Genomic DNA, 72089 nt, shown 5'->3' on the forward strand with positions numbered 1-72089 from the left:
TATTCAAAAAGATGAGCACAGTGGAAAATAGCATAAGAAATTCTCACTACAGGTTTATTAAAACATCTTTGCGGACGATTATATACTCTCAAAAATTGATTTGTCAATTAAAAAGGTCCTCTTTTAATTAACAACATTGCAAAATACTATATTTATACAGGGTAAAATTTTTAAAATATCTCCTGACAAAGATTGTAATTTCTGCAATTGGGAAAAAAATGAAACATGGTCTCAGGTAATTTTGGAATGTCCGACATAAGTTCTAAAGGAAAAAAAATATCTAATATCCTGATCGATAATAATATATATATATACACACATTCCTTTCTAACAGACACAAAAAATACTACCAAACCGTAAACTTTTTCTTCTTTCTCTCTCTCCTATCCTAAAACTAAATTTCATTTTAGCAGACAGTGAGGACATATAGATATCTATGTCCAGCGTTCTAAAGGATTCCCGGGAAAAAGAAAGTCAATGAATACACTATTCGCTATTATCTTCCTCCATCCCGCTTTCTATTGTTAATTTTTTTCCCCTTGCATAAAAATTTGTTTGCTTTTCATGAATTTTTTTCCTAATTAATTTTTTTTTCATTCTTTTTGTATTTTCCTGTACTTTTTCTATATTGCATCTCATTTTGTAAACATGTTTAATGTATATGTGTGTATGCTGGGCCGCAACTGGATGCTTGATTACCCGGGGCAGGTGCACATTTTGGCGCCCCGTTGTAGTGTTGAAGGAGAGATTTGAGAATAAAATCTGAACCCCGTCTGGTCCAGGGCACTAGGCCCGCCTGCTCTCCCTGGTTGCGGTCCTATGTGTGTGTATTCATTTACGTGCACAACTTTCCCTTCCTGACTTTTTTTTTCCTTCTAATCTTTAATATATTGTATATATATTTCTTTTAATTTAGTCGAAAGTATAATCATGCATGCTTCTCACTTGTTTATTTTTTTGTTTTTTTTTGTTTTTACTCCTCCTTTTTGTTTATATATAAATATATATATATATTCATGCATTTATTTCATATGAAACAAAAATTTAACTGTTCACCTTGTTTCCTTGTAACGGGGCAATTGGCCCAAAAAAAAAAAAAGATTATTATTATTATATCCCCATGTTTACCCAGTTTTGAGGCTCAAATTTCGGAGATTAATTTATATTTTAGCTAAAGGAAAAAATTTTGATGTTGAAAATTAAAGTTTCTAAACTAACCAGAACATGAAAGCAAGGGCAATCAATGCCAAATAAATTGTATTTAATGAAAGAAGTACATCAAAAGTTGGCTGTTGCAAACATAAAATAGCTTCAAAATTGAAATATAACATGATGGAAATATAGAATCACTATAGAAAATAAGTGACACCAAAAAGGGATAAAATTGATGTGAATTAATGGCATTCACTAAACAAAGAAATTTCCACCAAAAATTTTAGAGAATGAAAGTTCTTATTCATCATTTTGTGGTTATTTTTCTAAATATAAAAAAAGGATTGGAATGTTTTTCATGCAGTTCTACAAAGAAAAAAAATTTCAACAAAATGATTAGTTGTTCAACATATATACATGATCAAACTGATTTTAGCACCTATGCATTGATCCTTGATGTAATTTTCTAAAGAAACTTAGCAATACATGCAACAAAAACTAACATACAAATAAGACTCTAGCTTCATAAATAAATTGAAGAAAAGCGGTGCACAGTAATTTGACAGTGTTTATCACTTTTCACATACTCATTTAATATAAAGTAATACTGTTTAAAAAACATGCATTTTTCCAGTAGAGAAACATTTAAATATGAATGTTACTCCATTATGATGGGAACAAATCAGATATCAATTTGCTTTCACTTAGTATGGGAATCAAAAAAAGTAATATAGTCTACTACACTGAACTCAGTAAATTGGAAACATTTTTTCTATTTTTCTAAGATTAAAACTTCAAGCATTAAAAAAATTTAAATTTTAAATCACATCCAGATTAAACTGCATAACATAGCACATGGCTGAAATGTATTTTCTTCTATGAATTTTATTTTTAACACCTTCGGTGAAAGCTCGCTCCATAATGATATGCTAGGCTAGAAACTGCATGTAAAGCAAATGACAAAGTTTTCCAATTGCACAAAGAAATAACATTCTGATCATGAAAAATTTTACAAAAAATTCACAAGTACTTTTAAACATGGTAAACATTGTAGAAACTTTGAAGAATTTTCCATAAATCAATCTTCATAGAAAAAAAGAAAACAATCTCGAAAGTAAATTTGAATTTATAATAGTCCTTTTTTATGTAGTTTTAAAAATAACTACATTCAAGCCTATAATAAAACTCTGACAGTCAACAAAAAAAGTCATTAGTCACATTTCATATTAGACAACAACACATGACATGAGGGCATGTGTGCTACTATACTATAGCATACACCTGAAGAAGACACTTGAACTAATTTACTTGATATTCAGAAGTTCCATTGAAGACAAAATGTTGAGCACTTTATACAGGTGGTAAACATGTTCTTCGATTGCAGTTTTGCGAAAAAGAAAAGTCTTGTTGAATAGATTCTTACAAATAAATAGGAAGGACTTAACTATTGCTTTCTTAAAACAACATAGAAGAGTCACTAGCCCATAAACTATAACACATACATGTGATTTTATCAAAAAATATTCCCTCGATAAATATATTGCTCATCTACTTGGATTTATCTTCAGTGCCAGAAGTTGGATGGAACATTATTTCCAGCTGTGTATCCTATATTGGCTGTGGCAGTGTCTTTGCTATACATCTGCATCTGTGCAGTTGGCATAGATGTAACTGGTGCCCCAGAAGTATTCCATACATTTCCTTGAATCTGTAAATTTCCCATTTGCTGCTGCACCTAACAAAAAAATTTAGTACTGAGCTTATGAGTAACAAATGACACTAGATGGCAAAACAACAATTGATTCATTAACAAAACATTCTGCTAATGCAATCTGTTTAACTCATTTGCATCATAACTCCTAATATTGTATATGTTATAGTAAATGTGATTAATCAGTGATTATCCACTACCACTGGTTATTATGCATAATCACCACAATCATCTCTAAGTTTGATAAATTTTTCTATATTTATCACTTTTGCTGATGATTATACATAATTCCTAAATGAAGTTGGTAAATATGATAAATATGGAAGAAATCATGCAGGAATATCAACTTTCTTGAATCCTAAGGTGACTCAACAGTACACGTAGCCTATCCAATAATGTACGTATGGTGAACTCTTGCACCTGCTTCTCGCTTGCACCTGCCTAGTCCAGCAAGTGACAAAAGATAAGAAGACACACACACACACTCTTAACTGTCTCGAGATCAGTCGGTCACATTAACCAGCTCGTTATTATATTTAAAATGTTTAATATTCCTGTGAAATAAATTGTGTTAAATTTCAACTTCAAAGTACGCTATCAAAATGCTTCAGTGGTGACCCTTATAACTTTAAACTCACGTAACCTCAAAACAAGCTGAACTAACAAGCCATGTGTGTTTCAAAATTTTAACCTTGGATTATTCAAGAAAGTAGAAAGTTCAAAATCTACCAAGTAAAATGCTGATCACTAGCGGAACCAAGAAAATGTCTCATCGTGAATTTGCATTTATTTCCTTTCTGGATTGAAAGCTAAACAAGGTGACGAACTTTGCTCTGCCGAATACAAAGATACAAGAATGTATACAAGGTTAGTGTGTTATATTCCTTTTTTTCGCGAGCATCCACACTCATATGTTTCATAAACACACACACACACACGTCGGTCGATAACGCTGATTTTCTGCAAGTCAGTCGTGTCACATTACAAATTTTCCCCTTTTGGAAACAAAACATAAGATTATGGTTTTTTCAGGTTGAATCAGCTTTTCTTATGTCAGGCATCACACAAGATGAAACAAAATTCGCTAGTTTAGTTGCGTCGGTTGATTCAGACACTCTTAGTTACGTGAATGATTTACTCTATCAGCCCCCTGACACAAACAAATACAAAGCTCTGAACGAACGGCTCATACCTGAGTTCGCTGACTCTGAAAGTCAGGAAATTAAAAAATTGCTCAGTGACTTACAATTAGGGGGAAAAAAAACATTATTTTACTGCAGCAAATGCGGGAATTGGCAAGAGAAAAATTAAACGATGATTTTTTTGAAAAATCTTTGGTTACAAAGACTACCGTCTGAAATTCAAACCATCCATTCGGCTTCAAGAGAGGAAGTATCCCAATTAGCCATTATAGCTGACAAAATCCGAGGTATCCGCAGAACATACGGTTTATTCAGCAAATCCGCCAGAGTCAGAACTGACCGCTGTGTGATCACCTAATTTGGTTTCCTTGCAAAAACAAATCAAAAACTTAAGCTTGCAAATAGAGCGACTGTCTAGGGAAAGAAATCGACCTCGATTAAAAAATAAACATCATTGGTCTCACAACAGTGGTTCAGGCCACCGATTTCCTCATGGTAAAAACCCAAACAATGGCCTCTGTTATTATCATGACCCTTTCCGTGCTGCTTCTTTCAAATGCAAACAACCGTGTTCTCTCTCTCAGGGAAACGAGTAGCGGGCACTGCCTATACGGATACAGATGGTGGCGAAATAAGGGTTTGAGTGTCAGCCACCGGTTACTAATAAATTGTAGTCACTTGATCGACACAGGAAGTGATATTTTGTGTATACCACCACGAAAAGATGCTCATGGAGCCACCGATCTGGTACTTTTTGCAGCCAACCATTACAAAATAAAAACATACGGCACAACCCTTTTACACCTTTTTTGGGCTTGCGTAGATTGTGATTGCTGAGGTATCTGTACCCATAATAGGCACTGATTTCCTACAACACTTCGGTCTATTAGTGGACCTAAAAAGGAAACGACTCATAGATTCTATTACTAATCTCAGCATTGGAGGTGATTCCAAGCCCTGCTCTCAAACCGCAGTGAAAACAATAGATGGATTTTCTCCATATCACGACCTCCTGAAAAAATATCCAGATATCACAAATCCAACAATCAATTTCAAGGAAGTTAAACATTCTATGGAGCATCATATCCAGAAAACAGGACCACTTGTTCATTGCAAAGTCGGACGACTGCATCCTAAAACATTTTATTTAGTCAAAAAATAATTTGAATACATGTTAGAAACAGGCAGTTGTAGGCCATCAAAGAGCCCCTGGGCATCATCCTTACATGTCATAGATATGCCAGCTGGTGGTATACGTCCGGTGGGAGATTATAGGAAGCTAAATAATTAAATACTCAGACAGTGCCTGACAGGTACCCAATTCCCCACTTAGATTTTTTTCACGCACTTTATTATAAGAAAATATTTTCTAAACTAGATATTTTTCGAGCTTACCACACAATTCCAGTACATGAAGATATTCCTAAAACTGCAGTTATCACACCATTTGGGCTGTACGAGTTCCCATTCCTAAATTTTGGACTCTGCAATACAGCTCAGACGTTCCAAAGATTCATGGATGAGGGTTTAAGAGACCTACATTTTTGCTTTGTTTATATATATATATATTGATGACATTCTAGTTTTTTCTAAGGATCGTCACTTGGAGTTGCTATTCAATCACTTAAACAAATATTGTATCAAATTTAATGCCTCTAAATGTGAGTTAGGTCTTAAAGAATTGACATTCTTGGGTCATGTAATAGATGAAAAGAGTATCAAGCCCTTGCCTGAAAAGGTCCAGACCATTTTAGAATACCATAAACCTAGCAACTTAAGAGTTGAGGCGGTTCTTAGGACTGGTAAATTTTTACAGAAGGTTCCTGCCACAAGGAGAAGAAAAACAAAATGTCTTGACAGAATTTTTAAAAGGGCTCAACTAAAAATTTGAATCACAAAATTGATTGGTCTGACGAGGCTTCTACAGCTTTCAAGGACTGTAAACATCAAATAGTCAAAGCTGTACTTTTATAGTACACCCATCTCCAACAGCTCAATTGGTCTTGAGTGTTGATGCTTTAGATGTAGTAATAGGGGAAGCCTTGAATCAGGTGGGAGAGACATTAGAACCCCTTGGTTTTTTCTTTCAGAAACTTTCCTTGACCGAAAAAAACTATAGCGCTTATGATAGAGAATTGCTTGCTATATTTGCTAGCATAAAATATTTTAGATATATGTCGGACGGTAGACAATTTAGCATCCTAACTGATCACAAACTGTTAATATATGCATTTAAAAAAAAATTGGAAAAATTATCACCAAGGCAAAACAGATAGTTAGAATACATTTCCAAATTTACAACTGACATACATAATATTAAGGGATCAGAAAATTTGGTTGCGGATGCTCTATCACAAATTGAGGAAATTACAATACCATGTTCCATCAATTACACTGAAATAGCGGAAGCCCAAGTAACAGATGCGGAGCTAATGAACTTGTTATCGAAACTTCATTGGACTTAAAAAAGTGACACTGCTTGACTCTGACTGGGAACTGTATTGTGACGTTTCTTCCGGGAAAAAGTCAGACCTTACGTTCCAAAGGACTTCTGTTACCAGGTTTTCCATATATAAAAAAATGTGTGATTACTGTATATCCTCCTCAGTCCTAGCTTCACCTATAGGAGTACTAGAAAAGTAGATAGCACTTAGAAAAATTTCCACCTAGCTAGTCCACAGAGTATTATTCATACTTATCTGTTGACAGATGAGTATGAATAATTTACTACCAGCATCTAGAACTAATTTTTAGATCTCTGTGAACTAGCTAGGTGGAAATTTTTCTAAGTGCTTTCTTTTCTAGTACTCTTATAGGTGAAGCCAGGACTGTGGAGGATATAGAGCCATCAGATTTTTTTTTTGGAGGCTAATGTTGAGCTTCAGGATAAGGAATACAAAGGTAAAGGGTATTTCAAGGCAACAAAATTTCAGTGACGTAGTTCATTATGCAAAATTTCAATGGCACATAAGTTGTTTTATCACAATATAAAAATTATATCCCCAGAAAAACTGTACAGATACAATCATCTAATCTCCAATTTTCTAGCGTCAAGTATATCTTATAGTTCCCTGTGCATTAATAAGTTCCATACATAAAAGTTTGAAGTTTGTTTTAATTTCCCATTGCATACAAAAATTAACTTTTTCTTTCATTACTGAGAAATCTTCTGATTACTCTGAATAATCAGAATTGACACTTCTGATATTCTGAAATTAATATCAGAAGTGTGTGCAAAACAATTGTTGAATATACAAAACCGAAAATGTGAAAACACAAAATATTTATATTGTTTCAAAATCACACATTTAACTAAAAGTATACCTGTTGAACACTTCCAACTTGAGTAATACCAGGAAAACCATTAGGTACAACAGTAGGATTGGTAACAGTAGCGAATCTAGGCATAACAGGAGCAAAACCTGGCTGGCTGAGGAATATTCCACCTGCTGCAAAAAAAAAGTAATAAAAATAATTTCGAAATGAACATACACTTACAAATAAATGTACATTTTACAAACAAAACTATCAAAATATGAAAATGCAACAAAACTTTCAATCAGGAGGAGCTGCAGAAAATTCAAGTAAAACAAAACAATGAAGATGAAAAACAATTCATGCAATGTCAAACATTGTCTAACATCGACATCCAATGACACAAAAGAGAAAAATAAATCTAGAAGGTATGATAAATAACTTTTTGTATTTCAAAAGACATTTGCCGACTGTAATGAAAAAAATATAACAATGTTGATAATGAGTCTATTTAAATAACACAATCTTTGTCATCAAAATCCAAACAGATGTTCAAATAGAATACTATTACAGTGAAACCTGTACAAAACGGAACATCAAGACACTGACACAGTATTCCATTTTAGACAAATTTTTATTTTATAAAGTGCAAATCGAAGCACTTATCACTGAACAGACTATATTTCGATTCTGTTTGAGACAGGTTTCCTTTTTATACAGTGTCCGTCTTAGACAGGTTCCACTGTGTTAACACATAGGGAAAGAATTTAAAATAAGTATTTTAACAAGGTGTATTTATATATTTGCATACCTTTTCATTGCATATCACATGAAGGGAAACACAGCTACCACTTTCTTATCATGCATATCCCCCTCTCCCATTTGTTTTGCTTCATAATCTAGGGCACTAAAGACTTAACACTTCATTACTTTTGTCACTGCCACTAGAATTTTCTTCAGACTTTGCATCTTTAGATAAACCACAACCATTACAGTCACTATAAACAAAACATTTTCTATTTGACCTCTAAATCATTCCTTTTTTCATCACTATCATAATTTTCCTGCAGCCATGATCACTACCAAAAAAAGAAAAATATATGCAAAGAAATTTTTTTTTCTTCTCTAACTCTAGATGAAATAAAGGAACAATGGCCATAGGAAATATATAAAATACTAATACACCTCCACAACAGGCAAAATGCCTTATGGCTGAGAAAAAGTTTCCCCTAACAAATAGGGATGTCATATATTTCAAAATTACAGCAACCCAATTAAAAAGGCAATTACAAAAACTAGAAACAATATATATACATGATAATGCTATTAAAATGCATTAATAAATGCTTAATGTTTGCTGATGATGTAAAAAAATTTTCATGTTATTAATAATGCTGATGTTGCTTAAAATGACAAGAATCTATTAACAAACTTGATTTATGGCGTAAATTGTATTTAAACATTGATAAGTGTAAATTTATTATCTATAGTAGGTGTGCTTTGTAGTCACACAAATTTTTAAAAATCTTTAGGACTTCCACATCTTTCACTTGAATATCGTTGAGGACTTTATCACCCCATGACACACTCGTAGTTTTGATAGTCTTCACTATATATATTAAAAACTAACACAAAAAGTCATTGAACGCACCACACATGCCTACATTGCTCTCTACCCTAGACCTGCCTATCATGAGGGAGCCAACTGTCTCCTTACACCCATTACTGACGTATCTAAAAAATGACTTTGGGTCAGAGCCAATGTTATCTGCCAACCTAGATTCAACTTCCTTTTTACTATCCCTTATCACTTTCTTCGACGCCCTTCTTTTATCAGTAAACAATGACAAGCAACCTTGTCCACTTTTATACTCTCTAAATGCTCTTTTCTTTTCAAGATAAAGGTTATGCATGCTATCCGTGAACCATAGGGGGTGCGATGTACAAACCCGCTTTTTTCGAACAAAGGGTATGATACCGTGCAAAACTGACGACAGATTCATACTAAATTCTACCCATTAACTTACCACCTGGACTGATTTCAACCTATCTTTGAAAACTTCCATTAACCGTTCTCTTGAAACATCAAAGTTAGTTCTCCGAAAACAAGGAACCAGTCTTTTGTTATCGACCCTACTTGAAGAAAAAGCAACAGAAAAAACAAATGACTCAATGACCACTGGAAGAAAACTTGTCCCCCATCGAAACATGTTCAACAAGACCCTTGGAACTAGTGAGAACTAAATTTAAAATAGCAGTACCCTCAGTGGCTTCTGATACATGCCGATAAAAAAAATTATTGAATACCAACTTAAGAAAGTCCATCATATTGATCTCCAACTAAAAGGTTCTCTCAAAAAAAAAACCTGACCTGATCTTATCGTAAACATCCCAGACCCCACACCAATTCAAATGGATCCAGTGAAGCCACCTGTTGGAAAATGTGTGAAGCTCCAAAACGTGATCAAAAGTGAGGAGCAAACAAAAAATGTCTTGAACGTTGCAAATCTCCTCCCATGAAAAGGTAACAGTGCTTGTAGGTCGAAAAATCTCTACACACCCTGTTCACTAACCATAGAATTGCAGATAATTAAGCCCCTATCACTATCGCGCTCTACCTCAAACTCAACCACCCGTTCACCCTCTAAACTGTTGTTTGTGAAGAATGCTTCTTTGACAACAGGTAGCTCCGCTATACACGAGTCCTCTAAACCCCTAACGTTTTCCTGCAACACTTCAAGCTCAAGTTCCAACCTTGCCCTCTCCAAACACCCCTTATACTTGAAATTATCAGCTAATGTCCTTTAGGCCTAAATTGAATTGGTGGATCCTACTCCTATACCTCTACAACCCCTTGGCAGTACTGGAATCACTGCCTTCTGAGTGTATAATAAGTCCTGGTATCTGAGACAGATTCACTAATATTCGCTCTTACGTGATTCATTCCCACCCACAGGATTATATATAAAGGCAACTTTCGACAATGAAAAATGTCTTGAACGTTGCTAATCTTCCCCCAGGAAGAGAACAGTGCTAGAAACCCTGAAAATCCTTACACACTGTTCCTCAGTTAACTAACCATAAAATCGCAGATGATCAAATTCCTATCACTATTCCCCTTTACCTCATCAACGACCGCCCATTTACCCTCTAAAGTGTCATTGTTCATGGAGATTGCTTCTTTATTGAGAGGTGGCTTGATGATAAGCAGTTCCATTATAACCGGGCCCTCTAAACCCCTAACTCTCTTCTGCAATGCTTCGACCTCGAGTTCCAACCTTGCCTTATCCAAACACCCCTTACACTTGAAACTATCAGCTATTATCCCCTTAAATCAGGGAAACCTCTCCTGTTGCAAGCTCTACACAACACTAGTCAAGGCATACTAACACTTAAAAAAATAGAATGAGAAATGTTAACAGGAAATTAAAACAAAGTAAAAAATACACTACAATGTAAAATATATGTAAAAGATTGTACGAAAAAATTAAGTAAAATTGCTCAACACTAAATCACGAAGAAATACATATATATAAAAGAATGCAACACACCCCTAAAAAGTATTAAGATACAAAGAACAATTTATATTTATTCGTATTAGCTAACGATCTATTCCCTAATACGAACAAATGAAAAAAGGCAAGAATTAGAGAATACCCAGGAAAAAGTATACACTGTTCACTAACACTAATGCCCAAAAACCCACGAAATTATATCACAGAAGCAGGGAAACACGAAAATGGCAAGAAACAAAGAAACAGATATTCCCTCCTATACAAGCACATGGGCAAGGAAATTGACTATTGACAAAGAAACAACAGTCACAAACCTGGTGAAAGCACAAGGAAAATGAAACGAGAAAGAAAAATAGTGTAAATCGATCGAAAATACACAACGGAAATTAAAAAAGTTGAGAGCAATCCAGTGAAAAAAAATCAAACTAAAGAGTCATTTAAGCACACAATCTATAAAAAAAATTGAAGAAAACGCTGCAGGGTATGACCAAAAAAATAAAAAAATAAAATCACACTAAAAATATAACCACATATTGCGAACTGGGCTTCTCATGGCCAAAAAATATACGTCAAAAATATTGTGTAACCTAGTGTATCAGAAAATGTGAATGAGTTGAACACTTTCCTCACTCTCACTCACACACACACACTGTTTAACTCCTTCCCTTACAAGCAATTGGCAAGAAATTTGGATCATCTCTATTTGACGAATCAGTGATAAATATTTTAACCTTGTCCTAATCTAACTGCACTTTAGAAAAATTAGAAGGAAAAAAGTGGAAGAGAAAGGGAAGAAAAAAACGAATGAAAGATTAAAACAGTATAATAGATAAGTTGATAAGAATGTAGGTGCAAAGTAGATTTCTCTTTTCACTCTCATAAGATAGATACATCATATGTGGGGAAAAAATCACTATCAGGGTATAAAATAAACCAAGAGGGAAAAAAGTATAGGGTTACAACAAAGCTTCCGATAATTAGGAGAGAGGAAAGAAAACAGAACTCATTTGAATTTATTCCACTGCTGTTTGGATGCAATATTACATCCTTGATTATAAAGTTGTCAAACTAGCAACAAATGCTTTTACTCTCTCAAGTCAATAAATTTTGATAACATTGATCAAGCAAAAATAACAATCATTGACCAAAAAAACTAAAATAATTATTCAAAAGTTGTAGCTGGACAAAAAACTAAAATAATTTCAAATTCCAAGTTGGACTATACCGTTTGGAAGTTTGCAAAACATTCCCTTCATTGCAATAAGATTTATTAAAATTCTTAACAATGTTATGATATGAAGTATTTTAACATTTTAAACTCCTTTATTTTCTTCTAAGTGTGCTTAGAAAAAAGTAAAAAATTGTAAAATGTTAATTAATGGATGTTTTTAGAACTAAAAAGCTATTGATCTCATGAGCATTGTATTGGATGCTTGTTTAAAGCATCTAGTTTATCCTTGTTTCCCTAATTCTGCTTGCCAAGAGTGGCCTACTAGAGAATCATATCCAAGACCAGGCTTTGAGTACGTTTCGCCCATTTAAAGTTTGTGTGTGTGTGAGTACGTTTCACCCATTTAAAGTTTGAGTACGTGTCAAGATTGTTTCAATCGAGAAGTCTCTTATCATTCACTCCATTAGGTATGGCTGCTTCCTCTCACAAGCACCAGCTATCCTGCAGGAAAACTTTGGAAGGAACCAGCTACTCGACAGTTCATATACTCTTTCATTCCTATGCCTTGGTTTTGATGATGAAATTGCTCATCAGAAGTGCTGCTGGCTTCCAGAGTTTTTCTCAGCATCAAATCACATTGGATAAAATACTAAAAATCCTGTAAGGGTAATTTAAAAGTGGAATGTATTTATTTTGCATAAAAAACCAGTTCTTTTGATGAAGGAAAAAAAGTTTTAAATTTTTAACTGAGCAAATTATGTTTAAAAAATTAGTTTTAAATTAAGGAAAACGAACAAGAACGTTGAGTTCTCAACGTTTAAACATTGAGAACTAACTCAAATGGACAACGGTCTCCGAACCCGAACACACAATTTTAATCAAATGATAGCCATGAAAACCTTAACTATTAGCATATCTATTGTTTTGGTAGCAAGTTTTTTTGTAATGAATTTAATTCTGACAGATTGAATTCATTCAGCAAAAACAGAACAATCTTTCCTTTTCCACAAAGTTGAAAAAAAAATCTCAAATTTTTAACTGGCACATGCTATGATTTATGCTTATACGCAACTATAAATTATTTTATTTAAAAACGTGATTATTTTTTCAAAGTTAAATCTCGAAGCAGAAAATTTCTGAAGTACAAGTAAGGGGGGAGAGAGCAATTTAAATCAGATTTTTTAAAATTTATATATAAATTCAGTATTCAAATTTGAAATGCAAATTTATGAAATTTTCATAACAGCTCTTATTTTGAATTACAGACAATACGAACCTCTTAAAAAAGCTTGCTTTAAAAACTGCTGAAAATCTAATTTAACATACAAATGACATCCAAGAATGAATCATTACATGTTGAAAAATACTGGAAAGTAGTAATAATTAAGATTTAAAAAAAAAAAAAAAAAGTCATTCAACTAACAATCATGCATCTGACATTCATTATTAATTTTAGAGTAATATTTTTGGAAAAAACACAGCTGTGATATCACAAAGTTTTTATTGAAAAAAAAGAAACTTCTCAAATGAACAAAAGCATCATTCATTATGAGCTACGAAAAATTCCTCTGTGCTACAACAAAGAAACAAGAAAGAAACATCTTCAAAGAAACATGGAGGGAAGAAATACAACCAAAAAAATTTTTGCTGTTCCTTGAAACATATATTGTTCCCCAGCTGTGACTATTGTTCTTACTGTTGGTTTGTGAAAGAATTTTGCCATACTTTTTAAGTATGCCATATTTTAAGTATCCCATGGTACAATTCCAGTGATCTGCGTGGCATATAATTACGGATCACTTGAGTGATGCATGGCATAGTTCCAGAGCACTTAAACGGCCCAAACACATTTCCAGATCACTTGGATCCACAAAACATTTAGAGATCACTAAAGTGGCTCTGTAGGGCACTGATCAATGGGGGAGATGTTACTTCAAGTGCCCACAAACTATCGAAAGGTTTTTCTCGTTTTTGGCGCACTGAGTACGATGCCATAAGAATATTTCATATTTTCATAAATCGTGGTTGATGACATAAGCATTATCCAAACGCCTCCCTCCCCCCTTGTCATCAAAAGTCAGCAAATCGGAAACCCCTCCCCCATCGATAATGAAGTAATACTTGAACGGCCCATATTTCTGGAACCTAACCAGTTCTGATGTTTGTGTCATGCACGTTGCAAACAGCCAGGATGTCAGTCTGTTACCCACTTTCATGCAAAGCTTGCAGTACATTCCAATGCCGCTGTGGTGGTCGAGTCGTCATAATGACGGACTCACGTCATGAGGTCGAATCCCACCGTCGCCACAGTGATGGTCGACTGAAGTTGGTTTTCTTGGTTCCCAACTTCAAGGCGCGAATGTGAGCCAATCTCCCCTTTAAAAAGTCTTACAACAGAGAGCAACAGACCTACAAACAGTACAAATGTAATTCAATCATAACACATCATTTACTTCACTTCTGAAATATAGATGGCAGCACTGAAAAATCAAACAACACTACATACGCACTCAGACTGTTAGGGTACACTCACAGTTACACTTCTGACCCAACTCACTAGATAGTAAATCACCCATTGATGGTGATAGACCTGAGTTGTGCTCGGTTTGAAAGAAATTACATTCCAATATAGACACTACAATCTGTCTATAGTCAGCATTCTTAACTACTTCACTTTCTCCATGGGTAAAAATGTTCTCAGAAGATCCTCTAGAAATCTTCCTTTCTACAATCTCCTTCTAGGAAAAACAATAAATTTTATCCACAAGTTTCTCCTTCTTATGAGTAACAAATAATTTCACCCCACTTCTTTAAATAAATGTGAAACTTCACTATTTCCTATTTACTTAAGAATATTACATCACACAACAAGCTGGGAAAAAAAATCACTCAAAATTGCTGGAAGTATCACAATTACCTGATTTAAAAAAATTAAAAAAAACATGCAATTTAAATAATTATTTGACTTAATCTGATTCAAATCACTGACTGGTGGTAATTCTCGGGTACTCTTCATTTGACACTAGGTACAGAATGTGCTTGCAAAGCAAAAAAGGTTAAAGACTTTTTATTTGAAAGAAAAATTTTGCTCAAAATAAATCTTGACAATGGAACAGAGCATTTAACATATAAAAGCATTCAAAATTGAAGTAGCTTGAACAAAGGGGTTAGCTTCATTTTTAACACTTCTTAATGAAGTCTACTCTTCTGTTAAAATATATATATATATTTCCTTCATTTAGGGCTAGACGAAGGTAACTCCAGCACAGTTCCTTGTGTTTCTTAATAGATGAAGCTGACACCAGCATAACATTGGGGACAAGAAAGGTGGGCTGCTTCGTAATTGGCCTGATGGAAGAAAAATACAGCTACCCTTTTTTCCTTCAAATTCCTTCCTTTATTGTGAAGTCCTTCAATTATTGTTAGATATAGCAAAAGATAAGGTTTCTCTGACAAAATGGTAAACACTCTAGGCAAATAGTAGAGAAGTTATAACCCCCAACTCAAAACATGCTTTGGAAGACAACTTCTCATTTTTCCACACAATTATTCAAATCTTTCATAGCTTTTTTACTCATAGTGTCTGCCACACTGCAATACATGGGTATATCTTCCAATCTCAAAACCATTACAACAAGACTTAGCTATGAGCCTTTTACACAGTAACATGTTTACTGATAACATTTGCCTGTTCTTGTCGCTGCTTGGTAAGAGCTCAAAAAAAAAAAATTAAGGGGAAAGGCTATGAACTAAAAAAAAATTTACTGAACCAGCCTCAGCTTTGAATAAAAATTAGAAAGGCCAAAAATAAACTTGCAAAATGTATAAGCCATGTGTATAAGAACGTTGAACATGCCGTTATATATGGAGAACGCAAAGGTTTAAATTATAATAAAGCATTTATTTAGACATGGGCAATGGTACGACTGACTCGAGCCGATACAAAAAACGTCTGCTTCAAAAGGCGGGAAAAATAACATAGATAATAATTGTGTAAGCGGTGCCATCTAGTGGCGATAGAGAAAAAGAGTATAATATGAAATACTAAGGCTACATACACAAACACCATGGCTTTATCAGGGGAAATAATGATAATATGTAACTTATTAAATGTTAATTCAAAAAGCCACATCAAATTTATAGTAATTCTACAAAACTGGTATTCAATGTTAGGAACATATTGAAGTGCTTTTGATTTTATAAAAATGGCCACTAAATTGACAGAAAAACTGTAACAATATTAAAAATGAAATGTTAGAGAAGGGCAAGATATAATATTTGAAACCTTCATTCTGCTAACAAGTTAGAAAAATAGAGTTAATAATGCTTTAAAGAGATTTTTTTGTACGAGCTGCTGCTTCTAAAAATAAATACAAACAAAATCATTTCATATAGTTTTCTAGAATATTGAAACTAATATTTTTTGGCTATTTTTTTTTTTATTCATGTATTTGTATCCTTTGAATAACTTACTTGGAAGCCCATAGACAGGAGGTACTTGAGGTGGTACAGCCTGCTGATTCTGAGAAGACCCATAAAGAGAAAGGATAGATTCTTTGGTCATCTTATTTTGTGCACTGTTGGGTATGACCATCTCTGTAAAGAGATCTGTAGTGTCATAAGATTTATTAGAAACTGATATGGTTTCAGTGGTACTGGTTGCAGGACTAGATGATGTGCTATTCTCTGGACGGGATGCACTAAGAAATGCATCAAATATATCATCAGATTGCTGATTATTAGCAACATCACCTGAAAGCAAACATTCTTAATTAAATTTTGACTGAACAGCGAACAAAATTTCAAAAACAAGAAAACATTTTATCCAAAAAATGAAGAAACTAGAATGATAGATTCCTTGATTTTCTTCCATCATAAAAAGTTGCGAATGATAAAAAAAATTAGATTTTAATTTTTCAATTTTGACATTTCTCACTATTGGAGGCTCATTATTAGAGACACGGATCCCAGCAGTGGCATTGGAGCTAGAGAGAAGAATAAGTGATGGAGCACCTGCATTATTTTAAACATTGTTCTGGGTACCTCCAGAATTTATTCAGAAAACTAAATCCCCTATACAGAGGTCTATGCGGGAGAGGCATAGGGTGATCTTCGAAAGTTGATCCTGTGTATGCCCTTGTCCCTATATTAAGCTCAAGCTGAACACACAAAGATGCACAACACTTTCAATGTGTGTTGATCTCAATTTCTAGAACACTGACATCAAAATCATGTTTTGATTTACATCATTCCACAACTTTTGTGAGATTTCCAAGTTCAAATGCCCATTCAACCTATACCCCACACAATTTAGAATAAAATGTTTTATATCTCATTTCAGATAGCACAAACCACCTAGTTTTGAAGTATGTTGTTTTATTCATGTATGTATGACTTGACAACATAGATTTTATACTTCTAAAGTGTAAGATTCTCACTTTTTTTTCAATTGTCCAATATAATTTCTTCCACTATATTTTTACTAATTTTTGTAGGAAACTGCTTAGAATATTAGTTCCACATATACAAAAGCCTCTGTTCACAAGCACAGTAGAACTAGACATGTTTTTCTTTTAATTTTACACATGCTTGAGTACATTTTAAATCATTTTGAGTCACACTCAAGCGTGAGCGACACAAGATAAAGAGGATCAGGATCTCGTTTATGAAAAAATAATTAGTAATATTTTTTCATAAACTTTTCTTATTAAGTTTCTAAGATGAAAAAAATGTATCCTAACTTACCTAGAGATAATAGATCTGCAGTAGAAGAATCTGGTTTTTGCGAGTTTTCATTCTTTTCTTGAGATTTTGACAGAGTCACAGGCTGAGCAGTACTATGTGGCCTTGGCAGTGCAACTGTTGGTTGTTGCTGAGGCAGAGACTAAAGAAAAGTCAAATGCAACTCATAATACTGTAAAGTTAAAAATAGTGCAGAAGCAATATAGACGATTATATCCTCTTATTATTAATTACAATGTTTTAATATTAGAAGTTCAAGCTGATTCCAGAGCAGAATTGAAATTTTTGAACCACAAAAAATATACACACGTACGTATAAACTTTTTTGTCAATTTTTGAACATTAAAAATTTATCATAAATTCATGAAAAGTTAGATGTGAACAAAAATATAGATTAAGTTTACATTTAACACAATGTATGCAGGTATATTGTGTTGCAGACGCATGTGTGTAGTGAGCGTTTATTAGTGAATTTCGCAGAAATTTTGTCATTCAATAAAATTATGAAAAACCCTAATCTATTGTTCCGGAAATGTTTATACCTGCGTAGTACTATCTATATAGAAGCAATGCAAACAACATACGCATTTACAATGACCCGTATTTATACAACACCTGCTCTCCACTCAATGGCGGATCCAGGCAGGGGCAATTGCCTTGCCCTTCCCCAAGAGCCTTCAAACAATAAGAGATGGGGCGATCACCCCTCCCAAGAGCCTTTAAGCAAATATAGTTCTGGGTTACCTCCTTTTTTTCTTTATTAATCCTTAATTTTTTTTCTTCTCAAATTTCCTTTTGATGAAATTTGTGCACCCTAGAAAGTGCGACCTTGAGCTTTCTTCTTCTGGTGGTAATGTCTAAAGAGAATAAAAGAAGCCATAGCCGGGTTAAAGCCCATACATACACCCCTAGTGTCTAACTGTAGTGTTTCTTTCCATTTGAAGAGGGAATACAAGTTTGGTGTGTTATAAAATTTTATTTGAATTTGTAAAATCATTCACAGAAAGTCAAATTAATTGTCTAGAACATGAGTAATTGAAAGAATAATGCTTAATGTTCCTTAACAAATCGTTAAGGCTTCAAAGCGTATTCGTGAACGCTAAAAATTGCTGAGGTGAGCGGAGCTCAGCTGTGGATGTTTGAGTTTTCAGCTGTGGTTTCCAGCCTTTTAAGTGCATACGCCAAGACGACCAAGAAAAGACTAAATAAGGTACTGAGCAAAATGAGCAGAGTCCACAGAGGGCCCACCTGGGGGTTTCTCTGAATGGAAACAAAGTCCTTTTAGTCAGGTCTAGTGACGGGTGACAAGTACTGAGCTGATATGAAGTACAAGCTACGCAGAGCCAATTGAGGACCTCTCATATGAATTGACCGACAAATAGACTACTAAACGAGACAAGCAGAGACCCCACCCAGCACCTCCTAGAGATAGAAGGCCTCAGCACGGGTTGCCATAAACGTCATTCAGACTACCTAGCAAGTTTCTCACATTTTAAACTACAGCATCCTATTTCGTTTCTTCTTCTTTTGGCGTAGAGACTTCCTGGTTGGCTCACAAATACCGCATAGTGATTGGATGTGGAACATAGAATCAGATATTTTGAGCACGATTGTTTTCCGCATAATGATGACACTGCATGAGCAGGGAATATTTTCCCGTGAATATTCCGAGGGAAATGGACTAGTTGCTGACGTCATGAGCAGCGTGATGAGGCCTTCTATCTCTAAGAGGTGCTGACGTACCTGGGGGTCTCTCCCTGATGTAAACAAAGTTCATTTGCCCGGTCCAGGTGGCGGCACGCAGTCTGAATAGATAACAAAACAATCCTGTGCTGAAACTGCCTCACAATGGACCTTACACGTGAGAGGGAAAAAGCAGCGCCACGTAGGTTCAGCTTTTTTTCTGATAGCATGTGGCCATTTAAAGTTTGAGCAGTCACATGAATTTTTCACAAGTGCAGTGCGACCCGTTACTGTAACGTACCAAAGGGCCCCGGCGTAACTTAACAAATATTTTCATGCGAAAGTTTAGTTGTGATAATTTTCCACTTGTCGTTTGCTACTACAATTACTGGATATTTCAAACCGGGCAAGCAACTCCCATAAGGGATGTTGCAATTTTGGGAGCTCAACTGGGATCGATTGCAATATGTTGCAATTTTGGGGGCTCGGCCGGTTCTCAGTAAATGTGGCAAGCCACGGGTGGAAAATACTTTCGCTTGAAATTTTTTTTTTTTTTGAAAAATTTAACATTGATTTCAGAAATGAATCCAAATATTCATAGTACGCCGCAAAATTGGGGCGATCATGTGATCAAAGTCAAATCTAAGTTTTGCGAAAATGTGATTAATCTTCTAGTCATTTTCAACGTTTAAATGTTTGAGACTAAGGACTTTTCCTCCGGTTGCATGATCCTGTAGGAGAGGGGGGGCGAGTGCCTGTCGAAATTCGTGTATAATGTGTATTTTGGAGGGAAATGTTATTTCATGTATTTTGGAGGGGATAGTGTTTTTTGTGTATTTTGCGGTTTTTAGATAATTGTGATATTTAGTGTGATTTCTTTGATATTTTAAGGTAGTTGTGAGGAGATTGATGTTTTCGGAAGGTTGATGGGGTAGAGCCCCTATATTTATATTGTGTCGAGAGATCTCCACTGGTACTGACCAGACTACACTGCACCGAAGTGACTGTCAACCTCGGCTTTCCAACCGGCAAATAAGAGACTGATTATTGACTGACCATAAACTGGTGAGAGGGTTCCTTTCTCAATATCGAATAGAGGGTTTTTTGTAGAATAATCTTGTGTTAAAATTGTGTAACTAACGCCCAAACTTAATAAATATTTTCATGCGAAAGTTTAGTTGTGATAATTTTCCACTTGTCGTTTGCTACTACAATTACTGGATATTTTAAACCGGGCAAGCAACTCCCATAAGGGGCATTGCATTACACTATAAGCGTGGTGTTATTACTGTTGTGTGCCCACAGTACATAATTATTAACTGCTTTGTTTTTGTATGTTGGGGTTCGGATTAATTTTTTTCTTCAAATATTCAAGGATTGTCTCCACTAAACAAGATTTCTGGTATCCGAGGTAGCTCAGAATTGATTTCCTCTGGTTGATTGAGATCCTTATTTTATTCATATTATTTTACCTGATTGTTATCAAAACCTCGCAAAGGGAAACGTGTAATACTTTCACAGGGATCAAAAAATTACACTAATATAATATACACTAGTAATTAAATAAAGAAAGTATCTATCTTCTTTGACATGAAAAGCTGGAAAAAATATTCATCAAATACATACAGATGTATTTTTATTTGAGTACATTGTTTTGTCCGGTTAACTAGCCTTAATTTTTATTAAGCGAAAGGAGAAGGAAGCAGGATTCTAGAAACATTTTAAAATAATAATTATTCTCTCTCTCTCATATGTTTTTAATATTCTGCTCTTTTCATCCGCAGAGTTTTCAATTATTTATATAATTGCACTTGATACAGTTAACAAATTTTTTTAGCTGGTAATGTGCATCAGAATTTGTTACAATTTTTATAAATATAACAGATTATTCAGTCTGCTCCTCAAACTTTTTTTTGCGTACAGTATTTTTTGTGAGGGTAGCCAGAACAAATGTCTGAATTTATTGTCAAAAACAGTTAATTCATCAATTTTAACATTGTTGTTGCCTAGCAATTTTTTCAATAAGTATGTTGCTTACTGAAAAAATATAATTTTTATTAAAATAAATTGTAATTTTTTTTAACTACGTTCAATTTTTATTAATTTTAATTTTTAATTAATTTAAAATTTTAATTTTTAATTCAAATTTTAATTTTTACATTTTAAGCATGTTTGCCATCTGCAGACACTAAGTTGGGCCTCACTGATCGAAACCTTCACTGTAAAAAAATTGCCCCCCCCCACCATCACCCTGGATCCGCACCTGTCTCGATTGCAAGTCTACTAATTATGTACTTTTACATAACCCGCACTCAGGTGACAGATCGCAAGAAAACATAAAAGTATATGACCCGACAACAATATGTTAATATAAGCATATGGTATGTTTGTGCTATTGTATGTATTAATAGTTCATTGGCTCCTTCCTATCAAGTGAATAAAATTACTGTTTAGGTTTTTTTTCTTTTGCCCAACCAAATCAAATTATTTTTAATAAGAATAAAAATAACTCTTTTTCACATAAAATCATTCAGTCACCTGCAAAACAATGTTTTAATGTATCTGAGCAGAACAAATACACTGCATCAAATATAGTTTACAGTTAATTAAAGGTACAAATTTCAGTTCACTTGATGTGTATTGACTTGCTCCAAATTTTCATGGAAAAAAAACTGTCAATATTTTCACATAAAAAATAACATAGATGCAATAATTTCATACACTTATCTCTAATGCCACTGGGTTTGCAACTTTAACACGGGTCCTTTTTCTTTCTTTCTCTCTTTTCTTTTCTTCTTCAATATCAAACTAGGGAAAACCAAAGAGCATTAATTTTCAGACAGCCACACGAAATATTTAGTCATTATAAATTTATAGTTTTATCCTGATCTTTAAAACATACAAAACCAAGCTTATGTCAGTTGGTGAACTTGTTCTATTATTATTCATCAATTATAATAAAAATATCATTTATTACCATTATTTAACAGGAAAAACTAATAATTCTCTATCTATACCAGGTGTACAAGTATGAAATGCAGATTTCAGACAACAGATGGCGCACCAATGCAGTTTGTGCTATTGTAACATTCCTTAATGGGGTTACGTACCCGGTTCGAATTATCCAGTTAAAGGCAGACAACAAGCAGGAAACAAACAAGTTGTTTTGTATCACTTCAAAAGCTTTATTACATCAACAGTTATTTTACATTAAGTTAGACTTCGTTTATTAAAACAATTTTTTTTTGCGTTAAAGTCAATTGTTCTGACATCAATTTTAGTTATAAAATTGTGCCAACTGAAAATATCAATTTTAGCCAAAGCAAGAGGTGAATACATGAATGAACGAATGAATGCGATTAGTGAGATCGAGAGACGCGCTTTTATACATTGTAAACCGGCTTTAACTTTAGGACCATTCGTCCACCGGCAACACTTTGTCTCTCGATAAAAATTCTACATTTCAAAAAAATAATTTGCATACAAAACAAAGTCAAAAAATATTTCAAAATTTCTCAGTGACAACGCTAAACGTAATCGGGCGAGCTGACCAGGGTCTCCGATCACGCCTCTTACATCAAACACTGAAAACACAAAATAATTATTCCGGAGGAAGTCTGCAACCAACCACCGAAACAGGTAAGTAAAAATGCAATAACAATATAACAAGATGATGTGATATCTCCAACGGGAGAACCCCAAAACTAAATAATAATTAAACGTATGTTACATGAGAAATAAATTTTGGTGGGACATCAGCCGCCCGACCTTGGTTCCGTCCTCGTCAAATGACCGCAAGACCCCACCCCGCGGCCATAGGACTAAGCAGACTTTCTGGCTCATGACGGAACTTCTGGATGATTTCCGGTAGCTGAGCGGTCCCTGGGGCCTAAACATTACTATTGCCCACATAACAAAGTAACAGAGAAGGATGTTATCCTGATCCATTACATTCCCCAGACTGTAAAAAGAATTTTCCCCAGGAAAATTTTTCTCTTATTCCAAAAGGAAACTATCTTTTTTTATTATTATTATTATTGCAACATATTATAGAAATCACCTGGTATGTGAAATTTACCTCTGAAGGAACAATTGTTGGCTGACAAGTCAGAATGCTGTGTTTCGAGAAATCAAGAGATTTCAACCCCACTTCTAAACCTCTGACCATCGGGAGAATAGTAGTAGACATCTGTATGAGGTTCTTTCTTCCTTTTAATAAGCACTCTTTGCCAACCTTGCTGAATAGGAAGTAAAAATTTTGACAGTCCAAGGGAAAACTTAGGATATTGGATTCGAGCTACTTTAGGAACTGTTTCTTCCTCTGAGTTGTTCGCTTTAGTAAATGCATCCAAATCAGATCTTTGAATACCACTACTCTCCCGGATGGAAATATTTTGGTTTCCATTAACTTGGCTTGAAGATGGAATAATGGAATCCTCGACAATCTCAATATGCTGAGAATCTACTTCAGGGACACCTTGACTGCCATTGATAAATTTTTTGATACATTAATTTTGTGAGTTTCATTACTATTTAAGTTTACGACTAAGTAGACAACCGGAGCAATTCTTTGTATTTTACATGGTCCTTCCCATCGTGGCTTCAATTTTGCCATTACATTACCCTGGGCACTGGAACGAAAATGTGTACGTATTAAGACAAGATCGCCAACAGAAAAATCATGTTGTACTCTCTTCTTGTCATAGTAAAACTTCTGTCAACGCTGTTGTCTCTTAACGTTTTCCTTAACCTGTTAGAGTAACTTTTCGGGTAAGCTAACCCTTTCCCACACAGGTAGGTCCATGGCCCAGTCGAATGGCAACACCAACTCTCTTCCAAGAAACAATTTTGCAGGCGATTGTCCGGTAGTTTACAACGGAACGGATCTAACTGCAAGCCCAAAAAAAGACATTTTTGTCCCAATCTTTGTGTTTTGGAGACATAACAAGAACTCATTTGTTTTATGGTTTTATTAACATTTCTGTCAAGTTAGACTGAGGGTGGTACGGGGTTATGTAACATTGATTAATTTGTAATGTTTTACACGTCTCTTTCATTAAATTTAAGATAAAACAAGGCCCATTATCTGACACTAAGTTTCTTGGAAAACCATATCGTAAACAATATTCATGAACAAACTTTTTTGCTACTATGTTAGCGGTGATACGTCTCAAGGGAAACAACTCTACCCATTTCATGAAATAATCTACTACAACCATTAAATGAACATTTCCTCTGGAAGAAATGGGAAAGGGACCCATGATGTCAATGCCAAACACCTCTCCAGGATAGTTAACAGAGGTTGACACCATGGCTCCCCACCATTTCTGATTATCAAACTTACAGGTTTGACATATTTTGCAAGAGAGGACAAATTTTTCACATCCTTTCTTATACCCGGCCAAAATGCACGTTGCCGACAACGCTAAAAAGTTTTATGAACACCCATGTGTCCCGATACAGGGTGATGATACATTTCAAAAAGAAATTTATCTCTGCAATTTGGAGGAATGACCAACAGTTTTTTTATTTTTATGAACAATAAATAACTTATTTTCAAAAACATATTTTTCTATTTTTTCATTGGGACAATTTTTTGTCCCAATATTGAATAACATCGGAATATTGTAGATGTTGTTGGTCAATTAACTCTGACTAGTTTAACAGAGAAAAGAGATACAATTTGTTATCTATTTTATCCTCAAAATCATTTTCAGCATCGACAACAGCGGGCATCCTGGACAAGCAATCTGGGGCCTGCATGGTCGAGCCCTGCCTATACTCGAAACGTAAGGGATACTCTTGTAATAACTGTGCCCATCTACTGAGCCTGCCCTTAAGTTGTTTGGCATCGAAGTACCAAGCCACGGCTTTGGTTACTACCGTAATTGGTTCTCCCGAAAACCAAGCTCTGAACTTGTGACAGGCCCAAACGACGACAAGTACCTCTTGCTCTGTGACTGAATAATTTCGTTCAGCAGAGTTTAGGGCACGGCTGGCATAGGCCAAGGGTTTTTCACCTTCGGAGGTTCTACTTGTTGAAGAATTGCACCCAACCCAATTCCAGAGGCATCGGTATAAAGTTTTAAGGGACATTATTTTTTTTCTAGTTGTCAAAACCGGAGCATGGGATAAACAGGTTTTTAATTTCTTGAAGGCCTGTTAGTGAGTTGTCTCCCATCTAAATTTGGGACAAACTGGCGGTACCAGCCGCAAAGTCCTAAAAAATGTAACTGTTTGACATTTTTGGGTCTCTAGGGAAGTTCCAAATTACTTCAGTCTGACTAGGTTTCACATTTGATCATTTGATCATTTTTGTCGCACCACGGTCATTTTCTGCACACGAGGGCTAATTAGACCGGGACCTACAATTTATTGCCGATTCCGAACGGCAGGCTTGTTTTTCATACTCATCGAGAGGTTGGTGCGCTAACCCCTCGATGGGGGACTCCCTGCGGTAGCAATTTTTGCTGCGGTCAAGTCGCAGTTTTTTGTTGTACCCCTGTGTCAGGAAAGTTTTCTGACAGGGACGAACTGGGTATCGAACTCGCGACACCTCTAAACATCCTTTGGTACTTTATGCGAGCATCTTATCGACCGGGCTACCGCGCCCACTAGGTTTCACATGCCATCCCTCTTTAGTCAAATTTAAGCCCAAATATTCCAAGGTACGTTTATATAGGCAACATTTTTATGGTTTAAGAGTCAAACCCGCTTTTTGTAAGCAAGAAAACACTGTTCTCAAATTTTTTAGATGAGTTTCAAAATTTGCACTATATACGACTATGTCGTCCAAATAAAAATTGGCACACTGACTGACCAGGTGACCCAGGATCGTAGTCATCATATGCTGGAATGTCACCAGGGCATTGTTAAGTCCAAACGGCATAACCTTGAACCGGTACATACCGGAATCGGTAATAAACGCTGTCTTATTCCGATCTTCTAACCGCACTGGGGCTTGCCAATACCCCGAAGCCAGATCAAATGTAGACACATATGTAGCGTCACCTACTCGTTGTAAAATTTGGTCTATACACGATAAAGGATATCGATCGGGCGCCGTGATTTCGTTAACTTTTTTATAATCGACAACAAATCTCCAATCTCACGTTTTCTTTATCAAAAAACACTGAGAACCCCAATCTGTAGAGGCAGGTTCTATGACATCATCTTTAAGCATTTTGCTGCACCTGTTCCTCCACAAGCTGTTTTTTCCACCGCGGGAGAGAGAAAGATCAAAAAACTGGTTTTCCTTCAGTAACGATTTTATGTTCGACGAGATGGGTTCGTCCGGGCGTGTTTCTAAACAGGTCGGGAAAGTCGTTTAACAATTCTAATAACTTTGAATAACTTCGAATTCGATCAGAATCGAATTCTGAACTGTCAACCAATTTTTCTATTTTTTCATGATCAACTTCACCTTTGTAGGACAAAAGCCCGCCTTTCAACTCATGATTTTTGAAATCAACGATGATCTCACTTTGACCTAAAATATCATTACCTATGAGAATTTAAAAAGGTACTCTAGTGAGCACCATCAAATCTGTACGCACAATACTATTACGTATTTCCACCTGGGCCCGAAGAATCCCCACAGGTCGAGAGTGCTCACCAGATGCCAACTGAAAATTTTTTCCCTACAGGGTCGTACTTGATTATTTGGAGAACCCACCCGTCGAGCTAGATCAAAACTGATCGCCGAGCAATCGGCTCCCGTATCGATGATCGACCTACAAAAATGATTATTGACTCTCACAAAAATGATTATTGACTCTCACAAAAAATTTATTTTGGAGGATTTCTGATCCACGGATCCATTACCCCCTCTTATGTACCTGAAAGCCTGTTTCCCTGCCCACGATTTTGTGGACAAAATCGGCAAATATGTCCAGTTTGGTCACAGCCATAACATGTAATTTTGAATTACTAGATCTGATCTTTGTCTCGTCAAATTTTGTCGTGAATTATTCGATTGGGAAGTCAATTGAAAATTACGTCATGTCGCATATTGATCAAGGAGAATAAATAATTGTAGGGTTTCAGGTTTTTTGACCTCAACATAAGTCTTTACACTATAGGGAAACTGTGAAACTATCAATTCAATTTTATCCGATTCCGGAACCATAGATCGAATGATTGAAAGAGATCTAATTTATGTAATACAAAATCCAAGTACGATCCCTGGTGTACCTGCCAGGGTCCGTATATTTCAAAATTTCTGTGGCAACACTAAAAGTAATCGGGCAAGCTGGCCAGGCTCTCTGATCACGCCTCTTACATCAAACACTGAAAACACAAAAACAAAATAATTATTCCGGCAGAAGTCTGCAGCCAACCACCGAAACAGGTAAGTAAAAATACAATAACAATACAACGAGACGATGTGATATCTCCCCCGGGAGAATCCACAAACTAAATAATAATTAAACGTATGTTACATGAGAAATAAATTTTGGTGGGACATCAGCCGCCCGACCTTGGTTCCTCGTCAAAAATGACCGCAAGACCCTACCCTGCGGCCATAGGACTAAGCAGACTTTCTGGCTCGTGACGGAACTTCTGGATGGTTTCCGGTAGCTGAGCGGTCCCTGGGGCCTAAACATGACTATTTCCCACATAACAATGTAACAGTAACGGAGAAGGATGTTATCCTGATCTGTTACACTATAAAGATTTGACACTGCACCATTTTGTTGTGTCATCAACAAGTGTCAGACGCGCACGAGTGATAAATTGGAAAAGTGTGTGCATAGTGTTGTGTTGTGTTCAATATGTCGAAATTTATACCGAACAAAGAGCATTCGTGGACAGCATTAACTTTGTTTTCATTTGAAGAAAACTGCTGAAAGATTCAGATGAGATGGGATGACATTCAGAGATGTGTTTGCGTATCATCTTCGTTTAACAATGCTTGCAATTCCACATCTTTGTATTTTTTTGGCGGTTTTCCATGTTCCTTGTCTGCAACATCATAGCCAATTACAAAGTAATTGGTATGATTCAGCAGCAGTTTTCTTCAAATGACAACAAAAAAATTAATGCTGTCTGCGAATGCTCTTTGTTCGGTATAAATTTCGACATATTGCTGAACACAACACTATGCACACACTTTTCCAATTTATCACTCGTGCGCATCTGACACTTGTTGATGACACAACAAAATGGCACAGTGTCAAATCTTTATAGCACAAACTGCATCGGTTGTCAGAAATCTGCATTTCATACTTGTACACCTGGTACATACATTAAAAATTAGTCTGAAATACATTTGGAGCTACATAAGAACATTGAATTCACAAAATGGTACAGATGCCCGACCGGGCTTCTTCACAAGCAAAGCTAATAATAATAATACTAATAACGTAAGGCAGTGGCAGCATTTTACCATCGTTTTAACTTAAATTTTAAATCGGCAGACCATTAATTGACCATGTTTTTTCGAAAAGAGGATTTAATCCCAAACCTTCCTTCCTCAACATGCACTTACACCACTTCACATACATTACTCACTTGTCTTTCCCTTCACCGGGGGTCCCCAAGGGGCCCAGCCTGTTTGTTGGCTAATGGCCCGCTTTAAGGGCCAGTCACCATCGTAAAATTTTGAGTCTGGTCTCTGGTCTAGGGGTTCAAAAACATTATTTAAATAGGCTTTTTGCTAGGATATTTTTATTGGGCCATATAACAGGGGTGACCGTTGAGAGGGGTTTTACTGTAATTGCAATAATATTCAAACATCACATTTTTTACACATTTTAATACTTTCGTTACATTAGAAACATATTCTGTGCATTGAAAAACTATTCAATTATTAATAATAATATTTATTATCATAAAAGTTAATGTATAGCGGGACCTGGCATTGTGGTCTTTTTACTGGTACAGTATCACTTGTTGCTAGCAGAATTCGGATTCCTGAAAAAATATGGGTCAATAAGCTTTTTAGCTAATTTCAACGAAAAGGAAACTGACTTTCCCTTGTTTTTCACTTTTAGACTATAGATTTCAATATTTCAATGCATTGAACATAGAAGAATATTTCCTATTTTCTTACCAAGCAGGGGCGTAGCCAGAAATTTCGTTCGGGGGGGGACCACTTTCATTTCGGGGGGGGACCAAAGTGACAGAACAATGGATTTGGCCATCTTTTTCCCTTTTTTCGGTCATTTTCTCGCATTTCGGGGGGGGACCAGACCCCCAAGTCCCCCCCCCCCCCCCGGCTACGCCCTTGCATTTCATATAAAGGGATCTCTGATGAATTTTAGCTGAAATTTCTTCAAGATCTTTTATTTTATCTACCAAGGTAGTATTATTCGGCTTCAGTATTTTAGCAAGTATCAACAAAGAAAAATAATCACATGCTTGTATTTCTACTAGCTTCCAGATAAGATTCAATCATTTGCATCACTACATTTTTGGCCATATTAGTATTTTTATTTTGTAATTAGTCAGTCATTAAAAATGCATTCAATTAGCCAAAATAAGCATATCTATATTAGTAAAAAATTGATGTCATGATTCAATGAAATGTTTGCTGCACATGGCCATGAAAGGGCCTATATAACGTTACCTATCAAACTGACCGGTGATGCTCCTTCTAGGTATAACTAAAAATACCTCAGCCAATACATTTTTTTAATTTACGATAGTTGGACAGCATAATATTTAAGCATTTTTAGGAAAAGCCATGACATTTCAACATTCTAAAATGATATGATTCATCATAAAAATCAAGTGAGCAGATCAAAAATGGTCAAAATGAGCAGCATGGTCCCTCTTGTGTTAAAAATATGTATGTTGTTTCCTATGATTTCTATATGGCCTGCATAAAGGACATACATATCTACACAAACAGTCTTGACACCATACAACTCTGACACGCAGCTTGCAAACAAAATATTATAACTGTACCAGTACCTGATTACGCTAATGAGAACTAGGAACAAAACATAAAATTGTTTGTATGGTGCTTGTCTTTTAGTGGCATATTTTGCAAAATGTACTCGTGCATCACCCGTTTAAAAAAGGTTAAAGCAATTTTCTGTGATGTCTCATTTGCACACACTACCAGCACTGGGCTGCATTTAGGACATGTTCTAGGACCAATCTTATTGGTGTGTACTACAATCCCTTTAAGTTTTGGTCAACTAAAGAAAAGTGATTCCTTTTTCTTATCCTTACAAATACAAACGCCACAACAGGCAAAATGCCCAATGGAATGGGTGAAAAAAGATATCCATAAGAAATATAAATTTCAAATATAACCAAAATACAGCAACCTAAAATAAGAGCAATTTATCATGAAATAACTGATGACACACTAAAATAAATCTAATAAAAACTAATGATTATTATAAAACAGAATAAACTGCCCATAAATATCATGGTTGTCTTATCTAAGTATGGATAGCTCCTTGATTCATCCCATTGTAAACATCATATTTCTTTTTAAAACGTATCAATTGTGGTACAGTTCATGACCTCCGGGTGTATAAGCTATTCTATCTATTTACAATGCTCTTAAAGGAAAAAGTGAAAGAACGTGGATTCGATTCCCTGCAAAGGCAGTTGAATTTTCTCTTTCCAAAAATTCATCTTCGCAACAGCCAGTTAATAAAAACCTTTGTATAGAGAAAAATTCTGTGATACCACAAGCTCGAGTTGTCTTACGAATCGATACTGGTGTTCCCTTGTCTAAATACTCGATTGATGGTGTATTAATAAGTTATGGTATATCCCAGTGATCGGCAAACCGCGGCTCATTAGCCACATGCGGCTCTTTGGCCCCTTGAGTGTGGATCTTCCACAAAATACCACGTGGGCTCACAAAAATTCCAGATTTTTTGCAAAATCATGTTTAGACACACAGTTTGGCCATTTTGTTCTCACTTCCTTCCCCTCCCAAGTGAGTTATCTTTTCCACAAGTTTTTGCCGAAAAAAAAGAGTGAAAGACTGACGCTGCTGTCATGCTGACACTTTCGTGACCAATCATGTGGGTTGAAATTGGAAAGTTTGAGAAAAAGTTGCCAAAAACGAGGCTTTTTTCACTAAGGTACTCGGGGTAGATGGATGCAAAAGACGAGTCTCTTCTCAGAACATGGGGGGAGGGGGAGACATGCAATGTTTTCCATACTAAGGAACGTCAACCTCTACCCTGCCAGATCATAGAAGACAATGCTCCTGAGCCACCACCTCTCATGACATCTCTCCAGAGGCCTCCTCTCTCCATCCAACGTCGGTCAACACTGCTGGAAGCGATCCACTAGGGGCCACACCTCTGAAGACGACACTCCTGGGCCACCACCTCTCCCGTGGCCACCTCTCTCCATTTGCCTCCAAAGTTGGTCATTGCTGCTGAAGCAATCCACCAGGGGCGACCATCCAAAGACGATGCTCCTGGGGCCTCTGCCCAACAAGACAGCCCGTCTTCGGCTTTCATCGACGACGTCCTCTGGCTAACATTTCGTCAGATGAGCTTACAGTGAACCCGTCTTCTGAACATTTACCAGAGAAGGGAGCCAGATATCCGTAAGGCGACCGTTGTGGAGTGAAAGAAGATGTAGTAGAAAAAATACTGCGCAATCGAATTTAACAGTTACGGCAGTAAAACAGACGTTTTTGCAACATCCCGATTTCTGCCCTTATCTCCTTTTTCTGGTTTTTGACGTCATGAACTTTGATTTGCATATGAAGTTTTCTTCTTCCGTTTCCTGCTAGGCTTTAAATTATGGATGATTCATTTTATGTTACTTATCGGTATACATCTTTGCGTAATTTTGTTAAAACCATGTGCTCCCCTAATTGTTTTGAGCAGTGTATATGTAGAGAGAGAGGATGAACGAAGGAGATAGACGAAACAAGTATACAAGATGAGTGTGGATGGGAGAGTTGGAAGGGGTCGGCCTCAGCGAACGTACCACAGTCAGATCGAGGACGTTTTTAGCAAATGCCAGCTTAGGAATGCCTTGATTAAGTTAATGACAATGTACCTATCTATATAGTTTAAGTTTGAAAAATTTGGCTCTCAAAAGAAATTTCAATCATTGTACTGTTGATATTTGGCTCTGTTGACTAATGAGTTTGCCGACCACTGGTATATCCTATCTATTCCGTTGCATATTTTAAAAACTTCAATCATATCCTCAGCACATCCGTTCTTCAAATATAAAAATATTCAGAAAAGCAAGTCGCTCTTCATAGCTCAAGCCCAGTGTATAAACGGGAGTGTGTGTGTGTGGCTCTTTACTGTGTTCTCCTTACTAGGTATGGTTTCCAAACCTTACAAACTAAGCCCCTGAAAAGTGAAGGATAACTTTACTAGAACATGAAGGCACCTTTTCAAGAATGAAACTGAGCATTCTATTCACTTTTTTTGATTGGCGTGGAACAATGTTCAGAAAATCTAAGCCGCTCATTAATGAGAATTCCAAAATATTTGCATCTGGAAAAACAAGCATCCGTGCACTTTGTCGATGCTGAAACTTATGCTCCATTCACTCGCCATGCTGCGATCATATCCAAGTTCCTCTGGAGCAACTCCCTATTGCTTGGATTCCAGACTACCTGCATCAAACCACCTGCACATTTGCTAACGATCCCATTAATACCCTGATCAAGTTTATCAATAAAAAGTGAAAATAATTGGGTGACCAAGGAGCCAGGGTTGTAATGTTGACCAGGCCCAAAAGTGATCAAAACTATTGAAATGGTCCTAAATTGATGTAGTAATGGTTTTAACTGCTTCCTTTCATATTAAATTTCAAATTATAATCAGTTTTTACTTTTAACATGCATCAGAATGTTTAAAAAAAATGGTTGCATTCACTTTGGCCAGGTGTGGTTCTAACCATGCAGAAATGCTGTTTCAACCATCCTGGCTGATATAAGTTTTGGCCATTTGAGTGGTTTACTACAGGACTATTTGAAGTAGACTACTTTGAATGGTCGAGAGAAACAGCAACCAATTTTTCTATTAATTTTTTAATAAGTAGTTTCGGTAGCAATTCGGTAGTAGTAGAGCTACCATAGTATCATACCATCCTCTTTCCACAGCAGGCAAGAAGCCTTCACGGCCACAACTAGAATAGGGTAGATGCGCCTGGTGCCCTGCGCACTTGATCAGAAAGGGTGTTAGGTTTGCTGTTTTTCCCATTCAAAATTACGGAAATGCCAAAATAGACTCTGGCCCAGGTGACAGTAAGTTTTTGTTTCTAGTTGCGGCTCTGGCAGCAGGTTCTACAAATACTAGCCCATTTAAATTCACTTAATTATTTCTTGATTCACTTATATCATTTATTTATTATTTTAATAAAATGGAAATAGGAGAAACATTTAAAATTTTTACATCAGTTTCAAGACCATACTTGACCACATCTAGACAGTTAAAACCACTTTTAGCCAGTGTTCTGGCCAAAATGCCAACCCTCTGTTATAAATAATAATCTTGAATTTCATTCTAAAAAGTAACAGTTAATTAGGAACTCCTGACTGTCCAAAACTTCAAAGTGGAAACCAAATCGATTTTTTGTTTTATGTTATACTAACATACTATTAGAGAACCACAAGCAGTCAACTGTCTAAATCTGAAATCTGCCTATATAAAAGTGCAATTTGATTTGTTTTTTTTTTTTTTTTTTTGTTGCTCATTTTGTCAACCTGGTGGTTAAAACAGAAAATCTATAATCAATTGATATATAAATCCAGAGGATTAGGGGGGGGGGGGCGCAAAGACGTAAAAAAAGATTTGAAGCAATTTAAGTGAAAAAGTAGGACTAACTTTACAATACATTGGAAATACCAATGGGACTCCCCACAAGAGGGAGGTTGACGGGTATCTTGCGCAGGGGGTATGGAAATCCAATTTTTTTATGAATTTTTTTATTCTACGAATATATATGTAATCAGAAATCAATCTAATAAGTAGACAGGATCTCACTCTTGGATGTGAGGAGGAGGGAGGAGGGAGACAAGAACAAAGTATGGCCCAGAGGGAGGCTATAGCTGTAAAAATATCACAAGAACCACTGCAATATGTACACTACCAGCAGTAACCCGCGGCTTCGCCCTTGTAAACTTGGTCATCTGCGCATTGTTCTGCAATGATTTCCCCCATATAAGATTTGCACCCCGTTGGAGATTAAATTTTCAGAAATCCCGTTTTTTTTTTCGCGTGATTCTCTGCATTATAAAATATAATAAAAAAATTTATATTTATAGCTTCTGTGCTGTTTGGACTCTACGATGATTACGCCATATAACCTTTGAACCCCCCCCCCCCCCCATATGTTGAATTTTGAAATATCCCTTTTTTAGTGAGTTTCTACATTACAAACTAAAACTACTAACCATAATTCATAATTGTAGGTCCAGCGGTTTCGGTTCAGCATGATTTCGCTATATAACCTTTAAACCCTCTTATGACCCCCTTAGGGGTCGAATTTCTAAAAACCCCTAAGGGAGTCATAGTGGGTCTTTACTTCATGACATGAAACTATTAACCAAATTTCATATTCATAGCTTCAGTGGTTTCGGCTCGGCGATGATGAATTAGTGAGTCAGTCAGGACATGTCATTATACACTGAAGAGCCAAAAAAACTGGTTCACCTGCCTAATATCGTGTAGGGTCCCCGCGAGCCCGCAGAAGTGCCGCAACACGACGTGGCATGGACTCGACTAATGTCTGGAGTAGTGCTGGAGGTAATTGACACCATGAATCCTGCAGGGCTGTCCATAAATCCGTAGGAGTAAGAGGGGATGGAGATCTCTTCTGAACAGCACGTTGCAAGGCATCCCAGATATGTTCAATAATGTTCATGTCTGGGGATTTAGGTGGCCAGCTGAAGTGTCTGAAGTCAGAAGGGTGTTCCTGGAGCCACTTTGTAGCAATTCTGGACGTGTGGGGTGTCGCATTGTCCTGCTGAAATTTTCCAAGTCCGTCGGAATGCACAATGGACATGAATGGGTGCAGGTGATCAGACAGGATGCTTACGTACCTGTCACCTGTCAGAGTCGTATCTAGACGTATCAGTATATCCCATATCACACCAACTGCACACGCCCCATACCATCACAGAGCCTCCACCAGCTTGAACAGTCCCCTGATGACATGTAGGGTCCATGGATTCATGAGGTTGTCTCCATACCCGTACAAGTCCATCAGCTCGAAGCAATTAGAACCGAGACTCGTCAGACCAGGCAACGTGTTTCCAGTCCTCAACAGTCCAATGTCGGTGTTGTCTGGCCCAGGCGAGGCGCAAAGCTTTGTGTCGTGCAGCCATCAATGGTACACGAGTGGGCCTTCGGCTCCGAAAGCCCATATCGATGATGTTTCGTTGAATGGTTCGCACGCTGACACTTGTTGATGGCCCAGCATTGAAATCTGCAGCAATTTGCGGAAGGGTTGCACGTCTGTCACGTTTAATGATTCTCGTCAGTCGTCGTTGGTCCCGTTCTTGCATGATCTTTGTGCGGCCGCAGCGATGTCGTAGATTTAATTTTTTACCGGATTCCCGCTATTCACGGTACACTCGTGAAATGGTCGTACGTAAAAATCCAAATTTCATCGCTACCTCAGAGATGCTACGTCCCATCTCTCGTGCGCCGACTATAACACCACGTTCAAACTCACTTAAATCTCGATAACCTGACATTGTAGCAGCAGTAACCGATCTAACAACTATGCCAGACACGTGTTGTGTTATATAGGCGTTGCCGACCACAGCGCCGTACTCTGATTGGTTCCATATCTCTTTATTTGCATACGCATGCCTGTACCAGTTTTTTTGGCTCTTCAGTTTATATTGTTTGTAATTAAATTTTTAATTGGGTTGCTGTATTTTTTAAATATATTGATATCAATATTTGTTATGGGAATCTTTTTCTCAGCCACCTCATCAGGCATTTTGCTTGCTGTGGCATTGTTATTTATATATTAACTTTTGATTTTTAATTTTGCAATGTTTTTTATCTGCTTATAAATATTTTAACTTCATGTCATATGTTCATGTATGGTAATGAGGTCAAGGTTTTGGACAATTTAGGATACAAGGGTCTAGACCAGTAGTTCTCAACTGGTGCTCCGTGTGCATCTCTCAGGGGCTCCGTTGCGACTCGAGGAAAATAAAATCAATCAGTAAATTTAATAGATAACTAAATAAGAGAGGCCAATAAGATTCTGCCATACAAATTTATACTGAAAAGGGCTCAGCGAGTCAAAAAAGGTTGAGAAAAGCTGGTCTAGAGAGTATGGTAAAAACGTGTATACAGGGTGTTCTGTTAATGGACCGACGAACTCGGACCATTGTCGGTACACATCAAGAGGAACAAAAATTACAATGGAACATGGTGTTACAAACCACGTTGAGAGGGTGAAAATTGCAAAAAATGCATACAGGTTTCGACGTCACGCTGGAATGAAAAAAGAACTACATTTAAAATTAAGATTTATTTGATTAATTATTACAAGAGTTGTTGGAAGTGGTGGCCGCTGACGTCATTGCACAGTCTACAATGATGTAAAAACGATTCCCGGACGAGCTCAAAGATACCAGGTATGCTTTTATACAGAAGATACTCATCTTCGAGTGCATCCGGGAATCGCTTTTACGTTGTTGTAGAATGTTCAATTTTTCAAACTTAAACTATATAGATAGGTACATTGTCATTAACTTAATCAATAATTAATGAAATCAATCTTTTTGTAGTTGTTATTGTACTTTTTGTCATTCCAGCATGACATCAAAACCTGCCTCCTCAACGTGGAATCAATCACCCTCTCAACGTGGTTTGCAACACCATGTTCCATTGCAATTTTTGTTCCTCTTGATGTCTACTAACAACCCTGAGTTTGTTGGTCCATTAACAGAACACCCTGTATACTCTGGGATTTTCACTATAATGATCAAAACCTTCCCAAACGTAATTTGTATTGGTACTATACAACTATGCTTTGATTTTGGATGTGGGTTTTTTTTATGACATGAATAAAATTTGATTCAAGTTCACAGTAAATCTTTACTCAAAAATATATAAGTATATAATATACATTTAAATATTTCATACTTCATTTCTCTAGTCATTAATTTAATTCAGTTATTAAGGCAGTATCATGTAACTACTTTTTAAGAATTAATGGGGAAAATTTTGAGGAAGTTTACGTTTTGCCCACTTGAAGTGGTCGAAACTAATATCAAACACGCCGGTTTATACTGTCCCTGGTTAAAACCAATACAACCCTGCCAAAGTCACTTCCTTGAGGCACTTCACTTCCAACACTCGTCCAATCAGAAAATTCCCATTGATCATAACTCACTGTGATCTATCTCGCAACCATGATTCTTTACAACAAGTTCAACAAGTTTCCCCCAATGCCAATCTCATTTAAACACTTCAAGAGTTTACCATACTCGACTCTCGATGGAATGCCTTCTGGAAATCAAGGTAAAAAACGTTTCTGTCTTTGCCAAATGACAGTCTCATGATCATAGAAAGATTGGTTACACACGACTACTTCCTGAACCCATGATGGTTTTCAACCAATACATTATATATATATTCTCGTCCATCCACTTCACCAGTTGCCTTTCAATAATAATTTCCAAAATTTTCAAGACAGCTAGTCAAACTCACTGGACGATAATTGGACACTGTTTCTCTACCACCTTTTTTAAATATCAAAATCATATTAGCACGCTTCCAATACCCTTAGCAACACTACTCCTGTAAATGTGTGCAACTGGCAAGGGCAATTCATTAACACATTTCCTAAGGACCTAGGATAAATATCATCTGGTCCTGGTGCTTTGTTATCACAAAATTTTAAAAAGCTTTAGGGGACTTCCACATCTTCCACTTGAATATCATTGAGGACTTCACCCCATGACAAACCCGAGTTTTGATAGCCTTCTCTATATTAAAAACTAACACAAAAAGTCATTGAACGCATCACACATGCATACATTGCTCTCTACTCTAGATCCTTCTATCGAGAGGTGGGAAAACTGTCCCCTTACATCCATTGTTGGCAGACTTGAAAAATGATTTTGAGTTAATGCTATTTGCCAACCTAGATTCAACTTCCTTTTCACTATCCCTTATCAATTTCTTCAATTGAGTTTTTTCAACAAACCTTTCTTTTCAGTTTTTCTGTTATGAAAAAATGTTCAAGTAAAAAAATTTTAATGGATGAATGCTGATGGTGCTTCATTTTTTTTCTCAACAATATTTTAATTACAATAATTAAAATGTTAACGAATATAAAAAATTTTTGTTTACCTCTAAAGATTAAGTATTCAACTTTTCATTTCTTTATAGAAAAAAAATATCACTTGTCATATATATATATATATAACATTATTTCAGCTAGGATTATCAACACATTGTAAATTTTAAAATATATTTCCATCACTCACTGCTGGTTTTGGTGGTGGAGGTGGTACCCATTCTTTTGCAATATACTTCTTTTGTTCATACTTTGACCTGATGAATGCTTCAAGAGATCTAAAAATCATAACATGATGTAAAATGATCTAATGATTAAAATTACACAGCAAAATCTTGTTACAGCAATAATAAATATAACAAATCTCTCCGATTTGAACCAAATGTACTCTTCATGCAACATCATTTACTATAATGATTTTTAATAAAATTAAAATATTACTGGCAATACTAAAAACCAAGAGCAATGAAATTTGTGTTGCTTTGAATAACAAAGAACTTGGTTGACGAGGCCAAGATAACCATGACCCTACCGTTTCATCAAAAATCAAAAACTATGCAAAAGTCAGAAACTTGCAGGACAACAAGAACCAGAGAATCCAAAGCAAACAGAACTCAGAAATGCAAATTTTTAATACTGATACAGCAAACAAAAAACCAGTATTAAATATTTCTAGAAAAAAGAATTTTTTTAAAGAATCTAGATTTTGAAAGTTTTATATGCATATACAGTCAAACTTGGTTACTTTGAAGCTCGAGGGGACAGCAAAAAAATTTGAATTATCTAATTCATCAATATAGAATTACTTCCACAAAAAATTGAAAACTCTCAACAATTATAAAATGTATTGAACGCTATCATTCACAATGCCTGTATAAAATGCAAAAAATTACAAAAACTACTTCATTTGCAAATTTGTAATTTTCATTTGTTTTCTTTTGGATGCTCTTAAACATTGCACAAAATCTTCAAGTTGATTTAGAGGATGCAAGATGCAATTTTTGACCTTCAACAGAGTTATTTTTTCTAAATGCCCATAGCTTCTGCTAGTGTTGCAATAGAGACCTCTGTTGCTATCTTATATTTGTTTTCATCCTCCTTCGTAAGATGATTCAATGTGATTTTATTCTCTACTTCTTTACCCATGCCTGCATCCATAAGGCAATCAGTTTATTTTGTTGAGTTGAACAAGCGTACAAGTCTTGGTTGGATATGGCAAAAATGCTAAGCTAGCTACATGGATTCTAAAATAAACTAACAATAATGCTAGAGACACATGAATCTTCAACACATTTTACCACACAAGTTTCAGGGATTTCTTAAAATTTTAATTATCTAAAAGTTAAAAATAACCAAGTTTACCTATATAATTTTCCAAAATTTGAATATTCATGCATCATTTGACAGCATTTAATATTTTATTTATTAATTTTTTAAACAACTTTTTATGGAATGGTTTTTATAATTTTTGTCCTCTTGGAAATTTTTTTTTATTTATGCATAGTCAAGCCCAGATATAAAGAAGTCACATGGGAATGTGAAAAGCATCTGCAATGTCTGATATTCATTATGACTAATGTAGGACAATTTATGAGAGGAATCCACACTTGAAGCAATATTTCTCAACTAATGGTTTACAGACTAGAGGTAGTCCACTAAGATGGGGAAGGTGATCCTCAAATCGACTTTAAAATTTGATGATGCAAGCTGTGGGCTAACTGTTGGCAATTTGTATGTGCCTGTTCAGTGCTTTGAAACAGTTCTTTATTAGACTATTCCAAAATCCATGGATAAACACTGACTAAGGCAAGGGAACCTGGGTGACAAAAGCTTGAGAACCACTGTAAGTGATCCATCGAACTGTTGGGTCTTCGGGTTTACAAAGACTGAAAAATGCTGACATAAACGAAACTTTAGATATGTGATTCCCTCTTTATTCAAGCAGTTCTCGAAATCAACAGAAAAAGTGCTATCTGCAGCTAGAAAACACCATCTAGCTAAAGATGGTGCTGACGGAATACACCCATGGCCTTTCTAGAAATAGTGGTTGTACTTCACATTCAGACAAACCTAAGCCGCTTGTCAATGAAGAGTCCCAAATCTGTGATCTTGGTTGCATTCAGAATGACATCAATCAACTCATAAGATAAACCTTTTGACAATAATTTCCAAAATTTCAGACAGGGAGCTTGTCAAACTTACTGGAGGATAATCGGAAACAGATTCTCTACCACCCTTTTTAATTATCAGAACCAAATTAGCAAGCTTCCAATCCCTTGGGACGATACCGCCAGCAACACTACTCCTGTATATCTGTGCAAAAAACTGGCTCCAACAATTCATTAGCACATTCCCTGAGAGCCCTGGGATAGATATCTGGTGCTTTGCTTGTACATACATTATTTAGAAGATTTGGGACCTCCACATCTTCCACTAGAATATCATTGAGAATTTTATTACCCCATGCAACACCCGTACATTGAATATCATTAGCTCTATTAAAAACTGGCGCGAAAAAGTCATTGAAAGCACTACACATGCCTACATTGCTCTACCCTAGACCCTTCTATCGAGAGAAGGCCCTTACACCCGTTATTCACATACCTGAAAAATGATTGTGGGTCAGAGCAACACCCCCTATAGATAAGAAAGCCTCCACACTGAAGTCGTGACGTCACGGAGTGGAGGCTGATCGCGGGAAGATAGTTTTTCTTCCATCATAATATCTTGCCTTTCTAGCCAACTGAATCAATTTTCTTTTACAGATTTCTTAAGTTCATGATATAAACAAACTATGAAAAAAATCGGTTGCTTGCATTGTTTTTTTAAATTAAAAAAGTATTTGCTCTTAATTCCAACATACTACCTTAATCATGAAGAAAAAAAATTAAACTTTTGCAATATATCTTCCCTTCTCTTATTCTGTTCAGAAAATATTTTAAAAATAAATACAAAATAATTATTTGCAAAGCTAGACAAATTAATATAAATCAGCATAAGATGAATTATAAACATCACTTTTTCTACAGCTCTTATAGTTGGACTGATAACTTCAAAATAAAACAAGCAAGCAAAGAAAACAACACACAACTTCAAATTACAAAAATTCCAATATTTATTCAAAAAAATTGATAAAATTTATAGAAAATTGTCACAAACAACATATTAGAAATAAATTTTCGCACAGATAATAGTAAAACTTATAAAAATCCCTATTTAATGTATGGAAGTCAGTGTATGGCAATATTTAATTGTGTTTCTTGATTCATCATACAAATTTCTCAACGTTACAACTGAAACACATTTGTGTGTGATTCTTTGATGCCCCCTCCGCAAAATATGGATAATATAAAGAAATTTTACAATTTTTCTGGTTGATTCAGTTATTTCAGACACTTCAAAATATGTGGCACTCTCGTGGAATCCCCCCCCCCCTTAAAATCAAGGAATGGTTTGAGATTAATTTCATCCATTAGAAGCTTCACTTTTTGTCTGATTCATTCAAGTAATAACCTTCTACATACAGTATTGATTGGTCATCAGATTGCTCTGCGCTAGGATTGATGATATTATCAGAAATTATCGTTCAAATAATTTGTGCATCAGGAATTACTGCAGATTAACTACCTATAAATATCCATGCATAGGAACATATTGAGTGAAGAGGTGAACACACACAAAATTATAAAATATGTAGAACAGCTACGTAGAGTTCAAGTATATTTAATCAAATGGATTTGCTCCTTTACTAAAGCTATTGTTTTTGTTTGTCTTCAACATAAACTAGCAATTCATTCAAAATATTCTCACATACATTGAATAAGTGATTAAGACCATCACTATCGGATTCTTTTACATTTAAAGTGCATTTCAAATTGCCTTCGAGATCATGTACATGAATGAGAAACGGGAATGTAAACTTGCCTAGTTTTGTTAGTTTGACATTTTCATGAAAGCATTTCATTAAGGTTATTATGTGTGTATATATTTTTCATATTAATCATGAAATGCCATAAACTACATTTAGATATAAACAGACTAGATATAAAAGAGTACCAAACAGTCTATGATATTCTATTACAGGGCTGGACAAATCAGGTCACCGTGGTGACTAAAAAATTGGTATTGGAGCCTAAATTTTTTTTTTGTCGTTACTAAATTGCAGGTAGAGTGCAGCATAAAATTTTGGAATTTATAGCAGTATATTTGCAATATCAAAGAGGGTCACTATGCACTGAAAAGTTAAAAAATTATTTTGGACCTTTTTCTTTTTTTAAAATTTTTTTAGCAACTAAAAAATTGTTGAGGTGCCTAGTTTTTTTTTTAATTTGTCCAGCCTTGTCCTATTATTTGATAGTATAAATTATTTTCTTATTTATTTGATAACAGTTTGCAAACAGGTGGTAGAAATTTTTCTCTGTGTAGATTAATCTACATTTACCACACATTTTAAAATAATTGAGATAATTTATATTACTGACTTGAAATGAAAATGAAAACTTACCCAGTTTTGAATCACAAATCCTGACAAAAACATGCAACATTAAGTTAGTTTTCAAATTATCATCAAAATTTTTGTGTGTTGATAATATGAATGACAAAAAAAGTTCATCTTGTCATGTCTTTCAATTTTTTTTACACTGACAACATATCCAAAGACAAAAAATAGAACTTTTCCTTGTAGGCTATTCTCGTTAGGGGTTGAAGCTTTTAATTATAGCTGTAGAAATGCACTCGCTACAAGAATCCGCAGGCAGTTGTATACTGGAGTTAGAACAAAATCCTGTAAGAAAATATAGTAAAAAATATTACTCATAAATAGGATTACATATTTTTATATCTCATTACATATTTTTCAGTTATCTGCATGACTAAACACTAATTCATCCATATGAAATAAGTTCTTCCCTTTATTAGATTAAAAGCAGTTACTCTAACCCTAGTCCTTGGGTATAAAGATAATAATTGTTTAGTATAAGTTGATAAATAAGTTGATGAAAACCAAAAATTAAAAAAAATTAATACAATATTCAATACTGTTGCTAAGTGACTATTTTTCTAGCCAACTTACCCGAATTTTATGTATACAATGTACTTTAGAATCAAAGTAGTTGTTTTGAAAAATTAATTATAGTGAAATCTTGTTACAACGATACTCGATATAACGACGAATTCTTCTACAATGATGTTTTTCAAGTCTTGTTTGGAAATGTTTATACTCTAGTGCTAAACTGATGCCTCTCAATATAATGATAATCCCTCTACAACAATATATGTACATTTTGGTTCACAGATTATCGTTATATCAAGGTCTCACTGTATTTTAAAACAAATAATTATTTCTATGCAGCATGAATGTAGTTTTGCCAGGATAGATTTAGGCAAAATTCACACACAAATATATTGTATATTCCTATTCCGCAAATTACATAAAATCCCACAATATTTCCACTACTTAAAACATAGATATAAACTCTTTTGTTTCATTCATTGTAAATAATGTCATAATTTTCACTGGTAGGGATAAAAATAAATCCAATAAAAATACTTACTCGAAAACTTTCGGCACTGATGTCCTTTCTTGATTATAGAAGCCAGCCTTTGATGATCGATCTTATTCTTCAGGAAATTAAAATAAGAGAAGCCTCTCTGTCTCTTGGCATCCACGAGACATGATTAATTAACATTAAAAAGGAATATAAACACAAAAATAAATTTTAAAACGTCGTCAAACTTAAAAACACTAACACCAACGTATAAAAAGCACGTGCAAACATGATTGATCGTTCACAGCTTCGTCTTCCTTCAGTCTCCACCTGGCTACGTCACTAGTTGTGACGTCAGCAGTGTGGAGGCTTTCTTATCTATAGCGGGTGTTGGTCAGAGTCAATGTTATCTGCCAACCTAGATTCAACTTCCTTTTTACTATCTTTTATTGATTTCTTCAACACCCTTCTTATATTAGAAAACAATCACAGGTCATCTCGTCCACTTCTATACTATCTGAATGCTCTTTTCTTTTCAAGATAAAAGTTTATCAAAAGACACACTAAGTGAACCATAGGAGGCACGATATACAAACTGCTTTTTTCAAACGAAAGGTGTGATGTTGTGCAAAACAGAGAACAGCTTTGTATTAAATTCTTCCCACTGACTTACCACCCCAGACTGATTCCTACTAGTCTTTGAAAACTTTCGCTAACCATTCTCTGAAAACATCAAAGTTGGTTGTCCAAAAACAAGGAAGGGGCCATTCATGTATTATGTCATCATCAATGGGAGAAGGAGTTTCCGATTTGCTGACTTTGGATGACAAGGGGGGAGGAGGGGTTTAGTTAATGAATACATCATTAAGCACCCTTTATGAAAATATGAAATATTTATAATGGCATCTTACTCAGTGCGCCAAAAACGAGAAAAACCTTTCGATAGTTTGTGGGCACTTGAAGTAACATTCCCCATTGATAAGTGCCTTACAGAGCCACTTTAGTGATCTCTAAATGTTTCGCGGATCCAAGTGATCTGGAAATGTGTCCAGGCCGCTTAAGTGTTCCAGAGCACTTAAGCGGCCACTCTTCACTCAAGTGATCCATAATTTTATGCCGCGGGTTACTTAAATAATCTGAAAATGAGCCGCGGGTAACTTGAGTGATGTAGAACCACACTAGGGGCCATTTAAGTGCTCTAAAACTATGCCACATGTCACTCAAGGGATCTCTAAATGTGTTACGGATTGCTTAAGTGTTCTGGAACTGTGTTTCAGGTCATTTAAATCATCTGAAAATGCACCACAGGCCGCTTAAATGTTTTGGAATTGTACCACGGGACACTTAAGCAATCTGTAAATGTGCCGCTTAGTTCATTTTTACAAAATTAAGTTTGAGGAGGGAAGGGTGCATCAGATAACCCCCAGGGCCATATTTGGCGCACGGACCAAATATGTGATATAACATTATATGGCTTAAAGGATGAGTCGCAATGAATTTATTAAAGATAAATTTTGAGTTCATACCCTTCAAGTAGCATTGAAATCAACAGAAATTTATTATAACAACATATAAAGGTATATTCTTCTGAAATTTCGTTAAAAAATATTTTTTGCATTAAAAAAATAAATTTTTCATTGTGGGGGGGGGGGGGGCACAAGTCCCTATATGCTCTCCCCCCCCCCCCCCGTGTAGGTCTCTGATCCCACCAATATGTGTTAGGATTCATAGGGGCAGAGCTGATGACGAAATTTTGCTGACAAGGGGAGGGAGGTCAAAATGACTAAAAATTTGCTTAAGTAATACTTGAACGACCCCGAACCATTTATTTGATATCAATCTTATCCAAAGAAAAGTTATAGAGAAAACTAATGACATGATGATCACTAGAAGAAAACATGTGCAGCAAGACCCTTGGAACTAGTGAGAACTAAATTTAGAACCCCCACTGGCTTGTGATACATGCCGATAAAAAAAATTATCAAACACCAACTTAAGAAAGTCTATCATATTGATCTCCAACTAAAAGATTCTCTCAATCGATACCGGGGTAATTGAAATCCCCTAATATGACAACACTCTCATGCTCACATGTGTAGGAAATTTCATAACGAAGTTTGGTGATGTAGTTTGGATCTTCAGGTGGACTGTAACAAATCCCTACAATAAGTTTATGACACTTTTGTTTTCAAGCTCAACCCATATAGTTTCAATATCATTTCTCTGCACGTTACTCCCTCTAGTCTTCAAACATGATTTCACGTATATCAAGACTCAACCCCTTTCCTATCAAATCTATTTATTATAAAGTATTGTATCCTGAGATGCGTACGAAAGATTCATCTCCATCCTTTGCCCAAGATTCTGTAATGGCTATAAGATCAAGGCCCTCCATGGCTACCATAATTTATAAAAAATCTTTCTTATTACCCAAGCTCCTGGCATTTATTAGCACACATTTTAATTTTCCCTGTGATTTAGTGTCAATCAAGAAGCCATCCAAGTCAGAGGTGGGCAATTCCCCGTCCATACTATTAATAACTAACCTGTATTCCCATCTATGTGGTCTGGGAGTAAAAAACTTGACCTGAGCCTATTGTAAACATCCCAGACCCCACTCCTATTCAAATGATTCCCAGTGAAGCCACCTGTTGGTAAATGTGTGAAGCTCCAAGAACGTGATCCCAAGTGAGGAGCAAATGTCCTTCAGGCCTAAGTTAAAGTGGCAGATCCTACTCCTATTACCCCCCCCCCTACCCCTTGGCAGTACCGGAATCACAGCGGAATCTCCTCCCTCCCAAGCAGATAATAGCTAGTGCAGATACTGTGATAGACTCACTAATATCTGCTCCTACCGGATTTGTTCCCACCCACATGATTACCCACCCGGGGAGCTTTCATCAATAAAAAATATCTCAAAAATGTTGCAAATTTCCCCCAAACAGTGCTCGAAGCTTGAAAAATCCCTAAACACCCTGTTCCCCAGTTCACTAATCATAAAATCTCAGATAATAAAGCCCCTATCTTTATCGCCCTCTACCTCATCCTCAACCACCCATTCACCCTCTAAACTGGGGTTGTTTGTGTAGAATGCTTCTTTGACGACAGGTAGCTCTGCTATACCTGGGTCCTCTAAAACCCTAACTTTTTCCCGTAATGCTTTAACTTAGAGTTTCAACCTTGCCCTCTCCAAACACCCCTTATACTTGAAACTATCAGCTACTATTCATCTAGATCAGGGAAACCTCCTGTCCCAAACCCTGCATAACACTAATCAAGGTTGAGGCATACTAACACTATTGCTAAAAACTAGATTATAACGCTTGAAAAATAGGAAAATGAGAAACGTTAACAGCAAATTAGAATAACCCAAAATATATTATATTGCAAAATATGCGTTAAAGATTGTATGAAAAAATTAAGGAAAATAAAATGCTCATTACTTAATCACGAAGGAATATATATATAAAGAATACAACACCCATATAATTAAGATATAAAGTATAATTTATACTTATTAGTATTAGCTAAACTATATATATCTATTCGCTAACACTTGAACAATTAGGCCCAAATGAAAATTTAAAAAAATTACTGAGAATACCAAGGAAAAAGTACACTGTTTGCTAATGGCCAAAAAACCTACAAACTTATATCAAAGAAATGGAAAAAAACACCAAAATGGTTAGAAAAAGAAAACCAGACATTCCCTCCTATACGAGTAGGCAAAAAAAATTGACTATCGACAAAGAAACAATAGACAAAAACCTCATGAAAATACAAAGAAAATGAAATGAGAGTGAAAAAAAAGTTTAAATCTATCGAAAGTTACACAACAAAAGTTAAAGTTGAAAGTAAAAAAACACTTATCCTACAAATTCAACAATGGTGATCCTTCTAAAAATCTGGTTGCAAAATCAAAGTAGAGAATAATTAAACACAATCTAGAAAACACAGCAGAGTTTGACCCAAAAATAAACATGCTAAATAAAACTCATGAAAATGAAGAAATAACATAATAGAGCACCCAGATGCCACAGATAATCCCTCAGCAACAGCCCGGCTAAAACTATGGCTATTGGCTGGAGAGCAGAACACTATAAAAACATGTCCAATCCTTACCGTGGCCAAGATGAGAATGAATAATAAAAAATATAACTAATAATAAAATAAGAAATAACTTCATGTTAAGGATTTATAAATACTTATAACTTGTGAAAGAATGTCTAAAAAATGCTTATAAAATGCTACCTGTTTAGGATTAAGTTTTAAAAAACAATATTAAACTTTTATATTAGTAAAAAAAAGATTTTTTTTATGATTTTTCTATAATAACTGTGCGAAAAATTAAAGTTGAACACCTCCATTCTTAGAGAACACAGAACTGTTCTCAATGTGCACTCTGATTATAATTATTCACATAAAATGATTGAAAAGTACACACAAACCACTTACGAATCAGTCTGAGGCCTGCGAAAACTGTCAGGCAGATTGGCTTCATATACAGCACGAGCTTGACTATTTCCCATCTGCTGTAAGCACTAAAATAATTTTAAATGTTAGGTATTAATTTATTCTTATACTTATTGAATTTGGATAATTTTTATATCATTAATTTGTATTGTATAACTGCTAAAAAAACACGATGACAAAATAAGTGAAGGCTTATACTCAAAATACTTGTCTTATTACTAAAGATAAATGCATATAAAAAAATATTCTAACTTTTATAACTCAAACTATTATCAATTTTTATCAACCAAGTTCAGCCATAGGATGTACAGTCAGACGTTTTTGAGACAAACTTGTTTAATATTAACAAAAGGTTTGTTTTGTTGGGTAATATTGAAAAATTATAGTACGGGTATTATGATAGTTTGATATGAATATGTAAACAGCAAAACTTCTGTTTGAGAGGAATCACACTTCAAATGAAAGGGAAACATTCTCTTTACAATTTCCCCTTAAAAAAATTGCACAAATATGGGGCTATTTAATGACTAGTGACACTGTCTTTCCTGGTGTAGATTCCTTATAATTCAATAATACAACTACTACTTTGTAACTGACATTTTTATTATCTCTTGCTTTGCTACAGAGAGTTAGGTTCACTAATATTCTTGTTCTGCAACAGGGAGCACTGCGATTGTTTTTTTATATATTTTAAATATATCTATGTTGAAGTGGACATGAACATTCACAGTTGGGACCCCTCCTATAACAGTAAAGAAAGGATTTACATAGGATTTTGTTTTTTCACTATTTTACAAACTGAAAAGTTTACACTTGTATGTCCTCGAAATGATGGAAATAGTGTAATGTGTGTCTATTTTTTTTAATTTTTAAATCTGAATCTTTTCTTCTTCAAAAACAATCATCTTGATTTGAATCAAACAATTTTGATATTTCAAGCAATCTGTATGCATACAATTTGTCTGTGTCTGTCCATATTTATTCTTTTAATATATATTTCTTTTACAAAATACATTGTTTCTACATGCTCATGACAAGTCAAATTATATTTATCACAAAATAAATATATAACTTATAACTCAATATTTTTTAACTCAATCTTATAACTTATAATGCAATAAGATAACTATATTTTTGCGACCAACATATATGTTCACTTACATAAAAATTAAGGCGAATGTAAAAAGTATGAAAAATGAAAGGTCAAAGACAATAGAATGGCACAGTTGATTATGGGCCAAATGACACCAAGAAGTAAGCCAATCTAGTTGTAATTTATATGAGATATATTTCACGAATTTGTAAATTCAATTATTTTCTATGAAATACTTGATATTGAAGCTCAAAAACATATTCAACAATGAAACTCACTGCAACTTGTTCGGGAGTCCAGGTATCTAAATTGACCGACTTTACTTTTGAGATATGTACACCCAAGTTTCGATGAATTCCAGCACAACGAATGCAAAGAAATATCCCAAGATTCCATGAAGCCCATCTTGGACCTGAAATAGCATGAAAAAAATTACTCTTTTTTTAAAAAAATACAAATATCCTTATTTCATGCAAATGTCCATGCAGAAACCACCTATAAAATTTACTTATTATACATTTATTTTATTACACAATATTACTTATAGTGGCCCATGGTGCTATTAAGACAGTCCTGTAAACACTGTGTACATAACTAGCAATGGGATGAATATTCGGTTACTATTCAGTATTCTGCCCTTTTACAGAATATTCGGTATGACCAAATAATGCTTGTGTATTCAGCCGAATACCTGTCAATCTCAGTATGTCACACACACACACAAACAGATTTTTAAAAATTATAGCAATTAGAATTTTTCTCCCAAATTAAAAATTTACTGATTATATTTTATTATGTGGTGTGCATTCCTTTCAGTGAAAGAGATTATATCAGGGTGAATTTCTAGGATAAGAAAAACATAAAACTGAAAAAATCCTACAGTAATAAGGTGGAAGTGAATAGGAATATACTATAAATTTCTGGAATGTAAATTACAAGAAAAGGAGACACCCACTTCTACTTTCATTCAAACTGAGTACAACTCTGATCTATCGTCTCATGTTCCAAATTTAATATCGAATGAGTCGTGCCGGAGGTGTGCATGTGTACCTAACAGTGAGTGCACAACTAGAGTTGTGCATGAATTTTTAGTCACAAAACCTGATCCATAAAGATGGGACGAGGCAAAAAGCTATCTCTTATTAAAAAGATAAATTCACATTTCAAAAAAAAAATTTTCTTTAGAAATTAGAATATTTATGTCTAAGATACTGGATAAACTTTTTTGAAGAACAGCAAATTTTACCCTTGAGTATAAAAGTGTGGTTATACTACTACTTTACCGCACACCAACTCCGGTCATATATCGCCATATGGCAATTTCTAACCAGAGGAGTTGGGTGGGAAATGAAGGCTCCATCAATCGGTGGTCGCCCTAGGCTCGGTAGGTAAAGAACTTGCTTCTAACGTTCTATGCCCGGATTCGAAACCATGTGCCTTAATGGTAACCTTCATAGTGGAAGACGAGCATTTTACCACGGTGCCACTCGGGCACAGTGTGGTTAGACTACTTCACCAAACACCAACTCTGGCCATATCACTATATTGCAATTTACTGCCATTAGTGAGATGGGTTGGAAGTGAAGGCGCTGTCTATCAGTGGTCGCATCGAGTTTGTTAGGGAAAATATCTTATCTATACCCTCCATTGGGTTTGAAACCAGGACCTTGACAACAACCTTCACAATGGTAGATGAGCATCTTACCCCCATGCCACTCGGGCACAGTGTGGTTAGACTGTCGTCAACAACGGATCATAGAGAAAAATAGAAATAATTTCAGATTTAACCCTAGAATACTAATTAAAAAAAGCTGATCAAAACTGCACTGTTAACTGCCTATACCTCTATGTCTCCGAGATGTAGAGTTAGTATACATATATATTCTAGGGTTCAACAAAAAAAAAATATATATATATTTTCAGAGAAAATTGATAACGTTTTGGAACTTTCTTGTATCATAGTAATATCCACAAAAAAAAATTAGAAAGTCAGCATACAGTGTTTTCGGAAAAAAAACTCCCCTGCTCCTTATGAGCACTAACTGTTGATGAGATTTGAGTTTACTAAAAAGCACTTAATTTAAAAAGGGATGAATGGTAAAATGTAGTCTTTTTCAAAAATTATATTTCACAAATAAAAATTCAAATGTCCCCCCCCCCCCTAAAATTAAGTGCTTTTCAACAAACTCCAATTTCCATCACAGTGTTTGCTCATACAGGATAGTCAGGAAAGCCCTATTTTTTTTAAACACACTGTATGCTGGCTTCCTATTCTATTGTGGACCTTTCTACTGGTACAAGAAAGTTCCAAATCATTTGCTATTTTCTGTGAAGACATTTTTGTTTTCTCAAATTATTGCTGTCCTCTTCTACCAAGCTGTTGAAGAGAATGGCCTGGCCACACTTTTAGACTCAGAATAAAATTTGCTGTTCTTCAAGAAATTGTTAACCCATGTCTTAGCCGTATTTAAGTTACATTCTATCCAATTTATCAAGAAGTCAAGCTACACATTTTTAAAATGAGAATGTTACCTTTTTCTATAAGAGACAGCTTTTTGCCCCATCCCATCTTTAAAAATTGAGTTTTGTGGGAAAACAACCATGTCCAGTTAGTCAAGAAGCCATCAGAAATTATGCCTAACCATACAGATATGCAAATAAGGCAAGTGATGTGAGAAAAAAAGTTATCTTAGTTTTTTCGAACTGCATTACGCTGTAAATTGAAGGGAAAAAACTTATTCGAAGAATTTCCAATACTTTTCCAGATATTATTTCTCATCGTAGTCGTCATCATCTCAAAAAAAATTAGAAAAATTCTGGCGTTTACCTTTTTTTAATCATCATTTTTCACCTGGCCCCTGTGTTTTCCGAAAAAATAATTTTGAAGAGTAGTCAACCTTCTCCAAAATTTTAAGAGGTAATTTTGCAAAAAGAAGTGTTTATGAAAAAAAGAGAAATAACTATTTAAAAATAATTACCTAAAATTTAAAGGAGTATTTTCACTCCTCAATAAAATTTGGGGGGGAGGGGGTAAAAATAAATTTTGATGCATATTGGCACACACTGCCTGGCCCTTGTAAATATAATCTGTTTACAACAATGTTAGTTACTCCACTGGATACAAGGATACCACCACAACTCAAGCTGTAGATGCAAATTATTAATCCCTGGCCTTCTGTCAGTGATTCCAGTGTTTCAAATTCTCTAACTTTTTACCGTAGATTTTTTTGCTCAAAACCGACTCATCCAAGTTTTAACTAATCTTTCTTCTCTCCTCTCTTTACTCTTTTTCTCCTCACCCTTCTATGAGACTTGGACTTGTTTTTCAGATTTTGGCCTTTGATAAGATTTATTTTCTTCCTTCTTTTTTATTACAAATCCAAAACATACCCATGATCGCAATCTGGGTCGTCTTTGGCTGTTTTGGACTTTATAGAGTTAAATAGAAGCATCAAACAATCAAATGCCCTGTGAACAATCCATCTGCTGTAACTGTGGGGATTTGCATAACAGTGTTGATTGCATTAATCCTAGATCGTCTATCAACTTGTGGCCTTGACCATGATCGTACTGATGTCTTGTCAATTACACATTTAGGAGTGCAGAATCCTACAATAAAAGAGGATTTCAATGTCTCCATTCACGTTATGTAATTAGCTTGTAAATTGACCAGAAACTGCTACAGTTTGCATAATCCCTTTTTTCTTTGGTGATTTTCTTTCTAGTTGGCACTCTTCTTCCTGGTCAGCCATTTAATTCCAAGTGGGTTTTTTGACTGCTATTGTTATTCCCTTAGGCTTTTGGGGTTGCTATTCCTTTTTTACTGTTAGTTATCATCTGATGTCACTTTCTAAAAGTTGCTGGTATAAACCGCCACATTTGAATCGAGTCAGTTAGCATTTTGGTTTTTAGTTGTTTTTTTTTTCGCATATGGTAGGCCTATATAATGTTTACCCAGCATATTAAATCATTTCGGATTTGTTTTATCAGGTTGTACATTTCATATTTGCATTTTTATTGATTTTTTACATACTAGCAGTTACAATTTTTATTCCAGAATTATGTTGTTGTTGAGCCCAAAGAGATATTATTGCCCTGACCATTGTATTACTTGAAAGAGAGTCCGGATTTACATTTATGTTCTAGAAAATGTTTATTCGTATATCAGGAAGGGTGATGTTTTTTTTAAGAAGAGTATTGGTTTTTATTATTTTCAATCCTGTATCTGGTCAAAGATGTTATATTTTCAATCTTGATCTCTTATTTAGTCTACAATGTTTTATTTTCAATCTGGATCCCCTATTTAGTCTGGTCTTTTTTTCTCTTTTTGGGGATGTGTTGGCAACTTTTTTCTTTGGCAAGGAAAGATGTCCAAAAGTATAACTGTTTCACCCTTGGCAACTTTTTGTCACGCTTTCAGACATTTTTCTTGAAAAAGAAAAAAATCGAACATATCGCCAAACAAGATCATTTTGCTGTTCCGATCATTGTATTGAATTTGTTAGTCAAATTGAGTTTTTAAAATTTGTAATAAAACCTGTTTAGTCATTACAAATTTGATAATTCAACAATTTTCTACTATGCAATTATTGATTACACCAGTTTTATAATTTATTAGTTTCAAATTTTTGTGATCATTTGGATTGCATTATGTAGCCTACATACTACCATCTGTGCTAAAGTTCACATGCAGCATGGCATGGGTAATGCTTCGTCGTTGGGCCATCAGACATGTTTCGTGCCAAAAAATCGCCAAGTGGCGGACCATACGACAGCTGTTCCAAATAATAAACGGATCTGGGCATGTTGAATAAATAAATATTCTATGCTTTAACACTAAAACCCGGACCTTTTTTTTAATAATAAACGGATCCAGGCATGTTGAGTAAATAAATATTCTATGCATTAAAACTAAAACCCGAACCCTTTTTTAAAATAATAAATGGATCCGGGAATGTTGAATAAATAAATATTCTATGCATTAAAACTAAAACCCGGACTTGGAAGTGTTATTGCTACTCTTCCCCCCCCCCCCCCAGTTGTATTGATGCATAATTCTGAATAGTTCATCTTTCAGAGATTTTGAGTCTCATGGCCATACAGTAATGCTTGCTTTTGCAGCATAAGAGGACTTAGATGGAACCGTAATGATAATTTATTAAACCGCTTTGTTTCTGAGAACTTTTGAATATTTATTAAAAATATAATTCAACATCCGAATTTTTAATTCAAAGAATACTGTTAAATTATTATGACAATGTCAATCAAATAACTTAAAAACACGTCATCATTGCATTTTATACGAAATGCAATTTACAAAGTCCTTTATCAGGCTACCATGAATAATAGATCAAATACGAACGGTATGGTCTTAAATTTTCATTTCCCAATACCATGTGGACATTGCGAGCAACAGTTTATCTAATAATTGGTGGTTTATTAATGTTCATAAACATGTACATGGTAATAAAAAATCGAAAAGTAATTCGTTTATCAAAGACAAATGTTACCTTTAGCATCACAGTCTACACAATATTTATTGTCCTCTTCGCGTAATAAATTACCCAAAATTACTTGACATTTTTCTTGAATTTGCTTCTGTTTTTCATTTTCGGATCTAGACGACATTATTTACTATGGCAATAACAATTTAAAGGTACCCGCAACAATACACTTTGATACTCCCCCAACAAGTCACCACGAAAAAAGAACAAATATTCGATGACATAACAGGATGTTGCCATCACATAAAAAATAACTTTTTTGGAGTTTGTTGATATGAAGCTTTTTTCTAAAAAGAAGTGGCTACGAAACAACCTCGAATGAAAAATATTTTAATATACTATATTACATCATATAATATGTTACCTATTTTTTTATTGGTTTGTTTTCGTACGTGATGATTTTTCAACATTTTTATGTTGAAAATGAAAAAAACATAAATATTTTGTGAATTTTATTTATATTTTACTGTATATATAAATACTGACGCGTATTTCATAAGTCTTTCTCATTTTTTCAATATTTTTTATCATAAAATTTTGAACTTTTTTTACAAAATTTTGTTGACCATATTTCTTCGAGAAAAGTACCGAATATTGAGATACGCAGGACGCTTATAAACAATCCCTACATTTCTAGCTACATTGTAGTCATGGTCCCCACAAGGGGTGGGCTGACAAGATTCCAGCCCTGGGGCCCGGGAGGATTTTAATCATTTTTTGTTTTTCACGCTATAAATTCATCATAAAGGGGGCCCCGTGAAAGTCTGGTCGAGGGGCTCGTAAAAGATCCCAGCCTAGGGGCCCTGCTTCAGGATGTGGGGGCCATGATTGTAGTACAACTCTTTAATACAATGTATGAAGGCGTCTTACATTGTAGAAATTTAGCGGGTCGTGATTGGCCGAAATGAGTGATGAACCATTACGTCACTCCGGGTGAAATGTTTGATAGCGACGTTTAACAATATATACATTTAATTCTGCTAGAATACAACAACCACCGTTGGAGTAATGATTGTAGTACGAAACTCACATACCGAAGGCTGTATGTTCGATTCTGTCTGAAACCCTCCAAATTTTTTTTTTTTTCCATCTTTGCTGTCATTTATTGATTTACTAAAAAATGTTTCCACTTTTGTTTCTGATTTAATCAAATGTGGTTCACGTGTATCAAGAACACAATAATAACGGTCGCGAAGCGAGGCCCAGCTATCACACACACACATTTAATGATTCAATAAAAAATGCTTTCATTTTTCATCAATGAACTTTGAAACTCAGTTTCGCCCAAAACTCCGCCTCTCGTGACGTCTCGCTAGCTTTTTTGCGCGCAGTAACCAATCACCGGCGTTCTAATGCTTCCTGTGTTACTAAGAGAGTAGGGATTATAATTACGCGTATAGGCAAAAAAGCCTATAGTAGTATCGTACTTCTAGGAGGCTTTGGTATAGGACAACGCTAATTATTACCAAAAAGATGCCAAAAATAAGCAAATTTGGCCAATTGTAGCTAAGATCATTGGAAAATCGCCTGTGAAAAAAACGCCGCAAATTGCAAGGAATTAAAATGAAAATTCTACGAGAGAGAGAGAAATAAAACGTTTTTCTTTATATATAAATATAGCTTTAATTTATGAGTTGGGAAGTTAATTTCAACTCTTGATTTCAATAAAAAAAAATTAATTAATTAATTTATCAATTAATTAGTTTATTTATTTAAAGATTATTTATTTTACAATAAAAAAATAATAAATTTATTTTACAATAAAAAATAATAAATTTATTTTACAATAAAAAATAATAAATTTATTTTACAATAAAAAATAATAAATTTATTTTACAATAAAAAATAATAAATTTATTTTACAATAAAAAATAATAAATTTATTTTACAATAAAAAATAATAAATTTATTTTACAATAAAAAATAATAAATTTATTTATTTATTTATCAATTAATTAATTCAGTTATTTATTTATTAATTATGAATAAAGAATATTGACAAAAACGAAATGTGAAGGGAAAAGATGAGAGGAGGTTTTTCATCTTTTCTCCCTCTTTCAGCTATCCTTTTCCTATGTATGCAGGGCGGCAATTAGATGCTTGGTCAGCGGGGACAAGAAAGCATTTTGGTGCTCCCTTAAAACGTTGAAGGAGAGATTAAAGTGTCAAATTTGCGCTTCCTTTGGCCCACCACGAGGGGCACCAGACCCCAACTGCTCATATCCCCCCCCCCCCGCAGTTGTCGCCCTGGAAACACTTCAAACAATTCAACTCTTCAGCAGTAGATTTATTACAGTTAACTAGAGATGCTCAAAATAAAATTTATCAAAAATGTATATCATTTTCAGTGTTGCTTACCGTTCCTTTGGGTTAGAAGAAACAGTGTTGAAAGTCCATTTACGTGGAAAAAAATTTAATCCTTCATGTACGCGCTCCACGTAGAACTAAAAGCCCTTTCACACGGAGCGGATGCGGACGCGGGTCCGGAAGATACGGAGCCTTTCAGACGAAGCGGAATGCGCCCACAACTTCGAAGTGTTCGTGCGGGTCCGGATGGCGTCCGCATGTGTCAAAACCTAAGTGCGGGTTCCGCATCCGCACATACAGGTTTTGTACATTGGGTTATTCGGAGCTATTCACACGACGCGTGTCCGTCCGGGTGGAATTCGCCCGCATCTTTGGCTACTTTCTTTAAGATGATATTGTACGGAATTTTGTTAATTATTTTCCTTATTTAATTATTTTGTTATTATTTATTTTTGTTAATTATGAAGGTCCCTGTTCATCAACAGGATGTACCCACATACGTCTATCCCTCCGTTTCCTTCTGAGATAAGGAGATATAGCAATTTTAACTGCCTTTTGTCCATGCTTTACAATTTTATACAATAAAACCTGCCAACAACGGCCACTGGCGAGATAAAAATTATAAGCCGTTTTGTAATTCATTACGAATATATATAATTGACTAAATACTTTAATAACTTTTAAATTTAATTAAAAATTTTGAATTTTTTTTCTTTTTAAATTTTTAAAATTGTTTAAAAATATAAATATTTAAAATTACTTTAAATGTTTATTTTTTTATTTTTTAAATTTTTAATCTTTTAATTTTTTAAACTTAAAAAAAATACTTTTATTAAACAACGTCATCCACGTACGGCGTTCACTCAGGGCCAGATTAAGACGTATGAAGTCCCTAAGCACTTGAATAGTTTTGGGTTCCCCACCCCCCATACCTACATATATATTTTAAACGATATTGAGCCTATAAACTTTAAAAAAAGTGAAATTTTATATTTCAGAAGTACTGTATGTATACAAAAACAAAAGGGGAAAGATGTTATCGCGGCAAAGACATAAGGATTCGTGTTTTCTTCTAGTGACATATATCGCTTTTTTCATTCGATTTGGCGAAAAATAATTCAGCCAACTCCGGGATGTCACGTGACACTTAACAAAAAAAAAAGCGGCGAAAAAATGCGATGGGTGTTCTACACGAAATTCCTTATCTCGCGGCAGATCGACCAGCGGAAAAAATGGTGCGATCTCAGCCTTAGTCAGAGAGTTTTAAATTTTTTTATGCACCTTTCATTTTTTATGTGTGCATTCAAGGTATTATAAATTTTTGGTTCCGAGTAGATGAATTGCTTTTTTATTATAGTTTTACGTGGATGAGGGATTTGAAATCGGATTGATTTGCTTTGGTAATTCTTGTTATCTTTGTTGTCAAGTTTGTATTGACTTGAAAATCTCTTTGTTTTAATTATACTTTGTACACAAATATGGAATGAAATTTGCTTATTTGTTTTTATTTAAATTGACAATTCTATTATTCACATATTATACTTAATGTTTTATACATTAATCCAGTGGTTCACAAGCTTTTTTAGCCCATAGCCCTCTTTGGACCATATCTTCTCGTCGTTGCCCCCCCCCCCCCCTCCGTCTTACCCAGGACCTCATACCCATATCGAGGAGGGAGACCCTTTGTACTAATTGAATCGAAATTTATTTAGAACTAGCATATATATATATATATGTATAATAAACAGAAATTGTATAAGATCAATCTGTCGAATCGGAAGGGGGGCGGGGAGTGGTGACCATCCCTCATTCGTGCAGAATTGTAATAGAAAAAATGGGTCTGTAAAATTCAAGACGATCCAATGAATTACTTAATAAACACACATGACCATGGATCCCACGCCTACCCTCGCTAGAGTTCAGTAAACTTAATTCTTGGGGGAGTTTCTATGTTTGTCAGTCTCACCATCATGGGTCCTCGGGCAAAGTGATGTTCTGAGCCTCATACTTTGCTAGAGGTATGTTTACTGTCAGCTTAAATATTTATACACTTACACTCGAAAATCATTGTACCAAATATCATCATGTAGGTCCCCTATTGACATGAGACCCTGGGGCATGCCAACATTAAGACTTGGGTTAAGATGGCCCCGTAGTTCCATGGATAGTTCTGCTGGATTCTGAAAAAAAGTCACATTTTTTCCCAACATATTCAATTGAAAACTTTATAATTTCTCTCTCTTTCTCTCTCTCTTCACTACTTTCTATGGCTCCTTCTACACTTGTCTTGACTCCCCTTTCATCTCATTTCCATTCATGGCCACCTTAGAATATCGCGAAACCACAAGAGGAGCCATGTGGCCCCAGGTTGAGAACCGCTGCATTAATCTATTATCCAGTCGAGTTTTTTTATTACAGTATAATCTCATTATAATGAATTTCGCTTATAACGGACAGTTAAAAAAAATGTACTACTAATAAAGGATGTTATTTTCCTCTGACGAGCATTTAAAAAGTATTTTTAAAAAAAAGTATTATAACTCGTTTATTTACAAAGCATCTCCAAGCAAGCTATCGATCGTTGTGTTCTTTCGCATAAACATGGATGCGCTGCGTGACTCATACTGCTCACCAGCCAGAACAATTGAGATTAATGTAGTGTATACGTACACATCTTTTCACCTGTTCAAGGCTGTTTTTTATATGATGTATAATAAAATACTTTTTACAGCTAACTACTTAATTTCATTGGCTCTTAATTTCAGTGTATCCCGCTGTATTTACACCCCCATAAGAATTATTTGTTGCATACCGGACTTTCATTAAAACGGGCAACATTCAGCCCTATTAGTTCGTTATGACGAGGTTCTACTGCATTTATTTTACTATTTTTAATATTTATTTTACTTCATTTTTTTATTATTTGTTTTATTTCATTTTTTTTTATCATTTATTTTACTTCATTATTATTATTTTTCCTTTATATGTTTATGTTTTGGAGACCATACCTACAAAGGGACATAGACTTGGTTTTGGGGAGGGGTTGCAGAGAAGAGCTAGGCGTGCTCTTGTTGGCACACAAGGCTTGAGCAATGAAGAATGGCTTGATTTCTTGAATATGTGTACATTAGAGGAACAAAGGTGTAAGGAGGAGATATACAAGTGTTGAAAATTTTCAACGCGTGGTGTCGCAGAGAGTTTTTCCTCTAATAGGGTTGTTAATAAATGGAATAGCTTACCTCTGGGGGGTCGTGAATTCTAAGACAATTGACACGTTTAAAAAGAAGTACGATAAAGTTAGTGGTATAAATCGAGAAGCTATCCATATTTAGATAAGACAACCATAATCTTTTTATGGCAGTGTATTATATAGGCTGTCCCAAACGGTTTGCACAGTGGATATCTGTAACCGTTGACTTTCAAAACATACTTTCAGTTACAAAAAGTTTTCAAGTGAGACGTGCAGTTACTTAAAATCACAGAATTTGTTTGAGGGGTTGTGTACATGAAAAAATAAAGAAATTAACTTTTTATGCAGTCCCTCGTGTGCTCAAAAACCGAATTATAAAATTGTTGCCCTGTCTCTTCTGAGGCCAACGAAAAAAAATCCCACGTTTCTAAGTGCAATATTCATTAAGATATTCGAATTCGAAAAATGAAGGAAGTTTGGGAAAAAACATCGTTTTCAGCAACCTCGTTGGGCATTTTGCCTGTTGTGGCCTTTGTGTTTATATTTGTATTTGCATGTATTTCAATTTATTGATTTTAATTTGTTTAGTATTTTTTGAATTTCATCAAGATAAGACTAGGAAGCTCTGCTGTATATGAAGATTAAAGTCAAAATTTACAAAAAAAAACACAACAAAAAAATCAATTTGTTCTTATTTGAGTGTCATCGCTCGGAGTCTGCTGCTAGCTGTGGTGAGATATTTTCAAAGGAAATGGGGACGCATTTGCACCAAATGGAGGACGATTGAGCGGGGCATTCGAGATACGTAACACACACAATATCATGCGAGTATTCAACTACTTATTTACTTACATCAAATAAAGAGTAAATCTCCAGATGGTTTTCCGAAATTAGCTTTCTGACTTCAAGATGCAGATGCTGGCTGGTCTCCCTCTCCTAAAAAGTCTCTAACATAAATCAATCAATCCTACTTCATTTGAATTGCACCAATGAGAATATTCTTATAATTTTTCCTCACTGGGAAGATAGATTACAGCATCTGATTACATAACATGCAAAATTAGGTACCACAAAAACACGATTGCGGTACAGTCATCTCTTCGCAGGTAAAACGTCAGTGTCGATAGACCAGGAGTGTGAGTATGTATTCTGCACATTGACGTGTTCTCAAGTTATGAGTTTAGAAATATAGAAATTTTCCGAATCCTGGTGATCGAGTTGGAGATCATTGTGAAAGCTCAGTTAAAATGCGGTAAATGTTCATCATCTAGCCCAGTAGTACTCAAACTTTTTTGAATTGTGGCTCCCTTGCCCAGTCATCGTTTTTCCATTTCCCTCCAGAACGATCCACTGATATTTGAAAAGTATCACTTCAAGACACTGGACAGGTGCACATTAATCAAGTCAGCTAATTGTGACACCCAAACAAAGATTAACGACCCCTAGGAGTTGTGACGCACGCATACTTTGAGTAACATTGACCCAACCTATTTTACTTCAAAAACTCTGGTTAATTCGATCACTGTCGAGCGATCACGTGGGCATTGTGATGGACTCGAATCAATAGGATCCCGGCTCGAGCCCCGACATTGTTTATCCATTATCCGGTTTTACCCTGCAACCACACAAACATTAAAACATTATTTCATTTCATATTTCAAGACAATATATTTTTTTAAACAGTAATCGAAACACTCAATTTCCCACGAAAGTTCTGATCGAATACTTTTTCCTTCAACGTCGAATTGGAATAAATTTAAGATTTTTTCATTTATTTCGTATTTAGAATGATAATTTTCACCAAAAATTTTCACTCAGAGAGAAAAGAATTATTTTTATTTTTGTGTTTTTTATGCGTATTAAATACAAATACAAAAGTCACAACAGGCAAATTTCTCATCGAATTGACTGAAAAATTATGCCCATAAAAGATATGGATGTCAAATATAACCAAAATACCCAATATAAATGCATATATCACCAAAAAAAAAAAAGATAATAATAATGCAAATACAAATACACACACACACACAACGCAACAACAGGCAAATGCCCAACGAGGTGGCTGAGAAAAAGATGTCCGTAATAAATATGGATGTTATAGACCATACCTACAGAGGGACATAGACTATGAAGAGAGACTTCATTTTTTGAATATGTTTACATTGGATGAACGCAGGTGCCAAGGAGATATGATCGAAGTGTTCAAAATTTTCAACGGGATGGATAAGATGGACCATGATACACCGCCAATCGACTGCTTTTACAAGGGGACACCAGTATCGATTGGTAAGGGACAATTTAAGGTTATGGTGTCGCAGGGGGAATTTTTCTCTAATAGGGTTGTTAATAAATGGAATAGCTTACCCCCGGAGGTAGTAAATTGTAACACAATTGACACGTTTAAAAAGAAATACGATAAACATGTTGGGGTAAATCGAGAAGCTATTTATACTTAGAATAAGACAACCATAAGTATTCTTTATGGGCATTGTAAAATATTTTATCATGTGTATATATTGTTTATAATTTTTGTGATTGTGTTTCTAATTGGGTTGGTGCATTTTTGAAATATATGACATCCATATTTGTTATGGGCATCTTTTTCTCAGTCACCTCGTTGGGCATCTTGCCCGTTGTGGCATTGTATTTGTATTTGTTTCTAAAATACAGCAGCCCCCCCCCCAAATTAAAAATGAAAGTTACAAAAACTAGAAACAATATATATATATATATACATGATAAAATATTATACAATGTGCCCATAAAGAATACTTATGGTTGTCTTATTCTAAGTATGGATAGCTTCTCGATTTACCCCAACATGTTTATCGTATTTCTTTTTAAACGTGTCAATTGTGTTACAATTTACTACCCCCGGGGGTAAGCTATTCCATTTATTAACAACAATATTGAAGAAAAATTCCCTGCGACATCATAACCTAGAATTGACCCTTACCAATCGATATTGGTGTCCCTTTGTGAAGGAATTAAGTAATGACGATTTTTTTTTTCGCTTTTGAAGACAGCCAAACAAGCCCATAATGTTCAGTCAACGTTTTGCAGGTGATACAATTGAATTCAGTCCATATTTCGAATTAAATTCATCAGGTTTTTTGCCTAACGGACATTTCAAGTATCCTTCTTTGCTTGCATTCTGATTATTCAATTTATTCTACCCAGGGCCGCAACTGGATGCTTGGTCACCCGGGGCAATCGCGCATTTTGACGCCTCCTTGTAATGTTGAAGGAGAGGTATCAAAATGAAATTTGCGCCCCCTCGGGTCCAGCGCCCGGGGCACGAGACCCGCCTCTCCCCCCCCCCCCAGTGGCGGCCCTGAACCTGTTGTCTTCTATGATTGTATTCAAAGAAAATTTCTTTTTGCATGTTCCTGAGATTATTAAACGTATTTCTAAAAGTCAGTAACTGTCTTGAAATACCAAACTTATTTGAAACTTGAGCTTGGCTTTACATTTTACTTAAAGCCTTAATATTACACTTTCCCGAAAAAACTCCACCGAATGTTTTTTGTTTTACAGTTTTCATTATGTGTTCCGCATAATCCTACCATAAATTCATGTTAAATAAGAGATTAATTACTTCCATATTTGATTGAATTATATTTGTCAAAACGCTTTCGATCCGTCCAAAAACAAAAATATGACAATAACAGCTCACTAACCCCAAAGAAACAAATTTCAGCTATAGGTTTCGATAAATATTTTCCTTCTGCTTTCCATTTGTCATGGTCAGGGCAGTGCATGAAAATAAGTTGGACATATTTTCACTACAAACATTACTGCGTTTGTCAAAAGACTTTTGAGCCGTACTGTAAGTGTATAAACATAACACATATGTGCTAAAATTAAATGCTATTTTAGGAACAAGCATGTTGGTTAACTCTCTTTACTCTCCAAATAAGAAATGTGATGTCTTTTGATGCAGAAATGCTCAATTCGGGTTTGAATTTTGGATGAACACATACGGTTATTGTGATTATCTTCTATTGATCAAGTTTGTTTAATTGCCACTATTATTTATTATTATTTTCTCGTGGAACTAGTGACATCTCTTTATTTGGTGTTTTAGCCCGGTTGAGAAACACTGCTTTATAGGGTAACTTGTTGCTCTTGCCGATCAACCTTCAATACATTTGGAAATGCCTTGCGGAACAAGCCAATTGCGGAGTATGGATGGAATATCGTAATTGATCATGCATTAATGTGAAGCTATTCAGATCATTCATTGAGTTGTTTTCCCAATTCACTTTGTATAATTTTAGACAAAACGCCTTCGTAACTTTCGCTTTTCATAAAAGAATGATTTCGAATATTTTCACTACAATTTTTTTTTAAACTTCGTTGCAAGCGGATTTGGCAGAACTAATATAACTATTTGTTTGTGTATGTTATCGTAGTTTATGGCAACTATTATTTATTCAGTGAATTTTAGTTATTGTAACACGGGAAGCAATTTTTATTTTGACTGTTTATTTCAATATTGTGTGACGCAAAAACATGCAATGCCACGCTGCATCAACTGTTTTTTTTTTTTTTCAAACCTTATATCGGAAGTGACAATTTGAATGTCAAAAAATGCAAATGATATAAAACCATTTACTATTCCCTCCGTACGATATGATTCATTTAGTAACCATGTTGATCATGTATACGAGTTCTAAATGAATCCAATATCTGTAATTTAGTACCAATTTTCAGCACATTAAAATCCCACTGGATTGAAAATTTTCAAAATACCGAACCTCGAACTTGATTATCCTGTCGAGAATACGCTTTGATAAATTAAAATGCGGCATGACTTTCGGAACACATAGCCACCAATAAAATTACCATAAAATAATGTCATTAAAGTGAATATTTTTTGTCTTATTTTCCGTATATACTTGCCGAAAATTTTGAAGTCATGGAAACAGAGTTCCTACGCATTTCTGCTAACAAAATTATTTTAGGGTAAATGCACTTTTATTACTTGCCACCGAATTATCTAGAAAAGTAGTTCGGCAAGTTACCACATTATATTACGAGCAAAGTGTCTCAGACCCATTTGCTTACCAGTATAAAAAATCGTCACACCTATTTTAGTGGCACTGCTCAATGATATTGACCTTACACCTCCTGGTCCATCACTTTTATTTTCTTAACGTGTAGTCTAATCTTGTTACTATAGTAATGCTTTTTTTTTTCTACCAAGTTGCTATGCTCTTCTCGTTATTATGCGAAAGCATTCGCTAGACAATTTGACGTTAAGCCATTATTATGTATAGGCCTATTTTATTGCGACCAAATGAGTAAAAAAAAATCTTAAATCTAAGCGAGAAAAAAGGTTTCTCTTTTATTCAAGAAATACTTTTCTTAACCGAAGATTTTTTTTAATGATCTTGTAGGTTTCTGCTCGTATATTAAAAATATAGTAGCACTTTTTCTCTCAATTTCGGTACTTTAAGACTTGAATATAGAAATCGAATAAAATGTGTCAATTTCAAACATTGCGCATCAATTATCAATCATTGAACTAAATTAATTTCATGATATTAAGCTTAAAAGATGCTCCATTTTGTTGATTTTTCAGAGGCAGGAATAATTTTGTCCATGTTTTCGTTTCTCATTGCGTTATCAATAGGTAAATAATTTTCCCGCAAAAATCCGCAGATGCTGATGAAGCCGCTGTGGTGGTCGAGTGGTTATAGTGACGGACTCGCGATGCGAGGATCCGGGTTCGAACCCCACAGTGGTGGTCTGTTGAAGTTGGTTTTCTGTGGTTCCCAAGGCGCAAATGCGAGCCGATCTCCCCGTTAAAAAGTCTCGCCACAGAGAGCAACAATCCTACAACGATAAATCATTCAATCATAACACTTCACTCATAGTTAGAAAAACTAGTGGCAGATGGCAGCACTACACATAACAAGCATTACAGAGAAACAACAAAAACTTCACGTCAGGTTTCACTACACGTACACGCACATTCCCGCATGTACCGATTCGTTGGGGGTTCCGCGAGGGGGGGATGTGGGCGGGGTGCATGTGTGGTGTAACAGTAGTAGGTAGGGCCTCCAAAAAATGGCTCGGGGATCCATGATGTTCTTAAGTCAGCCACCTCGTTGGGCAATTTGCCTGTTGTGGCGTTGTATTTGTGTATTTGTATGCGAATTACACTAGTTTCAGAGAAAATATCATGATGCAATTTCACAGTGGTGTATAATCCGCATGTGAAAATTTCATTCATCAATAGTAAAATCTTAAGGCATAGAATGGGTTGTTAATCACGTTTTGTATAAAAAGAAATGCCGCCATGTCTATTCACATCCCCATGTGCAATCTATATATCTCGTTTGAAAATTAATTTTTACAAATCTATATCAAATATATATATATATTTATTTATTTATTTATCTCTATTCCAACTTCTCAGAAAAAAATACCCGGTAGATAAGATACAACGGTATATAATCCACACTAAGAGAATACGGTAACCGCAGGAGAACATTCTAGAAGCGTTAATGAGTTACCACTGTCAATTTCTCTTAAAATGTTCAAACATTATTTCGCAACTACGTGACAAATATGTTATGCACCTATATGTAAAATGCATAATCTTTTAACTTTGGTAGTTATTAAGCTCTTAGATTACTTCGACTTCGTGAACAAAAAGTTTGACCCCCCCTCTATCTAGTATTTCCATTCTCATGCACAGTAGTTTTGTATTCAAAAAAGTTGCCATTGAACAGTTAGGAAAAAATTCTTCTCTTTCACTCTCGATTAATCAGAATATTAGTGCAGACTCTAATACATATTTGGAAATACAAGATCTCCAAGCTCAAATCCGGAGTTAAAACGCTCTGACACCTGTCCGTGGGAGGATTCTGTTTTTGTTCGTGAACGTCAGTTGTTTGACGTCACATAGTTCCACATTTTGTTTCCGGAAAAACACAGTAAAAAAAAATGGACCATGTTTTTATTTTGGACGATTTCACATCAATGCAAATAAGAAAGGAGATACTCGCACCCAATCCTTTTTTTCCTTTTAATAAAAGCTTAGCTTCTCTGTCAATAAGAAACTAAAAGTTTTTAAAAACATTGAAAAATGTCTCTTCCATATGCTATTACGTTCTATTTTGGTCGATTCATCCTCCTTTATTTTTTGACGAAATAAGCTTATAAGTGTTCGGAAATTTTAGTCCTAAATCCTATTTTTATCGACAATGTTACATCATTCTTTGGATATTATAGCTATCCAAATGATCACACGTTTAATCGAGTTTTCGGTGTGTTCAAGATTCAATCAACACAAATTTTTTTAATCATATTCATCAGTTCTGGATCAATATTTTGGACAGTTGCTTTGCTTTAATTTCAGTTGCTTAGTTTTCTAAACAACTGAATTCATTATGCTTAATATATATGGGTCAACCAGTAAATAATGTAGAAAGTATAAGAAAACTATGAGTGATACTCATTACGCCCGCTATAATTAATGATCTGACAATAATAAATCATTGAAGCAATTTCACTGTTTTCACAGCTTTATTGATAGCCACACCCAATGATTGGTCTCGATTTTCTCGACCGACAGTCACAATTTCAAGGCTTTCAAGGGGGCACGACCTGAGCTAAACGGCATTTCATAAAAATCCGACACGAAAACATAACGGGCTACTCGTGTAAACACAATAAAAAACTAGGCAATAGAATGACATTCAATATAATTCTTTATTAGAAGAATCAATGTACTTCTGTAATCGAAAAGTACGTATTAGTTCAATTATTTTATAAATTGAGTTATACCAGATTGAAATGCATGCGTGTATTTACGTAGAGAAAATGATAGATAGTGCATGGAGAAGGCGTTTAGTTTAGTATTTCAACGCGTCTAATTTTAGCGCCCACACACAAACTTTCAAAGGTTGACATTTCGCTGTTCGACTGATCGGAATACACTGGCAAAATAACAGCAGAGGCGGAAATATTTGAAGCGCGTGTATCCACTTTGTCGCTGGAATAATTAATAGTGTACTTTGAGCGTCAAAAAAGAAAAATTATTTGTGAAAACAGTGAGGTAAACAGCAAATGCTAAGGGGAAGTTATTTTTCCCTATTAGAGTAACAAACGATGAGTTGAAATTTCCTTTCTGGGCAAATCTCAAGTTCGAAATTTACCATTATTTATCGAATGTAATGCATATTATATATTCAAATGATTTTCCTTTCTTCTTGCACAATCACATCTAATTTATTCACTCTGTTATTTTCTATATATATATAAAAACTAAGAAAACTCATTTTTAAGCTGACCATGGTAGTATAACATTGTTATCGGGACCGAATTTCCGCACTGGTTATATATATATAATAAGCAAATTTCCATTACTGTACTCATTATTTACAGCGATTTTCAAAAATAAATTTGAAGTAATTCGTTTCTATTTATAGATGTTTTGATGTTCGTTGACGAATCGTTATTTGGTTTAAAAGCCAGTAGAAAAAAAATCTTATTAAGTGTAAAGAAATATACAAGATGATCATAAAATCATTCAACATAAAAGTTGAGGTATGATTACACAGTGAACATCAAGATGAACAATATTTACAATGCTGAATTTCAATGGTTTTATCTCAAGGAAGAAATTTACATGTTCATTTTGATCCTTCAACAGTGAAAAAAAAAATTGGCAATTTTTGTGCCTCCCAGAAAAATAAATGCAGTGGTTTACGGGATCTCCTGCTTTTTAACATGGTGAAAAATCTATGGTCTAGTATAAATATCATTAAAAAAAATATAATTAAACCATAGATTTATTTTACATTTTAAATTTGGTACACATATTTTTCATTGCATGTGCTATCCTATTCCAAAAAAGAATGTTCTACATTACAAAAAAATAAGTGAAGATATGTAAATTTTTTTATTGACATAGGATAGCAATATTATGTATTATATATACAGTAAAACCTCGATAAGTCGTCACCCTAAGTTATCGAAAAATTAAGACGGCTTAAGCGGAGTGCCGTCAGTTTCAATGTGCAATGTTGTGAAAATCGTATAAATTTAAAGTAATACGAAATTTATTAAAGTATGAATCAAAATAACAATATTAATAAAATTTATAGATCACGAAAGAAAAAATATATAATAGCAATTTTTTACCTTTTTTATCTCTTATTACTTAAATTATTGTGCTAAAATGTACTGTGTACACTTTGATTTATACTAGTAATTTTTAATTTAGTTTAACAGAACAACTGTTAGTCTAAAGCTATAAGTAGCTTTTCTTCATAATAGAACTCTCTATTGCACATTAATTTTACATAGACATCAAATTTGAAATTTTAGTATTTTAATTCTTCATCAGTAGTTCATGATACAACTACAAAGTAATCTTGAACACTTTTTACTTGGTGGAGAGGCCTTGGGCAGGGAAAAGTAAACAGAAGACCTTAACTTGGGAAAGAATGCTTAATTTTTTTCAACAAAGATATTTTGTTTAAATTTCAAGCTCTAAGTTAGTAGAGGCCCATGCTTTCTATGATTATTTATTATCCGTGCCCGCGCGTTGCATTTTGACTTCATTAATTTGATTCTTCAATTTACATAATTTTTGATTGCCTTGCACTATGTGTAATCTTTGACGTATCAATAAATTTTGGTTTTGCCGGAGATGCCCTGGTCCCCTTGGGGGGGCCGAAGTGCTTACGTTGCTTCTTGCGACAGAGCCTGGGTGTCTCGCGGTTTCTCCAGTTTCTCCAGTAGAGCCCATGCAGAAATGAGATCTAGCTTGCACAGTCCCCAACGTTCCAAAAACCTCAGTCGGCAAATGAACTTCCCCAGCGTAACTTTCGTTACTTAAACTGTTCCGTTTGGGTATATAGAATTTTATGGTGACTTTTAAGCATATGGCAATGCTGTTCACAAGCTCTTTTTTAATGGGAGCCATAAAAATAGTCTGTTCCACTTCCTCAAATTTTTTCATAGTGACGAGTTAACCGAAATTAGCGATGACTAAATGAGGGTTTTTAATAACATTGTTGTCTATGAGAGATGGAAAGGCCTAAAGAAAAATGACGACTTAACGAGGTTTTACTGTATATAATCAAAAATACGTGTATTAAATTTCAAATAAATCAATCGTCAAATAATATTTTTAATGATACTTCACCATTTCAAAATGTAGGAGAGACCCCCTTAATGTCCGGGGAATTTTTAGAGCCACCGATCCACCAAAAACCCGATATAGCTCCCATTTTTATTGTACTGTAAATGTAATGCGGCAATTCCGAGAAAATTTTTAGTCTTGATATTAATGCCCAGAATTTGATACCACTAAATTTTTTTCGTCAACTGTAATCTTTTCTCTCCCCCCCCCCCCGCAACCCTTAAAGCGGCACAACAGCAGTCACTAAACCTCCTTTAAAAAATCCCATATGTTTTTAATAAAGAAGGCTTTCTTCGATTTTCAGCCGGTGCAAAGTAAGCGGTATAGAAAAAAGTGTTCCATTGAGAAAGATCAACTTAACAAAATATCTGGGCTTGTCAAGCTAAAATAAGAGGCTTTTAACCCTTTTGTACCCTCTGTACTCAAACAGAGAGTTTCTGGCGCTGTATAATATTTCAGTCCTGTAGCTAGATGTTGTACTGTATATTTTAGCACGTGTAGATGAAAACACTACTCAGAGATTGGCATCGAAAAAATTCTTTAGAAGCCATTTCTGGTTTAAAAATGAACTCTTGAAGTTGGTGTATTTTATTATCTCGAGGGTACTTTTGTTTTCCACCTTATATTATCGATGTATTATATTGTCGTTTTCATGCAAGTGATTCTTTTGCAATTGATTATTTAGATTACACTTCAATGCGAATAACTAACACCATTCAATATTTCACTTCACTTTGTTTTCAATATGTCGTCATATTTTTCTGTCCTCAATCGAGGACATTAGTCGCCCAGTGTCGTGCTCCCTGTTAATGTATTTTAAAAAAATCCCTTGGAAAATACTCTTAATTGATGCATTTTCAACAAAATATCCAAATATCGAAATTCAAAGCTCATCAAGGTGAGGGCATAAACGGATTAAGGAGGCGAGATATCTCGAAAATGCCACTTAAAAAGACTTAATATCTGTATATGCCTATCCTTCTTCAAGAAGTACAAAAAAAATCTGTAGCATAATAAAAGTAATATATGTGTCCTCCACGTTTTTTCTATTACAAACATACAGTAAAATAGACATACGAGAAAAAATATATGGTAAAGGAAGAAAGATATACGAGATCTTTGTTATTCAATTAAAAATCATCTATAGATTTCAAGTCTCGACAATCTATTTCCATTAACAAGAATCTAACATTCGGAAATGATCATAAATAAAATGGACGAGAAGGAGAGAAACCTGAAACTAATGGAACTCTCTTCCTCGAATTTCTCTGATCCA

The 72089-nt window shown here is 35.0% G+C and overlaps 1 protein-coding gene across 1 annotated transcript; it reads right to left on the reverse strand.

Annotated features, from left to right (window-relative positions):
• Positions 1-1244: 1244 nt before the first annotated feature.
• On the reverse strand, positions 1245-55383 carry LOC149084840 (stromal membrane-associated protein 1-like). The gene is made up of 9 exons (XM_089232575.1): positions 55155-55383; positions 49923-50056; positions 48534-48619; positions 38783-38870; positions 22093-22179; positions 17692-17830; positions 16420-16698; positions 7330-7454; positions 1245-2887 (listed from the first exon to the last, which is right to left on the reverse strand). Exons 1-9 carry the CDS (start codon positions 55270-55272, stop codon positions 2717-2719), a joined length of 1227 nt encoding a protein of 408 aa, XP_089088701.1. The 5' UTR covers positions 55273-55383; the 3' UTR covers positions 1245-2716.
• Between the last annotated feature and the right edge of the window lie 16706 nt (positions 55384-72089).

This window comes from Pholcus phalangioides, unplaced genomic scaffold (assembly GCF_987345545.1).
Source record: "Pholcus phalangioides strain wild (caught in Gottingen) unplaced genomic scaffold, Ppha-v1.0 ptg000007l_1, whole genome shotgun sequence".
NCBI classification, from domain to species: Eukaryota; Metazoa; Arthropoda; class Arachnida; order Araneae; family Pholcidae; genus Pholcus; species Pholcus phalangioides.

Coding starts and splice junctions, on each gene's coding strand:
- LOC149084840 (XM_089232575.1), bottom strand. CDS start 55,272: ATGTCGTCTAGATCCGAAAATGAAAAACAGAAGCAAATTCAAGAAAAA. Junction 50,057..55,154: donor TGTAGACTGTGATGCTAAAG/GTAACATTTGTC, acceptor ATGCTATTTCAG/GTCCAAGATGGGCTTCATGG. Junction 7,455..16,419: donor TCCTGTCTATGGGCTTCCAA/GTAAGTTATTCA, acceptor TTTTTTTTGCAG/CAGGTGGAATATTCCTCAGC.